The sequence below is a fragment of the Panthera onca genome, chromosome A1 (genome assembly GCF_046562875.1).
Source record: "Panthera onca isolate mPanOnc1 chromosome A1, mPanOnc1 haplotype 2, whole genome shotgun sequence".
Taxonomy (NCBI): domain Eukaryota; kingdom Metazoa; phylum Chordata; class Mammalia; order Carnivora; family Felidae; genus Panthera; species Panthera onca.
Genome location: NC_138339.1, coordinates 202585021 through 202657109, shown reverse-complemented (window position 1 = coordinate 202657109; position 72089 = coordinate 202585021).

Here is a 72089-nt window from a genome sequence, read left to right as displayed (position 1 = left end):
TTATTTCACACACAAATGTCTAAGTAAACAGAAAGTTCTGGATTCTGGATTGTCTATCATTTCTTTCATCAGTGTAAGGGTACTGTTACTCTCTCTTCTTGCTTCCATTGTTACTTTTGAGAATTCTATTCATAGATTAAATTATTACTAATTTGTAGGCCTTTTGTTTTAATCTTTGACTTCTGGCAAGAACTTATTTTTGGCTGCAAAGCACCCAAGATTTACTGTAATAATCTGTTTGCAGATTTATTTATATTTCATGTTCTACATATTGTGCCTTCCGTATTTATTTATGAATTTTTGTCTTCATCAGTTATGGAAAATTTTCAGTTATTTTTCTACAAATGTTGCCTTTTCTATAGTTTCTTTAGTTCTAGGCATGGGAGACTTATGGAACTATACTGTATATTGTTATGATCTTCATGTTTTTGACCTTTATACCAAATTTTCCTCTAGGATAACTTCCTCAAATCTACTTTCTGCTTTACTAATATCCTTTTGGCAGAGTCTAGTCTGCTGTTTAGACTACCTATTGAGTATAATTTTAACAAATTTATTCTTCATTAAAACATTTCTATTTGTATCTTTCCCTAAGTTTGGCAATTTTGATTTCTTTTTTTCTTGCTCATTTTTTTTCCACATTTTATTTCTTTAAACATTTCAAACAGTTGTTTTCTGGATCTCTTATTACCAATATCAGAGTTATTTGATTCCTGTTGTTGATTTTGACTTTGTGTATTCTAATTCATATGATTTGGTTTCTTGTATTTCTTGTATTGTGTTTCTTGTTTTGTAATATTTTACTGAAATACCATATTTTGTTGAGATAAAACTTTCAATACTTGGAAAGTTTCAATTGGAGAAGCTTTCCTCCAGGGCTAATTTCCATTGGACTTTGCCAGTTGCCAAAGACTACTGCTGACCTGAGACCATTTTATTCCCATCCAAACATCCACGATTTAATTTGGGTGCAGAAGTCCATGTCCTTCAACTTTGCAGCAGATTAAACTCCAGAGGTGTCAACACTTATACTATCATTTGCTTTTTAGGTGATCTTTTGCATTTATACTATTTATTGTTTTATATTCTAGCTTTAAGTCATTGCATCTTTCTAGAAGTCATTTTTAGAAATTTCCCTTAGTTTTTGGGGAAAAAAAATGAAGGATCTCATTGCATTTTAAGAGTGTATAGTGTAACATATGGCCAAAGCATAGGCCCTAGGTCATGTTTTCTGTTGGCATGTTTAACATTTTTCTTTTTAACATGTTTATATCATTTATTTTCATATGGGATACTGACATATTTAGATTTTTATCTCCTAGTAATTTTAACATTCTCATTTCCTTATTTTTATAATGATTTTCATCTATACTGTCTTGTTTTGGATTGGTTTAACTTTATTTTTAAATATAATTTCATATCCTTCTACTGTTTGGAATTTCTATATCTATATATATCTATATATTCAATATCTCTTATTATGGTTATTGTCTTTAAAATGCTAGGATGCCTACTTATTAATGTTTAAAGTTAATTAATGTCTGTATCCCCTTCCTAATTAATTAATTAATTTACTTTGGATCTTTATAACTCTGATGAGTTTATCCTATGTTAACAGGTTATTTTTATCTAGAACATGAATATCGGATATTTCTTGTTTTGGCAAGTTGCTTTTTGTGATGGCTTTTTGTTTCCTCATGTATGCAGTAATTTGGGATTTTGAGTTAGTGTTTTCTGAGTTTTTACCTATAGAAATTCTTGGGTTTTAATCTAAGTTCTTTCCCATTAAGAGAATATTCATATTTCAACTTAGTTTATTGCCCTCTACCATTCCAGAACTGCATAGTATTAAGTTTCCAAATTAAGATATCTCAGACTATGTAGGCAGATTAGCTTTAAAGTACAAACCTATGTCAGTTTTAGGCCTATGTTTCTGCGCGTGTGGGTGTGTACGGGGGTGTATCTATATCTATTGTATATATTCATGAAAGTTTTTATTTTTCTTTAAGTGAAGACCTGGGAAAGGCAGACAAGCTTGATTTTTGTCTCCCTTTGTCATTTATTGAGATATTTTCTTCTATATAATTTTCTGAAATACAGTTTTTCAGAGATCCAGGTTATTGCTTTAGATAGAGTCTCAGGTCTAACATCTGCCATTTGTCCAAGGCTTGATCTCTTCTTTCATCTTGACTGTAAACTTTCAGCCTCTTAAGCTATTGAAATCAGCAAACATTTCCATGAAGGACCATACATTAAACATCATCTGTACATTCTTAGTATTGCTCATTCTCTCTCTCCCTCCCTACTTTCTCCTCTCCCTCCCTGGCATTTGGACTTTTAGAAAACAATTATTTCAATATAAACTGTGCACTAAAAATGCTTATTTAATTTGTGCTATTGTGCTTGGTGTGACTGTTGAAAGATTTTCAACATAGTATGTACACAATATTGCTAATATTAAGTTTTTTTTGTTTAAACTATTAGAGTTTTGTTTTATCATCTATGGCTCTGAGGCTCTAAATACTGAAAAGCTTCCTTTACATAACTGTTATTGGTAATTGAATTTACTCACAGTATGATTGTTAATAGGAGTTCAATTTGTTAGAATGTTTGTTGTAGGCAATTCAATTAATTACCAGTTTCAGTAAACAAACTGGTGTAGTGATAATTAACTTACTACTTGAGATTTCATTAAATGTTTTTAGGGTAACTGAATTCTATATAAATGGCCCAACTTCATATTGTAAAAAAAAAAATTAATGTTTATTTATTTTTAAGAGAGAGAGAGATGGACAGACAGACAGAGTGCCAGTGGGGGAAGGGCAGGGAAAGGGAGACCCAGAATCTGAAGCAGGTTCCAGGCTCTGAGCTGTTAGCACGGAGCCCCATGCGGGGCTAGAACCCATGGAGTATGAGATTATGACCTGAGCCAAAGTCAGACACTTAACTGACTGAGCCACTCAGGTGCCCCACCAACCTCATATTTTAAGAAGATAAATAGAGAAATGTTATCTTTGTTTTTTTTGTCCACATATTTATGTAAAAAAATAAAATCTGCTGATTCACTTCTAACCTAAGGAAAAGTATTTCTTCAACAAATTTGTGGCATAAAGATTGTGAGATATTCTTTAACCAGCTCTAATACTTTTTTCTTGCATTAAGCTGAAGTGGTCAATGAGGGCAGTGTGCACCTTACAACATTTTGAAGAAAGGGTCATTTGAACTGATATAAAATAGAGAAGAGGGTTATTTCAAGAAAGAAAGCAGCCAAATCAGTAATTCCTTTTTAGTCTTTACCTTACTGGCTCCCACAAAAGCACTTATTATAATTCATCATTTCATTCTTCTAAAAACTTTTTTTTTTTTTTTTTTTTTTGCTAGATCCTGTGCTTCCCTTTGGCTTCCTTCCTAACTTGTGTCAATTGCTGACTCCTTTCTAACAAAACCACGTGATGTTCAAGGGACTGCCCAGTTTGATCTTTGAGTTTCTGACCTTAACTGTAACCCTTTCCTCAATTAATTAGTAAAGAGCTATGGATACAAATGCCATGTATGTGGTTTTTCAAATATCATTTTCAAAAATGACGGGAGTGATCTTCGGTGTCTGTTAAACCCCACACTCAACGTTTAACTCCTCTAGTTGTGTTCCTAACTGTGAGTGAATTGTACAACCACTGTCCAATATTTCAAGCCAAGAATCTCGGCTTCCTTCCTTCCATTTTCCATCTCTTGCAGTCCTAAAGCAATTTCTTCTGACTGTACATCCAAACCACATCTATAATGTGTTCACTTCCTCACCCTCTCCCCTACCATCATCCTAATTCAAGCCACTATTACTTCCCACTTGGAAAACTCTGTAATCGATTTTTGCTGCTCTTTGTACTTATACTGATATCATGCTACAATCCTCTCTCTTCCCTCATCTCTCCCTCCCTGTTTTTTTGTTTTTTGTTTTTTTTTTTTTTTTAGCTGCTAGAATAATCTTTCTGAAAACTTAAGTCGTATTAGGTCACTCTCCAAGACTTTTCTTTGTTCTCGGCATAAAAGCAAGCTGCCTTTACTGTGCCACATAAGGCTTTTCATAAGCCAGTCCCTACATGTACTTCTGCCTGCATTTCATACAGGATTCTGCCACCCGGCTATGTTCAACCATTACAGATCTCCATTTATTATGTAGGAAGTATAGATTGAACAAGATATAATACTTAAGCTCTTCTGTTACTCTTGAGAGCTTTTCTTTCAGATTTTAATATGAGCAACTTGTTAAACTCATTTAGACATCATTTCAACATCTTTTCTGAAAAAATATTCCAGACCATATACAAAAAGAATCCTCACCTCTCCTCCTCTCACCTATTTTTTCACCACATCACTGACTTACTATTCTTCATAGAAGCTGTCATTTTCTGAAATTATCTAGCCTATGTGTTTATTTGTGTAGTGACTGAACATTCCCGTTAAAATGTAAATTCCACAATAGTGGAAAAGTTCTCTATAAGTATTCATCATGAATAAAAGGTTAAAATAAGAATATCAGTTTTAAGGGATCATGGCACAAGATTGAGCTAAGTTGCAATACTGAGGCAGTTTATGGTATAAAGATAGAAAGTAAACTGATTTGCGGTTTTCTGGAAAATTAGATGGGAGAATTTAGATTTAATGTTGAAGACAATAGGAATGTGTTTTATATTTTGCCTTAAATTGGAAAAAAACCCACAAACACTCACAACTCTATTTGGATAATTTACACAAGTTTACTTCCCATGACCTGTGGAATCTGGTTATATAGTGTTAAACATGACCAAAAATGTATTTAAAAGGATATATAAGCAGTAAGTATTTATTTATCTTAGAATGTGCCAGATTTTAATTGCATGAGTAAATAAATAGTATAAAAAAGTAAAAATAATTTATCTATGCTTCTGTGAGGGATTTTTTAAATCACTTTTATGTTTGTCTGTTGAAGGATTTTTTTTTTTTTTTTTGCATTTTTACTTCAAATACATTTAAAGTCAAATAAAGGCAATTTGGCCTTTAGGGAGTTATAATAGACTCTTGCAATAAAGCAGTTCAACTGTAAAATATACGCTGTTGTATTACCTCCCTGACTTTTCTTTGAAAGTTATCATAACATTTTCAACTTTACCAACACAACTACCATTAGGCAATTACTTAGAAAGTTTCAGTTTTAGTAGCTATTTTTAAGAAAGACAGAATTGTTCTGCTTAGCAATCAGGAAGGAGCTGTGTCCCACACATGGTCAGAACAGACATTTAAACCAATATTTGTGAAGAAAAGGTGATAATAGAATGAATAAGGATAAAGCAAAAAGAAGACAAAAATGAACCAACAACTTACATAATACATTTTCCAATTGAAGAAATGTTTTTGCCTGTATGTTCAGCTATAAGCAGAAAGATAAAAGATTTATATTTGTCTATGATAGATGATAGATAGATATAAAGAGACATGATATTTAAATAATATCTATAGTTATAAATAGTAAATAGTATAAATAGTATAAATAATAGTATTAATAAATAATAAATAATAGTATAAATAGTATAAATAGTAAATAAACATGATATTTAACTCATCTAATAGTTATTGAATTAGCACTTTGCCTTCAAATTTATTATTTATTTTAGAAAACAAAGCATATACTCATGAAGAAGAAACGTAAACAACACAGCATGACATTAATGAAGCTGTCAAAAATATAAACAAAAATGTAAACTTAAAAATGCATAACTTTATTACAAATAATAGAGTGTCAGAGTTCAAGTTCACATCTTCATTATCTAGTCATTATTATCCAGTCCTTACTCACATTATTTTACAACTAAAGTTACAGAGCCACAATGACCATGAGATGCTAACCTTAACAGTCTACACATGCTTGAATAGAAACCAGGCTATTTACAGAAAAGTATGAATAAAATAAGGGATTTTCTACATAATAGAAACTATCAAAATTATTTTAGGTAGTTGATATAATGTGCTTACTTTTTTTTGTTAACAATGGAACGTATGTATGCTTACCTCTTTCTATTTATATATGTATTCTACAATGATTTAAACATTAACTCATTATGACTCCAGGTTTAACTTATGAATACCAAAGCAGACTGATAGTAAACACAACATTTGGGTAAACTACAAAACTGGGGTTAGATTGTACAGCATGCTTTCAATTCTTCCTTTCCTAAATATGAAGAGAATACAGACAAGAATTTATGATTAATAATATTTTAGGTAGCTGTTAGAAATTTTAATTACTCAATAATATGGTATTGCTGTTGAACTCATAGAGATCTCCTGTGAAGAGAGAGATGTGTACGGATGCATGCGAACCTAATTAAGATTTTAAGTTATCAGAAAATCTTCTTTTTAATTTTTTCAATTTTTTTCTTATGAATTCACTCCGTTCAGTGGAAGATAAGCTTTAACTCTGTTATCCTTTCCCATCCCAAACATGCACAAACACGCTTTTTACATTCTTCCAATATACTTATCACCCTTGTTAGTTAAATGAGTATTTGTTTTTTATTACTATGCTTAATTAATGGCTGATATACATAGTATATTATTATATCTTGTATTATCACTTATTTTTCTGGAATTAATATTTGACTTATATATAGTATTAGTATTAGTGTATATATATATATATATATATATATATATATATAATATAAATTGATATCTATCATCTCTTCTTTTTCCACTCATCCACTGATGTACATTTAAATTGTTTCCATGTCTTGGCTATTGTGAATAATGCTGCAATGAATATGGGAGTGCAGATATCTAGTTTTAAATTTTTGAGGGACTTCCCTACTCTTTTCAATAATGGCTGGACCAATTTACATTCCCATAGACCGTGCACCAGGGTTTCCTTTTCTCCACATCCTTGTTGGTATCTGTTATCTCTTGTCTGTTTGATGATAGCCATCTGAACATGTGTGATATGATATATCATTGTGGTTTTGATTTGCATTTTTCTGATGATGTTGAATACCTTTTTATATGCTTCTTGGCTATTTGTATGTCATCTCTGGAAAAGTGTCTATTAAAATCCTCTGCCCAGTTTTTAATTAGATTCTTTTTTGGCTATTGAGTTGTACGAGTTCCTTATGTATTTTGGATGTTGACCCTTATCAGATATATGGCTTGCAGATATTTTCTCCCATTCCACATATTGCCTTTTCATTTTATTGATTGTTTCTTTTGCTGCCTAGAAGCTTGTTAGTTTGATTTAGTCCCATTTACTAATTTTTTATTTTCTTGCTTGTGTTTTTTGTGTTATATCCAAAAAACTCATTGCTAAGACCAATGTCAGGGAGCATTCTCCCTGTTTTCTTCTAGGACTTTTATGATTTCTGGTGTTACATTTACGTCTCTAAACCATTTCAACTTAATTTTTTGTGAGTGGTGTAAGGTAGGATCCAATTTGATTCTTTTGCATGTGTATATCCAGTTTTCCCAGCACCATTTACTGAAGAGACTACTCTTTCCCCACTGAGTATTCTTGGCTGTCTTGTCAAATATTAATTGACTACATATGCATGGGTTTATTTTTGAATGAATAAATATTGTCAGTTCTGTTCCATTGGGCTATGTGTCTTTTTTTTTCTTATGATTTTCTTTCTTTTTTTAATATATGAGTATAGTTGACACACAATGTTACATTAGTTTCAGGTGTGCAACCTAGTGATTGATAAGTTTGTACATTAGGCTGTTTCCACTGCAATTATAGCTGCCATTTATCCCTTTACATTGCTATTACAGTATCATTGATTGCATTCCTTATGGTCTGCCCTTTATTTCCATGACTTACTCATTCTATAACTGGAGGTCTATCCCCCACTCCCCTTTATCCATTTTGCTTACCCCCTCACCTTCCTCCCCTCTGGCATCCATCAGTTTGTTCTCTGTATTTATAGTTCTAACTTACCAGAAAATGTTACACGTCACTGCTGTGTTATCAGAGCACAAGTCACCACTGGTAAACTAAGGGGAAAGATGTTTTGGGATAGTACAGGGTTGTAGGTCTACATGATTCCCCTCCCCAAACCAGTGGAGTGGTGTGGTGGTAGATTGGGATACTGTGTGGTGAATGCACATGGTGTGAATACAGTTAACTGAAAATCCCTTTAAATTGTTCTTCTAAGATCTTTGTTCATTGTCCTTTACATCTCAACTAGTGGTACTTTGAAAATGGTATTCTACCTGAAATGGTATGATTAAAATAGCTACTTAATTCCAGAAATAAAATCCATCAAAGTCAGCAGTCACCTGATGTTTCTTAAGATTATCTTTATGAATATTAATAGAAGTTCCTCAATGAAAAATAATAAACTATTTTAAATGATAAATGTTTCAGTAATAATAATGATACTGGAAGCCAGTAATAATTATGACTTTGTTGTGTTGGTAGAGCAAAAAGTAGAATTGTTTTCTTCACCAAAGGAAAAGATACAAATAACATAAATAATACTAACTAAAATGTATAATCTGAACAAAACGTAAAAGTTCCCATTAAAAATAGTGTGTGTGTATTTTATATATATATATATATATATATATATATATATATATATATATATATATATAGTTATATGTAGTATATAACTATAACAGATATAGTTTGCCTTTGTTTTTCTCTACAGAATGTAAATGGACAATCAATGCTACTAAATACTAAATATACATAAATATTATTGGATTTCTACCCTAAACTACCATATAAATAGGCACTGCTGACAGAATTCACTGGGGAAGATAACTAAGAATAATGTTTATATGAATAGAAATGTACTAATAATGGTTTTGAGAACTCAGAAATCCCATCCCTTTTAGTATGTTTTTTAGATATTTATACTAAGTGGTACGTTGTAAGTAAAACTAAATCCTTCTTGTCAGTAAAATAGATTACAAATTAGACAACTAAAACCTATCTCAATACTCATTTCAGTAATAGCATGGTATTGTTTGTATATATATTCATGTATATGTATACATATACATATGTACATACATATGTGTATAGTACTGTAATGAATAATTCAGACTGGATTATGAGTTCCCTATTATTGGCTAGGCAGGATACAAATAATTATTTATGTCCTCTTTTACAAAAACTCTACTACAAAGGAATATGAGGCACTATCTACAGAGAAGGGAAAGAAGAGATGGATTCTTTTGAAATATTGAATTTCAAAAAAGATCTTGTGAGCAAAAACTGGAAGGAAAGCAACAATAGGCTCTTATTAAATAAAATATGATCTACAGAAAAGAAGATAATATTTTTCAATCTGGAATAGAATCTCAGAATCAATAAAGTCAGGAGGGCCTCTTACAAATTTGATTTGTTTTATTTCCATCTCCCTTTTTCTGTATTTTCCCCTTGCCTGTGACTTTAATTTTCAGAATTTTTCTCAGGATGCCTTCTCTGCCTCTCATAGAGCACATATGAAAAAAACAAAAGTTGACTTCAATGACAAATAACATCCAAATTATTAAAAACCAGATGGGGACTTATCAATTTCCAAAGTTCTTTCTTTCCTTGAGAGATATGTATTATCACATTAAATCAAGGCTTTATTATTTGTATTATAATCTGTACTGTTTGGTGAATTTAAAATGCATGCCTTATATAAATGTTCCATCCAATTAAACCCAAATATACATTGTTTAAAGATCTACATTTTATATATAAAAAATTTATAAAAACTGTACATTCATATGTATTCATATATAATCTGTGTATGTCTGTATATCTACATTTTACTTATACATGTATATATTTATACATGTATATATTTATATATATATCACATGAATATGTATATATAAATACATATGTGTATACACACACACACACTCAGAAGGAATATAAATGAAGAGTAGATAAATACATACATGCATGCACAGATACAGATATATTCCAGAAAACACTGTTTTCCCTTACTCATTCAGGCAAAAAATAATATGCTGATAGAATCTAAATTACAAGTACACAATATACTTGTTACAGAATCAGGCAGTAGAGAAACAGGGTTTGTACATTGTGTTGCATATACACATTGCATCAGATTTAAGGTCTGAAACTGGATTTAGCCTCCTCTTCCTAACTGACCATTCAACCAAGGAACATTCAAGCAAGTGTCAAAAATTGGAACTAAAACTGAACAGAGTGTAGTGGGCAAGGAACAAACTAGAGCTTAGAAAATGTAGGTTTAAATTGTAGAAAATTCACTGAGGATATTTATGGAACATTAGCATTTATTTGTTGAATACCTACTGCATAGCCTTTGATCTTGGGCAATTTAACTGAGTTTTATGTGTCATGCTTCCTTTTTAAAATGTGAGCCTCACGTTGAGGCTCAGGTTTTTATTTTTGGATTACTAGAAACTCTTCTTTCCTGAGAGGGGAAATTGATTGATCTAAATGTACCCTGGGTATTTTCAGACACTGTACCAATTATGACAGACGTCACTTTTCCAATATAAGAAAACCGTGCCCTATTTGTGAGTTGTAACTGATAGACTTTTCTATCGTGAATCTAATTCTTATTTTGAAGGCCACTGAGAGTATCATGCTTAGACTTGGTATTTTAAAGCCATTGTAAGAATTCTGCTTAAGACAATGCCATCTAGGATCAGTTAAGTTGGAAATAATACATCATGTGTCTTTGCAGTAAAGGTGAGATTATCCAGTGATTCTTCCTCTTGGCTGTCAGTTTTATAATCACCTCCAAGGGGATTACACACCCCATTAACAGGTAATATGTATTCAGTGGTATAGTGTGCATTAATTATAACCATATACTATTGTATTCCATGAATTATCTTTAATTTTTTAACATTTATTTACTTCTGAGAGTGAGAGAGACAGAGTGTGAGCAGGAGAGGGGCAGAGGGAAAGAGGGAGACATAGAATCTGAAGTAGCTCCAGGCTCTGAGCTGTCAGCACAGAGCCCGACTTGGGGCTCGAACCCACGGACCGTGAGATCATGACCTGAGCCGAAGTTGGACATTATGGATACATACCATGAATACATCCTGGATAATTCCATGAATTATCTTGAACACATTTCAGGATTAGTCAATATTGAGCTAGCTTGAGCACTTCAAAATGTATGACTTTTAATAGTGTATTGGGAGGAATTTTATTTTTATTAATTATTAAAGTTTTCTTTTTTTTAAACATGAAATTTATTGCCAAATTTGTTTCCATACAACACCCAGTGCTCAAACCAACAAGTGCCCTCCTCAATACCCATCATCCACCATCTCCTCCTTCCCACCCCCCATCAACCCTCAGTTTGTTCTTAGTTTTTAAGAGTCTCTTATGTTTTGGCTCCCTCCCTCTCTACCCTCTTTTTTTTCCCCCCTCCCCCATGGTCTTCTGTTAAGTTTCTCAGGATCCACATAAGAGTGAAAACACATGGTATCTGTCTTTCTCTGTAGGACTTATTTCACTTAGCATAACACTCTCCAGTTCCATCCATCTTGCTACAAAAGGCCATATTTCATTCTTTCTCATTGCCACGCAGTACTCCATTGTGTATATAAACCACAATTTCTTTATCCATTCATCAGTTGATGGACATTAGGCTCTTTCCATAATTTGGCTATTGTTGAGAGTGCTGCTATAAACATTGGGGTACAAGTGCCCCTATGCATCAGCACTCCTGTATCCCTTGGGTAAATTCCTAGCAGTGCTATTGCTGGGTCATAGGGTAGGTCTATTTTTAATTTTTTGAGGAACCTCCACACTGTTTTCCAGAGTGGCTGCACCAGTTTGCATTCCCACCAACAGTGCAAGAGGGTTCCCGTTTCTCCACACCCTCTCCAGCATCTATAGTCTCCTGATTTGTTCATTTTGGCCACTCTGACTGGCGTGAGGTGGTATCTGAGTGTGGTTTTGATTTGTATTTCCCTGATGAGGAGCGACGTTGAGCATCTTCTCATGTGCCTGTTGGCCATCTGGATGTCTTCTTTAGAGAAGTGTCTATTCATGTTTTCTGCCCATTTCTTCACTGGGTTATTTGTTTTTCGGGTGTGGAGTTTGGTGAGCTCTTTATAGATTTTGGATACTAGCCCTTTGTCCGATATGTCATTTGCAAATATCTTTTCCCATTCCATTGGTTGCCTTTTAGTTTTGTTGATTGTTTCCTTTGCAGTGCAAAAGCTTTTTATCTTCATGAGGTCCCAATAGTTCATTTTAGCTTTTAATTTCCTTGCCTTTGGGGATGTGTCAAGTAAGAAGTTGCTGCAGCTCAGGTCAGAGAGGTTTTTTTCCTGCTTTCTCCCCTAGGGTTCTGATGGTTTCCTGTCTCACATTCAGGTCCTTTATCCATTTTGAGTTTATTTTTGTGAATGGTGTGAGAAAGTGGTCTAGTTTCAACCTTCTGCATGTTGCTGTCCAGTTCTCCCAGCACCATTTGTTAAAGAGGCTGTCTTTTTTTCCATTGGATGTTCTTTCCTGCTTTGTCAAAGATGAGTTGGCCATACGTTTGTGGGTCTAGTTCTAGGGTTTCTATTCTATTCCATTGGTCTATGTGTCTGTTTTTGTGCCAATACCATGCTGTCTTGATGATTACAGCTTTGTAGTAGAGGCTTAAGTCTGGGATTGTGATGCCTCCTGCTTTGGTCTTCTTCAAAATTACTTTGGCTATTTGGGGTCTTTTGTGGTTCCATATGAATTTTAGGATTGCTTGTTCTAGTTTCGAGAAGAATGCTGATGCAATTTTGATTGGGGTTGCATTGAATGTGTAGATTGCTTTGGGTGGTATTGACATTTTAACAATATTTATTCTTCCAATCCATGAGCACGGAATGTTTTTCCATTTCTTTATATCTTCTTCAATTTCCTTCATAAGCTTTCTATAGTTTTCAGCATACAGATCTTTTACATCTTTGGTTAGGTTTATTCCTAGGTATTTTATGCTCCTTGGTGCAATTGTGAAAGGGATCAGTTTCTTTATTTGTCTTTCTGTTGCTTCATTCTTAGTGTAGAAGAATGCAACTGAGTTCTCTACATTGATTTTGTATCCTGTGACTTTGCTGAATTCATGTATCAGTTCTAGCAGACTTTTGGTGGAGTCCATCGGGTTTTCCATGTATAATATCATGTTATCTGCAAAAAGTGAAAGCTTGACCTCATCATTGCCAATTTTGATGCCTTTGATTTCCTTTTGTTGTCTAATTGATGATGCTATAACTTCCAACACTATGTTAAACAACAGGAGTGAGAGTGGACATCCCTGTCGTGTTCCTGGTCTCAGGGGGAAAGCTCTCAGTTTTTCCCCATTGAGGATGATATTAGCTGTGGGCTTTTCATAAATGGTTTTTATGATGTTTAAGTATGTTCCTTCTATCCCGACTTTCTCGAGGGTTTTTATTAAGAAAGGATGCTGAATTTTGTCAAATGCTTTTTCTGCATTTATTGACAGGATCATATGGTTCTTCTCTTTTATTAATGTGATGTATCACATTGATTGATTTGTGAATGTTGAACCAGCCCTGCAGCTTAGGAATGAATCCCACTTGATCATAGTGTATAATTCTTTTTATATGTTGTTGAATTCGATTTGCTAGTATCTTATTGAGAATTTTTGCATCCATATTCATCAGGGATATTGGCCTGTAGTTCTCTTTTTTTGCTGGGTCTCTGTCTGGTTTAGGAATCAAAGTAATGCTGGCTTCATAGAATGAGTCTGGAAGTTTTCCTTCTCTTTCTATTTTTTGGAATAGCTTTAGAAGGATAGGTATTATCTCTGCTTTAAATGTCTGGTAGAATTCCACTGGGAAGCCATCTGGTCCTGGACTCTTATTTGTTGGGAGATTTTTGATAACTGATTCAATTTCTTCACTGGTTATGGATCTGTTCAAGTTTTCTATTTCTTCCTGTTTGAGTTTTGAAAGTGTGTGGGTGTTTAGGAATTTGTCCATTTCTTCCAGGTTGTCCAGTTTGTTGGCATACAATTTTTCATAGTATTCCCTGATAATTGCTTGTATTTCTGAGGGTTGGTTGTAATAATTCCATTTTCATTCATGATTTTATCTATTTGTGTCATCTCCCTTTTCTTTTTGAGAAACCTCGCTAGAGGTTTATCAATTTTGTTAATTTTTCAAAAAAACAACTCTTGGTTTCCATTGATCTGCTCTACAGTTTTTTTTATATTCCATATTGTTTATTTCTGCTCTGATCTTTATTGTCTTCTTCTGCTGGCTTTGGGGTGCTTTGCTGTTCTGCTTCTATTTCCTTTAGGTGTGCTGTTGGGTTTTGTATTTGGGATCTTTCTTGTTTCTGGAGATAGGTCTGGATTGCAATGTATTTTCCTCTCAGCACTGCCTTTGCTGCATCCCAAAGAGTTTGGATTGTTGTATTTTTATTTTCATTTGTTTCCATATATTTTTCTAATTTCTTCTCTAATTGCCTGGTTGGCCCATTCATTGTTTAGTAGGGTGTTCTTTAACATCCATGCTTTTGGAGGTTTTCCAGACTTTTTGTGCAGTTGATTTCAAGCGTCGTAGCATTGTGGTTTGAAAGTATGCGTGGTATGATCTCAATTCTTTTATACTTATGAAGGGCTGTTTTGTGATCTTGTATGTGATCTATCTTGGAGAATGTTCCATGTGCACTCGAGAGGAAAGTATATATTCTGTTGCTTTGGGATGCATAGGTCTATATATATCTGTCAAGTCCATCTGATCCAATGTATCATTCTGGGCCCTTGTTTCTTTATTGATCCTGTGTCTAGATGATGTATCCATTGTTGTAAGTGGAGTATTAAAGTCCCCTGTAATTACCACATTCTTATCAATAAGATTGCTTATGTTTGTGATTAATTGTTTTATATATTTGGGGGCTCCTGTGTTCGGCACATAGACATTTATAATTGTTAGCTCCTCCTCATGAATAGACCCTGTAATTATTATATAATGCCCTTCTTCATCTCTTGTTACAGCCTTTAATTTAAAGTCTATTTTGTCTGATATAAGTATGGCTACTCCAGCTTTCTTTTGAGTTCTAGTAGCATGATAGATAGTTCTCCATTCCCTCAGTTTCGATATGAAGGTGTCCTCAGGTCTAAAATGAGTCTCTTGTAGACATCAAATAGATGGGTCTTGTTTTTTTATCCATTCTGATACCCTATGTCTTTTGGTTGGCACATTTAATCCATTTACATTCAGTGTTATTATAGAAAGATATGGGTTTAGAGTCATTGTGATGTCTGTAGGTTTCATGCTTGTAGTGATGTCTCTGGTACTTTAGAGAAGTGTGCAAGAAAGAAAAAAGAGAAATTAGAGGAAGCCAGTTGCACAACAATAAATATACATATAATTATCACTATTAAAGGCTTATGATCTATCCTGAGCAATTAGGGGAGAAAGCTTTTATGTGTATATGTCTTCAGCATTTCAAAAGGCAGAGATCCTTTAATCAATAAGCCTTTCTTTGAGGGGCACTTGTATGGCTCAGTCAGTTCAGCATCTGACTCTTGATTTTGGCTTAGCTCATGTTCTCATGGTGGGATTGAGCCCCTCATCATGTTCTATGCTGACAGCAGAGAGCCTGCCTGCAATTCTCTCTCTCCCTCTCTCTCTGCCCCTCCCTTGCTATCTCTCAAAATAAATAAATAAATAAACATTTTGAAAAAGAAGCTTTTCTTTGACAATTCCTTCAGGAATGTACTGTTAGGATGTTGGTTCTTATTGTTTCCTGAATATGGAAATGGAGGGGTATCTCCTATGTTAAAGTATGTCACAATGTAGCCATTGCTATTTGAAATTGTCCAAAGTTGAGGCCACTTAGAAAGAAAAACATAATAATAATAATAAAATAATAATATAGAAGCAAGAGTTATTCCGGGGGGGGGGGTGTCATATCAGTAGACTAACCCATGGCAAACTGCTGATGCTCAGTCGGAAGCAAAATTACCCGATGTGTTTATTTTGGCTCAGATAGTTATCTCCTGGCAAGCAAGTGAGTAGAGGGGAGATTGCTCATGAAACAAACTTTCACAAATCTAGGACTGAAGAAATTCCTTCTAAGCTTTTTTAAAATTTTTATTGGAGGGGGGTTCCGGAAGATGGCGGCGTAGGAGGACGCGGGGCTCACAGCGTGTCCTGCCGATCACTTAGATTCCACCTACACCTGCCTAAAGAACCCAGAAAACCGCCAGAGGATTAGCAGAAGGGAGTCTCCGGAGTCAAGCGCAGACTAGAGGCCCACGGAAGAGGGTAGGAAGGGCGGCGAGGCGGTGCGCGCTCCACGGACTGGCGGGAGGGAGCCAGGGCGGAGGGGCGGCTCGCCGGCCAAGCGGAGCCCCCGAGTCTGGCTGGCAAAAGCGGAGGGGCCGGACGGACTGTGTTCCGACAGCAAGCGCGACTTAGCGTCTGGGAGGTCATTAGTTAACAGCTCTGCTCGGAAAGCGGGAAGGCTGGAGGACAAAGGGAGGGAGAGCTGCTGAGCCCCCGGACGGCAGAGCTCAGCTTGGCGGGGAACAAAGGCGCCAGCGCCATCTCCCCCGCCCATCCCCCAGCCAAAATCCCAAAGGGAACCAGTTCCTGCCAGGGAACTTGCTCGCTCTGCGCAAACACCCAACTCTGTGCTTCTGCGGAGCCAAACCTCCGGCAGCGGATCTGACTCCCTCCCGCTGCCACAGGGCTCCTCCTGAAGTGGATCACCTAAGGAGAAGCGAGCTAAGCCTGCCCCTCCAGCCCCCGTGCACCTTGCCTACCCACCCCAGCTAATACGCCAGATCCCCAGCAACACAAGCCTGGCAGTGTGCAAGTAGCCCAGACGGGACACGCCACCCCACAGTGAATCCCGCCCCTAGGAGAGGGGAAGAGAAGGCACACACCAGTCTGACTGTGGCCCCAGCAGTGGGCTGGGGGCAGACATCGGGTCAGACTGCGGCCCCGCCCACTAACTCCAGTTATACACCACAGCACAGGGGAAGTGCCCTGCAGGTCCTCACCACGCCAGGGACTCTCCAAAATGACCAAACGGAAGAATTCCCCTCAGAAGAATCTCCAGGAAATAACAACAGCTAATGAACTGATCAAAAAGGATTTAAATAATATAACAGAAAGTGAATTTAGAATAATAGTCATAAAATTAATCGCTGGGCTTGAAAACAGTATACAGGACAGCAGAGAATCTCTTGCCACAAAGATCGAGGGACTAAGGAACAGTCACGAGGAGTTGAAAAACGCTTTAAACGAATTGCAAAACAAAATGGAATCCACGATGGCTCGGCTTGAAGAGGCAGAGGAGAGAATAGGTGAACTAGAAGATAAAGTTATGGAGAAAGAGGAAGCTGAAAGAAAGAGAGATAAAAAAATCCAGGAGTATGAGGGGAAAATTAGAGAACTAAGTGATACACTAAAAAAAAATAATATACGCATAATTGGTATCCCAGAGGAGGAAGAGAGAGGGAAGGGTGCTGAAGGGGTACTTGAACAAATTATAGCTGAGAACTTCCCTGAACTGGGGAAGGAAAAAGGCATTGAAATCCAAGAGGCACAGAGAACTCCCTTCAGACGTAACTTGAATCGATCTTCTGCACGACATATCATAGTGAAACTGGCAAAATACAAGGATAAAGAGAAAATTCTGAAAGCAGCAAGGGATAAACGTGCCCTCACATATAAAGGGAGACCTATAAGACTCGTGACTGATCTCTCCTTTGAAACTTGGCAGGCCAGAAAGGCTTGGCACGATATCTACAGTGTGCTAAACAGAAAAAATATGCAGCCGAGAATCCTTTATCCAGCAAGTCTGTCATTTAGAATAGAAGGAGAGATAAAGGTCTTCCCAAACAAACAAAAACTGAAGGAATTTGTCACCACGAAACCAGCCCTACAAGAGATCCTAAGGGGGATCCTGTGAGACAAAGTACCAGAGACATCACTACGAGCATAAAACATACAGACATCACAATGACTCTAAACCCATATCTTTCTATAATAACACTGAATGTAAATGGATTAAATGCGCCAACTAAAAGACATAGGGTATCAGAATGGATAAAAAAGCAAGACCCATCTATTTGCTGTCTACAAGAGACTCATTTTAGATCTGAGGACACCTTTAGATTGAGAGTGAGGGGATGGAGAACTATTTATCATGCTCCTGGAAGCCAAAAGAAAGCTGGAGTAGCCATACTTATATCAGACAAACTAGACTTTAAATTAAAGGCTGTAACAAGAGATGAAGAAGGGCATTATATAATAATCACAGGGTCTATCCACCAGGAAGAGCTAACTATTATAAATGTCTATGCGCCAAATACCCGAGCCCCCAGATATATAAAACAATTACTCATAAACATAAGCAACCTTATTGATAAGAATGTGGTCATTGCAGGGGACTTTAACACCCACTTACAGAAATGGATAGATCATCTAGACACACAGTCAATAAAGAAACAAGCGCCCTGAATGATACATTGGATCAGATGGACTTGACAGATATATTTAGAACTCTGCATCCCAAAGCAACAGAATATACTTTCTTCTCGAGTGCACATGGAACATTCTCCAAGATAGATCATATACTGGGTCACAAAACAGCCCTTCATAAGTTTACAAGAATTGAAATTATACCATGCATACTTTCAGACCACAATGCTATGAAGCTTGAAATCAACCACAGGAAAAAGTCTGGAAAACCTCCAAAAGCATGGAGGTTAAAGAACACCCTACTAACGAATGAGTGGGTCAACCAGGCAGTTAGAGAAGAAATTAAAATATACATGGAAACAAATGAAAATGAAAATACAACAATCCAAACACTTTGGGATGCAGCGAAGGCAGTCCTGAGAGGAAAATACATTGCAATCCAGGCCTATCTCAAGAAACAAGAAAAATCCCAAATACAAAATCTAACAGCACACCTAAAGGAAATAGAAGCAGAACAGCAAAGGCAGCCTAAACCCAGCAGAAGAAGAGAAATAATAAAGATCAGAGCAGAAATAAACAATATAGAATCTAAAAAAACTGTAGAGCAGATCAACGAAACCAAGAGTTGGTTTTTTGAAAAAATAAACAAAATTGACAAACCTCTAGCCAGGCTTCTCAAAAAGAAAAGGGAGATGACCCAAATAGATAAAATCATGAATGAAAATGGAATGATTACAACCAATCCCTCAGAGATACAAACAATTATCAGGGAATACTATGAAAAATTATATGCCAGCAAATTGGACAACCTGGAAGAAATGGACAAATTTCTAAACACCCACACTCTTCCAAAACTCAATCAGGAGGAAATAGAAAGCTTGGACAGACCCATAACCAGCGAAGAAATTGAATCGGTTATCAAAAATCTCCCAACAAATAAGAGTCCAGGACCAGATGGCTTCCCAGGGGAGTTCTACCAGACATTTAAAGCAGAGATAATACCTATCCTTCTCAAGCTATTCCAAGAAATAGAAAGGGAAGGAAAACTTCCAGACTCATTCTATGAAGCCAGTATTACTTTGATTCCTAAACCAGACAGAGACCCAGTAAACAAAGAGAACTACAGGCCAATATCCCTGATGAATATGGATGCAAAAATTCTTAATAAGATACTAGCAAATCGAATTCAACAGCATATAAAAAGAATTATTCACCATGATCAAGTGGGATTCATTCCTGGGATGCAGGGCTGGTTCAACATTCGCAAATCGATCAACGTGATACATCACATTAACAAAAAAAAAGAGAAGAACCATATGATCCTGTCAATCGATGCAGAAAAGGCCTTTGACAAAATCCAGCACCCTTTCTTAATAAAAACCCTTGAGAAAGTCGGGATAGAAGGAACATACTTAAAGATCATAAAGGCCATTTATGAAAAGCCCACAGCTAACATCATCCTCAACGGGGAAAAACTGAGAGCTTTTTCCCTGAGATCAGGAACATGACAGGGATGCCCACTGTCACCGCTCTTGTTTAACATAGTGCTGGAAGTTCTAGCATCAGCAATCAGACAACAAAAGGAAATCAAAGGCATCAAAATTGGCAAAGATGAAGTCAAGCTTTCGCTTTTTGCAGATGACATGATATTATACATGGAAAATCCGATAGACTCCACCAAAAGTCTGCTAGAACTGATACATGAATTCAGCAAAGTTGCAGGATACAAAATCAATGTGCAGAAATCAGTTGCATTCTTATACACTAACAATGAAGCAACAGAAAGACAAATGAAGAAACTGATCCCATTCACAATTGCACCAAGAAGCATAAAATACCTAGGAATAAATCTAACCAAAGATGTAAAAGATCTGTATGCTGAAAACTATAGAAAGCTTATGCAGGTAATTGAAGAAGATATAAAGAAATGGAAAGACATTCCCTGCTCATGGATTGGAAGAATAAATATTGTCAAAATGTCAATACTACCCAAAGCTATCTACACATTCAATGCAATCCCAATCAAAATTGCACTAGCATTCTTCTCGAAACTAGAACAAGCAATCCTAAAATTCATATGGAACCACAAAAGGCCCCGAATAGCCAAAGTAATTTTGAAGAAGAAGACCAAAGCAGGAGGCATCACAATCCCAGACTTTAGCCTCTACTACAAAGCTGTCATCATCAAGACAGCATGGTATTGGCATAAAAACAGACACATAGACCAATGGAATAGAATAGAAACCCCAGAACTAGACCCACAAACATATGGCCAACTCATCTTTGACAAAGCAGGAAAGAACATCCAATGGAAAAAAGACAGTCTCTTTAACAAATGGTGCTGGGAGAACTGGACAGCAACATGCAGAAGGTTGAAACTAGACCACTTTCTCACACCATTCACAAAAATAAACTCAAAATGGATAAAGGACCTGAATGTGAGACAGGAAACCATCAAAACCTTAGAGGAGAAAGCAGGAAAAGACCTCTCTGACCTCAGCCGTAGCAATCTCTTACTCGGCACATCCCCAAAGGCAAGGGAATTAAAAGCAAAAGTGAATTACTGGGACCTTATGAAGATAAAAAGCTTCTGCACAGCAAAGGAAACAACCAACAAAACTAAAAGGCAACCAATGGAATGGGAAAAGATATTTGCAAATGACACATCGGACAAAGGGCTAGTATCCAAAATCTATAAAGAGCTCATCAAACTCCACACCCGAAAAACAAATAACCCAGTGAAGAAATGGGCAGAAAACATGAATAGACACTTCTCTAAAGAAGACATCCGGATGGCCAACAGGCACATGAAAAGATGTTCAAAGTCGCTCCTTATCAGGGAAATACAAATCAAAACCACACTCAGATACCACCTCACGCCAGTCAGAGTGGCCAAAATGAAGAAATCAGGAGACTATAGATGCTGGAGAGGATGTGGAGAAACAGGAACCCTCTTGCACTGTTGGTGGGAATGCAAATTGGTGCAGCCGCTCTGGAAAGCAGTGTGGAGGTTCCTCAGAAAATTAAAAATAGACCTACCCTATGACCCAGCAATAGCACTGCTAGGAATTTACCCAAGGGATACAGGAGTACTGATGCATAGGGGCACCTGTACCCCAATGTTTATAGCGGCACTCTCAACAATAGCCAAATTATGGAAAGAGCCTAAATGTCCATCAACTGATGAATGGATAAAGAAATTGTGGTTTATATACACAATGGAATACTACGTGGCAATGAGAAAAAATGAAATATGGCCTTTTGTAGCAACATGGATGGAACTGGAGAGTGTGATGCTAAGTGAAATAAGCCATACAGAGAAAGACAGATACCATATGGTTTCACTCTTAGGTGGATCCTGAGAAACATAACAGAAACCCATGGGGGAGGGGAAGGAAAAAAAAAAAAAGAGGTTAGAGTGGGAGAGAGCCAAAGCATTAGAGACTGTTAAAAACTGAGAACAAACTGAGGGTTGATGGGGGGTGGGAGGGAGGGCAGGGTGGGAGGGAGGGCAGGGTGGGTGATGGGTATTGAGGAGGGCACCTTTTGGGATGAGCACTGGGTGTTGTATGGAAACCAATTTGACAGTAAATTTCATATATTAAAAAATAAAAAAAATAAAAAAAAATAAAAAAAAAAGTGAAAAAAAAAATAAATAAAATTTTTATTGGAGTGTAATTGACATACAATATCCTATTAGTTTTAAGTATACATCATTGTGTCAATACTTTCATACATTACTAAATGACGCCGTGATAAATCTAGTGACCATGTGTCACCATACTGTCATTACAGTATTATTGACTATATATCCCCCATGCTGCACCTTGCCTCTCCATGACATATTTTGTAGCTGGAAGTTTGTACCTCTTAATCCCATTTACCTATTTTGCTTACCCTTCAAATCCTGCCCCCTTTAGTAACCAACAGTTTGTTTTCTGTATCTATGAGTCTGTTTTGTTTTGTTTGTTCATTTGTTTTGGTTTTTAGAATCCACATCTAAATGAAATCATATTAAGTGCTGAAATGAAAATTGAAGGATGCTGGTTTGACAAGAATGTCTAAACTCATTAGTCTTTGATGCTGGCTCATAACACAGATATATAAAAGCTCCATCTATATCCTACTTTATATGAACTTATTTATTATATACAAATACTAATTCAGAAAGTAACTAGGCAGACAGAATGGTTGGGGGCAAATCCATGGTTTGCCCATCAGTTAGAAAGGAAAATAAGCACAAACCGATGAAATGACAAAAACTCCTTGGAGACTTTATTTCTAATGCAAATAAATAAACCTATCACCACATGGGCTCAAACAAAATATTCAGAGTTGGGATACAGTACAGAAGTTGTCTCACTGTTAAAAGCAAGGTGGATTGAGCAGGTAGAAACTCAAGGGATCTCACTCTGAAATTTAGTAGAGAGTCCTAATCTGTGTCAGCAAAGATCTCAGCCAAATGTTAGTGAAAGCTTTACTAATGGAAGCCAACTGGCCTTATCTGCTAGGGACATACTTGCATTCAGAGTTAGGTTTATTGACTTGCTGTAGCAAAGAAGAATGGACACCAGAGAAACTGGTGTTTTAAAATGTTGCATTTCAAAAAAAGTGAGTGCAGGTGGTACTCTCGGTGGCTTAGGGCTTGTGTGAAGTGATTCTAATGAATGATCAGGGAATCAAATCCCACTTTGGACCAAATGTTTCATAAAAGAGGGGAAGGTCAGCAATTGAGTACCTAAGAAATTTTAGTTTCAAATATGGAAGGAAAGAAGTAGGGCTGAGAATACTATTTGTATGACATTAACACTCTCCTTGAAGAATGATTTCTTAGTTATTTTGCAGCTTTGGGTTTGTTTTTTTGTTACATCATGTTAGGAACATCCTTTTCTGATGGGCTGTCCATGTCCCATTGGAAACATAGTTGATGTTTTATAGGAGCATCACAGTCTAATTTTCAGAAAGGCTGAATTCAGTTTTTTAAACCTAGTAAGTTTTAAACAAAAGTAATTGAGAGAATGATTGTAGATTTTACTAATACAAACGTGGCCTCTCTCTCAATCTCTCTCTTTTTTTAACACCTCATTATGACCTTTCTACATAGCTACATTTCTACATAGTTTCCCTATAGCATGATATCTTCACTACAGTACTATTGGACTTCTTATGTGGCAACCCACGTCTCTAAATTTACATGTTCCAAGGGACAGAATATATTAAAAATCTGCTGTCTTGGTCAAAGAGGTCATGGCGCCCTCAAATTCAGGAGGTGGGGGTGGGGACTAAGACTCTTTCTCTTAGTGGGAGAATTGTGAAAGGATTTGTGACCACCTTTAATATACCATGGGTAGCTAAATGAACAATAACACGCAAGTGATTTGTCTTTAACATAAGTGCACTCAGCAAAGATTTCCTTTGTTAAAATGATCAAAAAAATTAGGAAAACATTTGAAAAAATGATTTTCAATCAAAGTGATGATGCCATTGGATTGGCCTATGATTAGTGACTCAAAATATAGTTTCTGAGAATAACATTAACTGACACTGTGTACCCTCAGAGAAAATAGAAGATTTTCGACTAAGTATTTCTGAAAGAAGAAAAAAGAAGATCTTTTATCATTGACAGATAATCGCATGGTTTGTTTTCCTATTCCAAATGAATCAATTGTTCAACACTATAGGTTATTTTTATACTTAATTCTCCCAATTGCATTTAATTTTTAATGAGGATTCACATGAGGTTTGAAATAGGTTCACCACAGTGAGGTTTTGGATGCATTTACAATATAAGCATTGAGTAATATAAGCATGAGCATATATTAAGCTTAAGTGATATAAACATAATGCTTATGTAAATATAAGCATAAGTTAAGTAATATAAACTCTTATTTTAAGTCTAGCATAGATTCCAAAATCAGAGAGATCATTAGTATTTGAGAATAAACTGCTATATTACAGCTAGAGCCCTGAGGTGGTCTTGACTTTCTTCCTAGGTGATAAGTAACATAACTCTGTAATATAGAGAAATGCAGTTACTGTATCTCTTTTGTTTAAAATAACCATGAATTGCTGCACCTGGGTGGCTCAGTTCGTTTAGTATCCAACTCTTGATTTTGCCTCAGGTCATGATCCAAGGGTCGTGGGATTGAGCCCTGCATCATGCTTCACACTGAGCATGGAGCCTGCTTGAGAGTCTCTCTCTCTCTCTCTCTCTCTCTCTCTCTCTCCCTCTGCTCTTCTCCCCTGCTTGCTCTCACTCTCTTTCTAAAATAAAGTAACTGTGGATTAAATTTGAAAAGTGACTATATAAAAAGGAAGTAGAAGCTGATCTCAATGTCCAAACACACAGTTGGTGCTCCTAGGCGTTCTTTTTCCCACTTTTTTAAAGGTAGTTCTATTTATGAAGGTTGGTAAACCCCATATAATCCCATAGTGAGCCAATGAATATTTTGTATGGGCAAGTTATTCTTTTTTTACAAGGAACATTTTTCCTCTGTGTACCTTCAGGAAGAACTTTTTTTTTGGTAACTATTTTATTTATATTTGAGAGAGAGACAGACAGTGCATGAGTTGGGGAGGGGCAAGAGAGATGGAGACAGAATCTGAAGCAGGCTCCAGGCTCTGAGTTGTCAGCACAGAGCCCGATGAGGGACTTGAACCCACGGACCATGAGATCATGACCTGAGCCAAAGTCACTTAACTGACTGAGCCACCCAGGCACCCCAGGAAGAACATTTTTGATTAAAAGTTTCATGTACTTTATTATGGTGCCTAATTATCAGTCACTCTTGCTTTTATAGGTAATCAACTATAGAAAACATAGGGGCATTTCAAACTTGGAACACACAACCTATGAAGTTATAACTTATGAGAGAGAAGATTAAATAATCTTGTAAGAGCAAGAGGTCAAATTTTAAAATGACTTTATGAAATCCATCAAAAATATTTTTCAAATGTCCTTCACATGAGGGATACAAAATTTTGCTTCCAGGCAATCACAGTAATGATTGAATTAATAGGCACCAAATTTTTATTCTCTATTTTGAAAATTTTGATTTTCTAGGATTAAAATTACTTAACTGCCCCTAATGTGATTATGTGATTTGTTTAAACTGAATTAACTCAAATATGTAGAACTGGCCTTCCTATCTACCAAAGTCCCTAAGATTTGCTAATATTCTTCCCAACTCGTAAAGAATTTTCTACTTCTCCTCAAACCAAACCAACCCCGAGTCAACAATGGGATTGGAAGTGGACGTAGTTTATTTTTTCTAATATAATGATTTTTTTAATTATAAGTTTTAGCAGAAGCACCTCTATCTGGAACCTATAGAAGTATTCCCTTCAGGAAACTGATACGTCATCCATGTTTCATAGGTGCTTGAATCCTCACAGAGTGTTGGAGATATTTTTTTCCCTTCCTTGTCTAAAACACTAGAGTTTTAAGTTTCCTCTGACCTGTTTATAAATAATGAAGACTGGGGCCCTGCAGTCTGCTCCCTTTTTATTTATCAACATTTAATGGAAATAGGGGGAAAGAAAGGAGAATGCGTGCTGTTTGCTATTATCTTTACAAATGACTTGTTAGCCTTTTATTTGTCTGCTCATGCTTCAAACACTCAAAGGACATTTTCAGAATCTCAGTAGATGAAGGTTCAATCTTGAAATGACTTGACAGGCTGTATCTTCCTTAAGAGATTTTGACATGATATTAAGCCATAGTTACAAGCCAATACTTGAATGGGAAGCCCTGGGGAAATCTTTTAGAGCTGGAATATAGCATTTACAGCAGGAGGCAGGTGTCTGCATCAGTGAAGCAAACAACAATATGATATATTTAGTATTGAAAATGGAAGCAAAACTACTGATTCTTTACCACTGGGGACAGTGGAAGAAGTTGAATGAGGAAAAAAATTATCTTTTGGGGCCCCTGAAAATGTTAATTTAGTGACAGTATGAAATATACTCTCATCACGGCAGGTGCACCCAGAACCAGGTGCCGCTCTCAATATTGTCTTTGAATTTATGTGTTTCTTTTGCAGTGATAGGATGTGAAGCAGCTGTACTGGCCATGTGGAGAGAAAGCAAAAAGCTTTTAATTAGCAATAAGAGGGCTGTTAATTTCTTTTGGGATCTCACTCTCTCTGTGTCTCTGTCTCTCTTTTTGTCTTTGCACTTTTATTAGTACCTTAGTGGGAGTTTCTGTGTGTCTCCAAAAGCACAAAGACAATCAAGCAAGCAACATAATATGGTAGATTCAGGGCAGAGATTATGTGTTTTTGGTGAGTAAATTTAAGAAGCCTAGATAAAGTGTTTTTGGAGATTAAATCCACAACAAAGATCATATGACTACCTTGAACATTTTTTTTTTTTTCAACGTTTATTTATTTTTGGGACAGAGAGAGACAGAGCATGAACGGGGGAGGGGCAGAGAGAGAGGGAGACACAGAATCGGAAACAGGCTCCAGGCTCCGAGCCATCAGCCCAGAGCCTGACGCGGGGCTCGAACTCACGGACCGTGAGATCGTGACCTGGATGAAGTCGGACGCCTACCCGACTGCGCCACCCAGGCGCCCCGAACATTCTTTTACTAATAATATCATGTGATCAAATTGAAAGGTAAAATGTATCCATTATTATAGTAACTTTGTCTGATTTAAAATTTTTTTAATGTTTATTTATTTTTGAGAGAGAGAGATAAAAACAGAGTAGGAGAAGGGGAGGCTCAGAGAGAGAGGGAGACACAGAATCTGAAGTAGACTCCAGGCTCTGAGCTGTCAGCACAGAGCCCAATGTGAGGCTTGAACTCATGAATCCTGAAATCATGACCTGAACCAAAGTTAGACCCTTAACCAACTGAGCCACCAGGCCCCCCCACTTTGTCCAGTTTTTAAAAGTCTGATATATGGATATATGGAGCAACTAATTATAAAGGTTTAATTTTAAATCTACGATAAAGCAATCCAATAGCTAAAGTGTTGCAACATAAGCAGGGTATTTTTCTCATGATATTATTATGGTATATACTTTTTGTGCTTTTTGTGTGAATGGTCTACATTTTTCAGTTATTAATCAGTAACTAGCAGTTATTAATCATTAGTCACTATATCTGAATATATATTTAAGTATATATACATATATATACAAATATATATATATATATATATATATATATATATATAATATAAAAGCACTCTTACAGATCTGGAAAAACAGAATTTATGTAAAAATTGTTCCATGATTGTGGCCATCTGATAATTAGACACAGATTTTTATTTTTTTTAACTAATAATACTAATATTTTTCTTTTCCCTCATTTGATTTCTGGAATTTTAGGATTACAGGGAATTTTTTCACACAATATTTTGTAATATTTGTGTAATATTTTAATGCTTTAAACTATATTTTTATTTTTAAGTAAACACCTCTTCATTTTGATCTTTCCAACATCAGACATCTCTCTTTCTTCCTGTACTTAGATGCCCTATGTTTGCACCACAAAACCACAAAGAATGTTTAGTAATCCACTAGTAAATGGATTGATATGAATGGGTATGTGTGATTGCATGATCATGTTTTAAATGGTTTAAATATTTCTTTCTTTTTAATTTTTTAAATGTTTATTTATTTTTGAAAGAGAGAGACAGATTATGAGCAGGGGAAGGGCATAGAGAGAGGGAGACACAGAATCCGAAGCAGGCTCCAGGCTCTTGAGCTGTCAGCACAGAGCCTGATGTGGGGCTGGAACTCACAAATGCGAGATTATGACCTGACCCGAAGTCAGGGGCTTAACCGACTAAGCCACCCAGGTGCTCCTATGGTTTAAATATTTCTTTTACATTTCTTTCAAAAACTAGATTCTGAATGTCATGACTATAACATGGACAAAAAATAGGTCAAGCTAAGCCCAGTTGAGTTGGAAACCTTGACTTGGTATGGTTCTTAAAATTGTGTACCTTTAGAACCAGAAGGGTGAAATTGCTAATCAGAAAAGGAGACAGCCAAACAAAGTCAAAGACAAGAAAAATAAAAGCATATGTATAAGTCAGTGAAAAGGCTGATCTTGCTGGAAAGTAAGAATGAATGTGAAAAATTACTTTCAAATACATTTGGATTAACATTACTTGACATTAATGAACATCTGGAAATTTAATTCTCTGAGCATCCACTTGATGTGGTCAAATTATATAAATAAATTTAAAATGATGAGTTATAAAATTATGACAGGAACTAATAAGTAGTGGTAGAAATGGCAAAGAGTTTGACAATTAGCAAACATGGATTTTGAGTTTTGGTTAAGCTCTAACAATCAATAGCTATGAGTTTTATTGTTTGAAAATGAGGGCAACAATACTTCCATCATAGGTGTGTTTGATGATTAAACAGATATTTTTAGATGCTGCATTTGGTGGATTATAATCAAGGAACAGAATTTTCCCCTACCACTACATTAAGCCTATTCTATTGTGTCAAAAATCTTTTACTCAATAACATCTCGAGAAAATCCAATAACTTCTAAGTACTAGGAACTATAAAAACAGACTTGTCTATGAACACATTACATCAAACTTTAAACTCAGATCCACTTACAAGCTCCTCACATTTGCTCATCTGAGGCCTGGCCAGTGACGTGGAGACTAGCACTTGTGGAGTAGGTAGGTGTAGGCGGTTGCAGGACTGTGGTCTGTTCTTTTAATTTCCACTTCTCTCCCAGAGCAAGCACCTCTTCCCCGGTGCTATAGAAGGGAGAAGGAAGAAAAGTAAAAGCGCAATTTCTTTTTACTTGATTGATGAGATAGTTAATATAATTCCCAGAAGACCCCTTAAAACCCACCTCTTCATTCCTACCACTGGAGTTTCAATGATAGGATTCCTCCGCCCCAGCTGAATAGATTCCTTTGTAATGATTTCAGTGTAGCCATTTTCCTCAATAGCCATCCCCCGCCCCCCATATAAGTAAAATGCAACGTTACACCTACCAAATAGTAGAAATGAAGCTTGGCTAGCTGCTTATCCCTCTCGTACTCCCTTGCTATTATGGGCGGCCTTCTGATTTCAAGCTTTCCCAGTTGAGACATAAGTACCAGTTTCATGTCGCTGCTCTCATCAAATGGGCATGTGAATTTTTACAGTTCTGCACATATGTAGGGAGGTGTGCAATGAAGTCTTCACTCGTTGCAACCTCGATGTTTATAAGCTGCTTCCCAGGACCTCCTAGCTTAGGTTGAGAAAAAGGATGAGAGGAAGTATACAGTCTCTTCCCTGATGCAGAGAAAATTACTGGATTTTTCTCTACATCTGTGATTTCCTTAAAGAATCGCCTCAAATATTTTATATGCCCTTATAAAAACAGTAGATATACGGGGGCAGGTAATAGAGGAATTACAATTTGGGGCACCTCTTAATTAGACCTACAAAGTTATCCTCAGCTTTGAGGCTATAGTTATATTCTGGAGTGGGAAAACACACACTCTCTCTCTCTCTGATCTCTCTCTCTCTCTCTCTCTCTGATCTCTCTCTCTCTCTCTCTCCCTCTCTCTGATATATATCACTTGGAAGAGCTTTTCCCAACAAACCTTATTCTGCTGCATGATGGGATAGATACAGGTATCTCTAACCCTTATGAGGCATTGCCACATTTTCACTCTTCATCCCATTACTGGATACAGATAATGAAAATTTACTTTATACTCATATTATCTTTCCTTTTGTATCATAAAGTACACAGAATATAAATGTACAGTGATGTTATTTATTTTTCGCTATTGAAAGGAAATTAATAAAATTGAAAAACTCCAATAAATCTGAAGCAATCATAAACAGCATCCAGTTCAATTATATCTTTTTACGTATCTTTGAGGCATAGAGAGAAGAAATTAACTGATAGGGTCTCACATTGTATACATAGTAGACCTGACATTAGAAAAATATCTACAGCTTTCTGGTCCTCTGATGGTTCTACTAAGCCAGAAAGACCCCAAATAAATGCTTTTGTAGGAATCCTTATATTGCCTTTTCATAAATATGCTTTTGTGACAGTATGTTTTGTTCCTGTGTGACTACTCACTGTTTACATAGAAATCATTGGTTAAATTATTAGTCTAAATGGTGTTATCAGACACCTAATTTTCTAAAGTGGAACCAAAAGTTTCAAATTTTTTCTAATATGTAACATCCAGCATTTGCCATAAAATGTTTCATGTATTTTTATGACTATGAAACATCATAGAAGCATAAAATGGATCAACTAGTGTTTAATTAACTGAAATTGCTAGGTGAAATGAATTTGTACTTTACTATTTGTCAACACGAGTGAACTTAGAAGTTCAACATGAATATTTTAACAGATGTGTTTTATGAAACAAGATAGTTAACTTGGAAAAACCAGCAGTTTCAGAACAGAATTGAGTTGATTCATTTTAAAACAGGACCTAACTTTTTTTTTTGTTTCCGAAGTCAGCAGTAATTCAGGATTAATTTGGTCCTGTGGGTAACTATTAATTCTATCATGGAAAACAGAATATTTCAAAATCTTATAAAAAGTTGCCAAGCCTGCCTTTGCCATACAAATGTACAAAGCATTTATTGCAAGATAAATATTAAAATATACTCAGAAAAGAGAAAAGCTTGCAAAAATTGAGTTAAACTACTACCACGTTTGCATAAACATTTTATAACTATGAATTTCTATCTAGTATTTATAGCACTTTGTATTCTATGAAGGTCTTTCAGAAGAGCTACCTCATTTCAGCGTTGCAACAACCAGGGCATTTAGGCATGACGAGCAAATTATTTCTCTGTCTCTCTCTCTTCCTCTCTCTCTCTCTCTCTCTCTCTCTCTCCGTTTTATACATGGAGTAATCCCCACCTAATAAACTACTTCTTAAACCTCATACAATTTGCTAATGTTGTATTAGATACTTTCCGTACGGTGTTTTTAATGCTCAAAAAACCAGTGAGGCAGCTCTTATTATCCACATTTACTGGTGAGGAAACTAAGATTCAGAGAGCATAAAATTGTTATGTTCTACAGTATGATACTACTTCTAATGTAAATCAAGGTTGAGCTTTTAGCTGCTTCTATCCCCTCCTGCCCCTTAAAAAACAATTCAAGCATTATTGCCTGTATGAAGCCTCTTCTCAATTTTATTGCTTTTCTTTCTGCCTTTTCATGATATAAATTAATGATAACAATGGCAGCACTGTATTTATATTTTAAGTTCGAATTATATCACAAGCCTTCTGATAAGCACTTCTCTTCTGTAATGGCAATTAGACCTAGTAATGCTACATTTTTATTGCGCTGATGTCATGTATGAGGAAATGGAGGCAATGATTGAATGAGCGGGTTGATTGCTAATTATATGTTCTCTCTGTTCGTATGGAATCTAGTGCTTGTCTCCACATGAGTTGGTGGTGGCTAAACATTCTTATAAACACGAAGAGATGAAAGTGTATGTCAGGATCCCAGAGAATCCCTCTTTCACTTCTGTGTAGAAACCTCACTGTTTGTAAGCTGAGCCAATATTTATGAATTTTGAATCAAAAAGGGAAAGAAGGATCCAGTATCTTTTTGGGGTGAAGTTGCACGATGTAATATGGCTGATCTGTCCTATCATATGTGTATACTCACACAGTGAAAGATGGTTTGAGAGAATAACAAGCAGCAAAAAGAAGCTGAATAGTCAAAAATGGTATAAATGTCAGTAATTAAGTTCTTGGACTGAGATGTTTTTGGATCTCAGCTGTCGCGTTGTCTTTCCTGTGGTTTAGTTACATGAGCCCATAAAGTATTCTCACTCTCTCTGTTTTTTTTATTTACACTGGCAAAAGAGTTGTGTCTACTTTAAAAAAAAAAAAAGCTAATACAGAATGTTTCCCTTATCTTCCAAGAGGAGTGCATTTATATCTAACTAATGTTTTATAAACTAAAACTTGCTTTGTCTATTATAACTAATAATCCTTTATAATTTATATTTGGTATAAATGTCCAAATTTTATAATCTCTTCCTGCTATGTAGTCTTCCATGATACCATGTAACCCAATTCACTGATAGATAGATAATAACTGCTGATGTCCCATACACTGTTCTTATATTTAAAAAAAAAATTAAATATTATGTATTAAAAAATTTTTTTAATGTTTATTTTTGAGAGACAGACACAGAGAGAGAGAGAGAGAGAGAGAGAGAAGGAATGGGGGAGTGTCAGAGAGAGGGAGACAAAGAATTTGAATCAGGCTTCAGGTCCTGAGCTGTCAGCACAGAGCCCCACGCAGGGCTCGAACCCACAGACTGCAAGATCATGACCTGAGCCGAAGTCAGATGCTTAACAGACTGAGCCACCCAGGTGCCCCTAAAGTTGAATTTTTTATAATGGAAACTAACAGCGTGGCATCGCCCTGGTGCACACTATCAAGTAGCTCATTTATTATTTGCGTTAATTTGCAAGATGTTTTCTAATTTACTTATTTGCCCTTATTTATATGTCAAGCGTGCATAAATTTTACATCTTTAAAACCATAAGTAAGATGCATGTTAATTTTATAATACATGTGGAAAATTGGTGGCAAGAAACAATATGCTCATTTTTGCAGTAGACAAACTGAAAGTTTAGGCAATGAATGCTGACTCTGTTAACATTTAGGGCTGAAATACTATATTCTTTATTTGTTAATTCATAATTTGCTTACAAAGGAGACTAGGTATATTATAGGATATTTGGATTTTGAGGATGATGATATAGATAATTTTTAAGACTTTCCAATAAAATTACAATCCGTAGCCCTTTTAGAGATCTTTCTGTATGGATGAAGTGGTCTGACCAATTTGGTCAATTTTTAGTTTCTATATGATTTTGTAAATCTTTATATCTGGTTTTACAAATGGGAAATTTTTATTAAGATTAATAATTTGATTTTCTTTATACATGCACATATTGTATTTGCTGCATTTTATTACAGAGTTTAAATATTATCATCCTACCAATAAATTAGAAGAGTGATGGCTTAACTGGAACATCTATTTATTTTTCTCTACCATTGTACAAGAATTTACTAAATAGATTTTTTGCTGCATCTGAGGGAAAATGGTTGAATGTGACTCATTCCCTACCCTTAAATAGTACAAGTTAAAGATGTTAGGAAAATGATAACATTGCAATGTAGAGTGATTGCAATACTGTGACAGAGGAGAGCACTAGGAGAGATGAAAATACAAAGAAGTAAAACAAAAGGACACCAATTTAAATCTGATGTAATAAGAATTGGCTTCACAGGGAAGGTGACACTTAAGTTGTCCTGAAGGTCAAGCAAGATTTCTGGGCAGATGAATAGTTTGGCTAGAAGGATATACATGTCACCAAGAGTATAAAGAAGAAAGAATAAGTGGGATGCTATTTATTTGTAAGTGACTGGGAGTGAAGACAATTTAGTTCACACTTGATATATAAAATCTTGAACAAATATGAGAAAACAACTAGAAAGCTGTACATGACAACATAAAATCATAAATAGATGATAATATAGTCAAAATGACATAAGTGCAAAGTAGAATTTGTTTGTTCCAAGGAACTAAAACAAGAGTAAGAAATTGCACTGGTGTGCATCTACGAAAACACCAGTCCTGAGGCCCTGCCTTGCAACCTGACCCATCTACACACCCAGCCCTGACTTCTAGCAACAGAAGAAAGCAATATTCTCAGAAGAGAGCTAATTACAGTTAAGTCTTGTTTATTTTATTAAAAACATGTACATGTGTTTACTATGACAAAGGGAGTAGTAGTTAGATTGAGATACTTAAGTCGGGGGCCTCTGAGTGACTCGATAGGTTAAGTGGCCAACGTTTGATTTCAGTTCAGGTTATGATCTCACCACTCATGAGATCAAGCCCCATGTGGGACTCCAAGCTGACAGCATGGAGCTTGCTTGGGATCCTCTTTCTCCCTTGCTCTCTGCCCCTCCCCCCACCTGCATGCACATGTGCTCTCTCTCTGAAAATAAATAAATAAAAACATTAAAAAAAAAAAGAAGTACCTAAGTCAAAAGGGGCCTTTGGTGGATCGAAATTAGCAAAACTAGCAAAGGTTTAAGAGAGGAGGTACTGTCTATTTGCTCAGTTTCTGAAGTAATCAAGTGCTGTCTTTTGACTTTCAGTCTAAAATGAAATTAGACTTCAAGTCTAACTTATGGTCAGTCAGATATCAAACTACTTTTTTAACAAAGATCTTCAAGTTTCCTTGTAGCTTTTTTTTTCTGAAAATATCAGCAGTTGTTTGTTTATATTTCTCTCTAGCTCTCTCTCTCTCTCTACTTGCTGAGAAATAGCCACGGAAGGTCTTTATTTTTTTAAATAAAGCTTAAATATAATCAAAGGCACATTACTTCCCCTACCTGCACAGTATTCAGTGATTGGTTCTCCAGATATAAATAAGAAATAATTTATCACTCTTAATCTAGGAGGAAAACTTTGCTTACTCTCTAATTGAATGTGTATATATTTTTTTGTCTAAAAAAGATTCAGATACAACCTCTGAAACTATCAAATACGATATGCACAGCCAATCACAGGTTTTTAGTAAATTTGATGAAAACATGAATGCCAGATATTCCTAATTGAATTCGGTCTTGAGTTAACATTAATTCTAGTCTGTAAAAAGGTCTGCAAAAGATAATGAAGATGTGTGTCTTTTTTTTTTTTTTTTTTGCAGTTTACACATATTTTGAAAGACAGTTTCAGAGCAATTGGAAGTCTTTGCAGCTAACAGCACTCTTTTTCTTGACAATACCTACCTTGACACTTCTATTACAAGTGAGTGAATGAGTTACTTCTGCTAATATTCAGAAAATGTCTCAGCAGGATGAAAAATAATCATATTTAAGAACTCGTATGGAGATGTTTTACATACCAGGTGGCTGCAGTGATCCCTGGTCTGTTCAGAAGAAAATGTTCACAACTTAAATATGTAGGCAGTGTTCTCACCCATCCCTGATCTCTGCACAGAAGTATTGATTTCATTAAGGATGCAATATAGCCCAGAGTCTTTAAGCAAACACATTTCCCCCCCCCAAAAAAATCAAATAGAGGAATAGGCAAAGAATTCTCTTTCATCTATAAATTATAAAGCCAAGTTCGAAAAATTCACACTACTTGAAAAGGAGTATTTGATTTCTTCCGTAATGAAATGTAAAAAAAATAAATCTCAATACGGACTCCCTTGAATGATGAAACTTTAATATTCTTAATAATACAAACCCAGGATTCTATGTGCAACCACTTTTAATTGGAAACTAACAGTAAGATCTACAAACTGTATAAGCAGTCAGTAGCAAATTTTACTTCAGAATAAATATTAATTGACTGCACATTTTTTTCAGGAAAAAATAATGTTAAAATCTACAAGCACACGCACACACACACCCCACTTTCCTTAAGTTACCATCATTTTCATCATTTTACCTAAGACCTATTCTCTCTTCTCATTTACAACGTAACAGTAATGGCTCGGAAAATGTGGAGACAAAAAAGAACAAATCCTTGACATTTTTCTCCTATTATTCTGTTTAAAATGAGAAATCAGAACTCTGTAGTCAGTACTTATCTTTAAGTGGTATTAAATGGCAGTAGTGACAAAAAAGGACAAGTGTGATAAATCTCTGACAATAGCTCCTTGGAGGACTGTATCAATTTCTTACTGTATTATTTTTAATGTTTGTTTGTTTGTTTATTTATTTTTGAGAGAGAGTGAGAGAGGAGCATGAGCAGGGGAGGGACAGAGAGAGAGGGAGACAAGGAATCCGAAGCAGGCTCCAGACACTGAGCTGTCAGTACAGAGCTGGATGCGGGGCTTGAACATGTGGACCATGAGATCATGACCTGAGCCGAAGTCAGACGCTCAACCGACTGAGCCATCCAGACGCCCCTCAATTTGTCACTTTAAAGCCATTCAAAATCTTCATTCCTCCTTTTTTTGTTTTTAATTTTTACTCTTATGGCTGGAAAGCTAATATATTTTCCTTCTCCCATTCCCTGCTAATAATGGTGATTGCGTAAAAGAGGTCTGGCCAGTGAAGAAAAGGTGAAAATGCTTGGGTAGGACATTCTTTTAAAAAATAAAAATAAATAATAAAAGATAACATTCTTATTGGAGAGAATGCCTTTCCCTTCCTTTTCGCCTTTACTTTTTCCTGCCTGGAACTCAGATCCAAAACTGGAATAACAACAGCCATGTTCTGTCTATGAGTTAAATGCCCCAAGTTCACAAAGAAAAAGAAAAGTGTTGCTTCTGTGCTAACCCCCCTTCAATCTTGGGCATCGTATCTCCAAGTCTCCTGTTGCTTTAGTGCCTAAACCTTATCTGAGATTTAGATAAATAAATTCATAACTTGTTTGTGCTGTTGTAGTTTTCTATTAATTGTAGAAATACAGCTAAAATTAGACATCAACAGGAATAAAATGATATAATCAGTCCATCCTCTGTAGACAGGAAGATCTTTTCCAAAACTACGATTCATTTCTTTGATTACACATTATGTTCAGAAAAATCAAGGGACATGTTTTTGTGCATATTTTCTTCAATTATAATTTGACATAACTCCAATAATACAATTCTCTTCCAAGTTTGCCTTGTGATATGTGAACCAACTAGACATGTCAATTTTCTGGGTGGAATTGTTCCACTATTTTTGTTGTGCTTGTATCTTCTTTCAACCACTCACAATTTTTTCAAATCACCCTCCAAAACATGGGAGGGGGGCCATACAAAAAATAAAACACCATGAAAATATAGTTATTTGTATATTGCTATCATGATTATTCATATTTTGAGGGAAAAACAAGTAGGAAAATAATTCAAGTAATACTTAGGAATGGGATCTAGTCTTATAGGAAGGATTATAGGTGACTTATTTAGGCTTCCTACTTGCTACATGTACTTCCTATATCTGTTTGTTTAGGTGGACATTATCTATTATTTATATGATAGTCATGTAATAATAGGGCCAAATCATTTTACTATCTTATTTCCAAGTTAGTTGTGAATATATATGTTCATTTGGATTATTGATGTACTGTTAATCTGTGTGAATTTAAGGCTACTTTAAACCATGCTTGTACTTCATAGTTTAAATGCATTTTAAAAAATTTAAGCCATCCATTTATTAAAGTTTCATTTCTTTGTTAAATAGCATTTCACTTGATCTATTCCTGACATTCCATGATAATTCCATGTAAATTATACCATTAGAAAAGCATACATTATTTGATTTTTAAATATTTACTTTCTTGAATAAAATACCAACCTTGTTTCTACTAGAAATTCTGTAACAAGAAATGTCTGACAAAAAATACCCGCATTAGTACAGTCTATTTCTCTTTTTAGTTCCTGAATATCATTAAGGAAGAAAATTAGTCTGGTAAGTTTTTCCACAATTTTTGAATTTATATGAATTTAGATTCTCTGCAATGACTAGATAGCAATATTAATTCAACCACGGATGCTCAGTATATGCAGGCTAAAGGACAATCCAGCTATAAAAAGTCCTATTTCAGTAATGCTAACGATTTCTGGCTTCTCATTTCTAGTAATTTAAGAAGTAGCCTGCAGACTTTCTTATTATGCCTGTCACATCCACCATTATATCCCCATACCTATGAAATGTCTGTAGCAATGCCTTTAAGACCCCAATTGCATCTGGGAAGTGATGATGCACACCTAGTCATTCAGAATTCAGGGGTACAACAAGTCAACTCTTGTTCCTTCCTTTCTGTAAAACAGTTCGAAATGACTAATAGATAACAAATTTATAAGATATATTTACAATTTCTTTGTGCTAAGAAAAAATATGTAGAATAATATGCCTTATATCCCTGGTACCATAAAAGAAAGATCAAGACATTAGAATTAAAACCCTCCCAACTTCAAATTCATGTATTCCAGTTTGGCAATTCAACATCAATTTTACTACACAAAGTACATGCATAAGCAGTTTTTACGTAACCCAATCTATTGCCGTTTTATTTTACAACTTTAAATAAATACCCATATAAAGTTCTTTAAATGTAAAGATTGCTTAATTTTTAAAAGTAACTCCATTTTAGGATGGCTTGGAAGTTGGTTTTTTTCCCCATCAAGTTAGAGAAGAGATGAACTGGTTATTTTCCTAAAGCTTCCTAAGGTTATTTTTGTAATTCATGGGACTATTGCTGCCAAGATATGCTAAAAAAACAATTATGCGGTAACCTGATTCTTACAATTTCAGTACTGAAGAAAATTAACAAAAAAAACCCTTCAAAAATAAATCAAAATCAAAATAAAATCAAAGCAGAAATAATCCTTCATGTAAAATATAGTCTACTCCATTCAATTTGAAAATATGTATTATAATTATTGAAATATACATGAAGAGAAAGTTGCTGGCAGTGGTTAAGTTCTAGTAGTGGTCAAAGTTTGTTATCAACAGCTGATGTTAAAATCTGAGCTACACCACTTACATGTTGTAAAGTCTTGAGATATTTAGACAGCATCCTGTTGCACCAAAGTTCCCATTGAAAAAATAAGAATTATAATAGTTGTTGCAAGGAGTTGATGAAAAGAATTCATGTATGGTTATTCTCCTGAGTAAGCACTGTATAAATATTAGCTGTTAATATTATTTGCTCTTTCCTTGAATTAACTTCCATTCAATTTTTTTTTTCAACTGAGAAGTAAAGCTGTTTCCCAACTACATGTGCTCTGGGACTCATCCTTATCAAATATTCCGCAAAATCAGGCTTCTGATTGAAGAAAGCCCTATTCCTTCAGTGGATATTCACAGATAAGGTTGCCAGAAAAAAACAAAGTTGCTCAGTTAAATTTGGACATTCTTGATTAGGGTCTCTAGGTAAAATATGTCCAACTGAATTTGAATTTCAAATAAATAACAAATAATTTTTTAGCATAAGAATGTCCCAAATACTGTGTAGGATATGCTTACTATAGGACACATAATTATTCATTGTTTATCTGAAATCCAAATTTAACTGAATATTCTGTATTTTATTTGCTAAATCAGGCACCCTTATTTACATTAAATTAGCATTTAATAAAACATTATAAACAAACATGTTTAACTTGATTGAACCCAATTATTCATAAAATTTATCTGATCACAGAACAGTTGTTAAAGGTCATATCTATTTGTACACTGATGGACAAAAATCTGGAATAGTTCTTTTAGTCTCATAACTTAATTTTGTAAGTAAGAACAATGAAAGAAGCTAATGTGCTGAATTTTTCCTGGCAGCAGAAATCAGGTGTCAGTCCCCTAATCAGGTTGATCACGCTCTCTGTTTCTTCCAGAAAAATTAAGCCCTGTTCTTTCATTTTTGTTTTTAGTGCTCTAAGAGTTTGAAATCACTTCTGCTTTGTAAAATTCACTGAATTGTACATATATGCATTTAGATGTCAGTGACTTTTTGCACATATTATCTTATTGACTTTATTCATATTATCCACTTAAAATTATCAACTTTTACTTTTTACTAGAAATGTATTGGCTGAGTAAACTATAGAATAGTAAACTTCCAATTTATTGCATCAGATAGATTGAATATACATTATAAATACATATATACATAAGACATCTAAAAACCCATTTAAATTCATTATGGAATCATGGAAAAAGTTACATCAGAAATTCCAACATCATAGAATAATTTCTATCCACACACCCTAATTTGCTAGTGCAGTCAGGAAACAAGAAGCCACCAGATATATAAATAAATCTCTTTTTATTTTAATAGAAGTTTTGGAAAGCAAGCATGAGTATGGGGGATGTGATTGAAAGAATGAAAAAGATATAATTTATGAAAAACTTGTATTTTGTATTTCTCTATTTTAGCAAAATATCATAGAATATTTTGGTCAAATCATTTATAGATTGCTGTAATTTTCATTTTATTTTCTGAATTAACAGCCATGCTAATTCATAATATAAAATAATATATTTTATTGTTCTAAAGCTCACATATTGGTCACACAATGGTTTCAGTCTTCCTTCGTCACAGTGTATGTATGTCTGTCTTCTAGAGACACTGCTTTAAAATTTTTAAGCCAATCTATTTCTTATAATAATTTTGGTGGAATTTAATGGCCTGCCCATGCAAGGTTGTATAGTCCTAAAAAACGATTTAAAGTCAGGAGTATTTGAGAAAGCAGATTTTTTTTATATTTTCTTTCAACGCGTGGGTGTTCATGTCACTTAAGAAAACCATTCCTAGGCAGTTCATGTAGTGTGATACATTTTTAAAGTTCATGTTTTCCCTAGAAAATGTTTTAAGCCCTATAGTGAAGATTAAATTCTTGATCCCTCTTGCATGTGATAAACCCCAGCTTGTCTAGTAGTTTAAAGCCAAAGGCATCCTTAAAATAACAGGTGCATGACTCTTGAAATTAGCAGTTTTTAGTATTTCTGTTTAATATAATTGTTTAGAGTGCCTAGAGTTATTTCATCATGGTAACCTGTTTATGTATTTTCCTTTTAGATATTTACTCTTGTACGAGCCTCAGGGCTGTGTATACTTATTCTCTGCAGAAATAATCAAGATAGTGTATTTACTGTATTTTCCTAAAACATGTAAATGTATAGGTAAGATGAAGACTATCAAGTTAGAGGAAATATTTGTATGTAAACGTTTAGATGAGAATATGTCTATAGTAGCAACATTTGAACATTTAAATATATGTTATTAATTTTATATTCTCTCTTTATGTTAGTTTTTTACTCTCTTGATTTAAAAAATCAGTTTCTTATTTTCTAAAAATCTTTGTTTCCTGTGTTCTGAGAAATTTATTTCTGGCCATTAGCCAATCTTTGTGTTTGAAAAATTATTTGCAGTAACTGGAATTTCCATGGCTAAATTATGTTAACTAAATTCTGAAGACTACCCAAACTGGCAGAAACAATAATGAATCTGTTACGAATGAAAAACAGAATAAATTAACAATGAAATCTTAATTGAATAAAATTACTCTTTGAACTCATTCATTAAATGTATTTCTTACATAGCATTGTCTGAACATAAAGATAGCCTGTTACCTACTTTTATATCATATTAGCTATTACTTGTGATTGCTCCAGCAAGTCCAGTGTTAACTGCTTTTTCATGACAAACTAATTATTCATCATATTGTGGGATTCAATTATTTAGAGAAAAAATATTGAATGTTTTTTTTTAATTTTTTTTTAACGTTTATTTATTTTTGAGACAGAGAGAGACAAAGCATGAATGGGGGAGGGGCAGAGAGAGAGGGAGACACAGAATCCGTACCAGGCTCCAGGCTCTGAGCTGTCAGCACAGAGCCCGACGCGGGGCTCGAACTCACGGACCGCGAGATCATGACCTGGGCCGAAGTCGGCCGCTTAACTGACTGAGACACCCAGGCGCCCCCTTTTGTTTTTTTTTAATTTTTTTTTAACGTTTATTTATTTTTGAGACAGAGAGACAAAGCATGAATGGTTAAATTTTTTTTTAACGTTTATTTATTTTTGAGACAGAGAGGTGAATGTTTTAAAAGTGATATACTGCAGAACATTTAATTACTATAATATTGTATCCGATATGATTTGGTCATGATAAAAGGCTTTAAAAATCAACATTGACATAATAAGATTGTTAAATAACTTTTATGTAAAACTGCACCATTTAGAGCAATAAATAGGATATGTTACTTATAGTGTGATGTATTACCTCCCCCAAATCCAAAAAAAATCTATCACAATTTCTGATAAGTTGATTATCTTCATTAAAAATTACATCAACTGGAAACTAATTCAACAATCATACAACTAAATAAGCCATGATTGACAATTCCAACGATACTCTGATTTGAAGAAAACTCCAAATTGTCAATTTAGTTTTGTTGATTCTAATAGAAATGAAAGTTAAACTATATGTTGACAACAATGATTTACATTTAGCTGAAATTTTGATACCAAAACCCCATGTTTGTGATAAAACAAACTTGTGTCTGTTCATTTCTTCTTACACAAGTTTCCACATTATCATATATTTCATAACTATATTATACCTAGATGAAAAAATAAGCATATTATGTTTTATGCATTTTCTTCTATCACTTACTATAACAGAAAGTATTTCTTCCAGAAGTCATTATATCTGAAGAGATTTAAAACAGATAAAATCCATTGTGCAACCAACTGAAAGTTTAAAGCGATGAGAACATTTTTTAGATTTTATGACATGCTTTAAACTATACTTAGGATTATGTATTTCTGTTGTGCAGAAAGGTTCCAATATTCAAATCTAGTATACATTCAAGATAAGCTAACATTCATATCCCTGTCAAAATGGTGTGGTTTAGTTTTTGTGATTAGAGCAGAATTTAATGTTATCATGAAAGTTTTGATCTACATGATTATAATTAGGATAGTTGTATGCATTATGATGAAATACTTTTCAGATATTTTCTTTACTAATTCGTTTCCTTTAAATTTTTAAAAACTTAATGCCATTTTGTATATTTTCAACATTATCATATTTTTGAAGCTGGGAAAGTTTTTTTTTTATTCACAGTATAAATTTTAATAACAGGAGTTTACTTTCTAGTAAATTCAATTTCTTTATATATTCCAATACTTATCTGAGAGTTAAGAAGTCTTATTTATCAGGGCACATGGGTGGCTCAGTCAATTGAGTGTCTGACTTTAGCTTAGGTCATAATCCCGCTGTTTTTGTGAGTTTGAGCTCCATGTAGGGCTCTGCTGGCGGCTCAGAGCCTAAAGTCTGCTTTGGATTCTGTGTCTCCTCTCTCTGCCCCTCTCCTACTCATGCTCTGTCTCTCTCTCAAAAATAAATCAACATTAAAAAAAGAAGTCTTATTTACCATCTTATCATTTGTGTTTATCTTAAAAAGTTAAAAACAATTTTTTAATTTATTTAAAAAAGTGAATGAATGATTTATATGTTCATGCTAATAAATATATAACATAGTGTTCAAGTGTATGCATTTAAATATACAACTGGCAAAATTTTAACTTGTGAGATATTTAGAATTACAGGGAAAATAATAAGTTTTGAACAATCAATGAAACGAGTTTTGTGCTGATTTGTCACTATTTTGTGGAGCATGAAACTCAGAATCAGCTTTTCTCCTTAGAAAAGTACCAAGAGGATAAGTTAGAAAATGTTATGTTCATAATTGAAATGTATTTTAAATATATGCATTTTATATGTGAATATATTAGATTCCTATTGCTGTAACAAATTACTTACAAATTTAATAGATTAAACCAACGCAACTATATTTTTACATTTTTGGAGGTCAGAAGTCCAAATTCATCTGACCAAGCTGATGTCCTCAAGATAATAGGTGTGGTTCCTTCTGGAGGCACTAGGGGAATTCATTTCCTTGGTTCTCTTATTTTATAGAGGCTGTCCACAGCTCATGGTAACTTCTCCCATCTTTAAATGCAGCCATATAATATCTCTGTCACTCTCTCTCTGCATGTTTCTTTCTTTCTTGCTCTGCTTCTGAATCATATCAAATTCTATTCAGTAAACCGTCAGTGTAAGTGACTACTTGGACTTCTGATCCTTCTAAGGCACCAACAAGAAATTGTCCAGCCATACTGTTCATTTTTTCTCCGCAGAACACTTGTAACAATAACACTTATTTTTGCTCATTTTACAAGCCAGCTGGCACCACATTTTGCTCTGCTTAGCTTCCCTAAGTTCTTCTTGGCTCTTCTTCACATGCCTTGCCATTCTGGTATCTTTTCTGAAGGATTAGTGCCTATATGAAATATTCCCATTCTCACTGCCACAACAGAGCACTAGAGAGTTATCAATAAATGAATTGTCCATCAAAATTCTGTTTATAACCAGTACACATAGTTGTATAACCAGTATAGTATACAACCATAGTTGTATAACCAGTTGTATAACTGTATAACCAGTTGATAGTTTTAGCTCTTGCATTTAGGTCTTTGGTACATTTAGAGCTAATTTTTTTTTTAATTTTAATTTTAATTTTTTTTTAATTTGGTGTAAGGTAAGGGTCTATATTTATTCTTTGGGATGTAGATATCCAGTTTTCTCAACACCTTTTGTTGATATTATAAAATTTAAATATAAAAAGGAAATAATATACTTTTTTTAAGTTAAATTGAGATATTCTGAGATTGAATTGAAAGCAAATTAGAGAGGTAGCAGTGTAAGTGATTAGGAGCTCCTTTTAGTAATTTCACCAAGATGGTAGATTGGAATAGGTTTATAGAAACAAAAATAGAGTAGGTGGATTAGAGATATTTTGGAAGCTAAACACAATATAATGGGGAATTTGCACTAGATGATGAGGGGGAGAAATACAAATGTTTCTAACAGCAGAAGGTGTATATATATAAAACAGAACAGATGGTAAGAGAGGAAGAAAATATTTAAGAATTTTAGAATTGCAGGTATATTTAAAAAACTCGTGTGTGTGTATTATTGAAGTGTACAGTTGAGATATAATATCGCATTAATTTCAGGTGTACAACATAGTGATTCAACAAGTCTATATGTTATACTATGCTCACCACAAGTGTAGCTACAATCAGTCATCATACAAAACTATTACAGTACTATTCTCTATGCTGTACCTTTCACCCCATGACTTATCCATTCCATAACCAGAAGCCTGTACATCCTACTTCCTTCAGCCATTATGCCCATTCATCTACCCACTCCCCTCTGGAAACCAGCAGTTTGTTCTCTATGTTTATGGGTGTGTTTCTGCTATTTTTGTTTGTTCACTTTTTTGTAGATTCCACATATGAGTGGAATCATACGATATATGTCTTTCTCTGAGTTATTTCACTGAGCATTATGCCTTCAAGGTCCAACAATATTGTCTCCAATGGTAAGATATCATTCTTTTTTTTATAGCTGAAAAATATTCCATTCTGTGTGTGTGTGTGTGTGTGTGTGTGTGTGTGTGTGTGTGTATGCCACTTTTTTTTTTTTATCTATTCATCTATGGATACACACTTGGGTTGCTTCCATAGCTTGACTATTGTAAATAACGGTGCCATAAATATAAGAGTTCATACATCTTTTAGAATTAATGTTTGGTTGAATATTTAGCAGTGGAATTACTGGAACACATAGCAATTATTTTCTGATTTTTTTGAGGATCTTTTATACTTTTTTCCATAGTGACTGCACCAATCTATACTCTCACCAAAAGTAGATGAGGTTTCTTTTTTTCCAAATCCTTACCAACACTTGTCATGTCTTGTCCTTTCAATAATAGGCATTCTCACAGATGTAACGTATCTCATTGTGGTTTTAACTTGCATTTCCCTGATTATTAGTGATGTTGAGCATCTTTTCATGTGCCTATTGGCCATCTGTAGGTCTTTGAAAACTGTCTATTTGGGTCCTATCCTGATTTTTAATGGGATTATTATTCTTTTCTTTTCTTTTTTTTTTTTTTTTGGTGTTGAGTTGTGTAAGTTCTTTATATATTTTGGATATAAACTATTTATTAGATGTATTATTTATGAATATCTCTTCCCATTCAGTAGGTTGCCTTTTGTTGATCATTTCCTTCACTGTACAAAAGCTTTCTGTTTTGGTGTCATTCCAATGGTTTATTTTGGGTTTTATTTACCTTGCCTGAGGAGACATATTTAGAAAAATATTGCTAAGGTCAATGTCTAAGACATTATTGCCTAAATTTTCTTCTAGAAGTTTTTTTTAAATTTCATGTTTCACATTTAGGTTTTGGATCAATTTTGAGTTTATTTTTGTGTATGGTGTAAGAAAATGGTCTAGTTTTTTTTTTTTTTCTTTTGCATGTAGCTCTCCAGTTTTCCCCAAATCATGTGTTGAAGAGACTACTTTATCCCCATTGTATATTGTTTCCTCCTTTGTTATGGATTTACAGACCATATAAGCATGGGTTTATTTTGAGTGGAATTTAAGAAACACAATAGACAAAATAATCTTAAGAAGGAGTAATACCGGAGGTATCACAATCCCAGATTTCAAGTTATATTATAAAGCTATAGAAATCAAAACAGAATGATACTGGCACAAAAATAGATACATAGATCAGTAGAACAGGATAGAGAGCTCCAAAATAAACCCATGCTTTTATAGTCAGTAAACAGATGAGCATAGGGGAAGGGAAGGCAAAATAAGATAAAAACAGAGAGTGAGGCGGCATAAGAGACTCTGAAAAACAGAGAACAGGGGCGCCTGGGTGGCTCAGTTGGTTAAGTGTCTGACTTCGGCTCAGGTCATGATCTCACAGTCTGTGAGTTTGAGCCCCCACCATAAGGCTCTGTGCTGATAGCTCAGAACCTGGAGCCTGCTTCAAATTCTGTGCTTCCCCCTCTCTCTGCCCTTCCCCCACTCATGCTCTGTCTCTCAAAAATAAATAAACATTTTAAAAAGTTTAAAAATAGCGAACTGAGGATTGCTGATGGGGAGGTAGTGGGGGGATGGGCATTAAGGAGGTCACTTGCTGGGATGAGCACTGGGTATTATATGGAAGTGATGAATCACTGGATTCTACTCCTGAAACGAATACTTACACTGTATGTTAACTAACTTGAATTTAAATAGATAAAAAAAAGATTACTTTGTTTATTTGTGGTCTTTTGTGGTTCTGTACAGATTTTAGTACTATTTGTTCTACTTCTATGTAAAATACTGTTGGTATTTTGATAGGGATTGCGTTGAATGTATAGATTGCTTTGGATTGAATGGACATTTTAACAGTATTAATTCTTTTAATCCATGATTATGGTATGTATTTCCGTTTGTTTATGTTGTCATCTTTAATACTTTTCATCAAAGTTTTAGAGTATTCAGAGTTCAAATCTTTTACCTCCTTGGCTATGTTTATTCTTAGTGTTTTCTTCTTTTTGGTGCAGTTGTAGATGGAATTGCTTTTTTGATTTCTCTTTCTATTACTTTGTTATTAGTATTATTAGAAAGGCAACAGACTTCTGTTTGTTAATTTCTTATCCTTCAAGTTTGCTGAATTCATCTATTCTAAGTTTTTTGGTGGCCTCAGTGAGACATAATTCGCATATCTATGCCCATAAAGGGAGATTAAAAGCCACAGTAAAAAAAAATGAAAATTATGAAAAAATAAGAAACTCAAGGAAAGAAATGAAAAATGGAAAAGTTTAAATAACATGATATGTTCATTTGATATAGAGTAAAGAAACTCTTAACTGTGGATTGATTTGAGCAGCTATAGCATTTTGTCAGACATTCCATAAAGCAAACTCCAAAAAAATCATTGGATAAATCTTGTAGAATCCTTTCCCCTTGAGTGTCGTGTAATCTGGAATTTGATTCTAGCTAGTAAAGGGTAGTAAATGTGATAGGACGATTGCTTCTATTATTAGGTTCATTACACATTGTTATTAGAAGAGTTTGTCTTAGAAGACTGGAGAAAGATTCTCCTGCTGGCCTTGAAAAAGTAAACTGCAATGATTTGACAGGCTCTGGGAGACTGCTACATGGCAGGGCACAGTGGGTGACTTTAGGATCTGAGGGTGGCTTTCTGCAAAACCTACATGAAGCCAGGCCCTTAGTTATACAACAAGGAAGTGAATTTTTCCAACAAACTGAATGAGCTTAGAGGCATATCCCAGTCAACTTCTGGATATAAATTTAGCTTGCTGACACCTTATTTTTTGCCTCATGAGACCCTAAGTGGCAGAGTCATTCCTGGACTTGTAACCCATGGAAAACAAGGTAATTGTGCATTTCTAAAGTGTTAAGTGTGTGATAATTTTTTATACAGCAATAGAAAAATAGTACAGCATTTTTATGTAGGTGGTTAGTGTGTAAAGACAGTAAGTCATTTGTCCACACAGCCTGCCTGTTTTCCTCTGCTGGCATTTACTGTTCAAAGTAGAAAGTTCAAAGTGATTTTCTTTGTTCTATTTAGAAGACAGCAACCTCAGTGAAGCTTGTCCTGGTGAGTAAAACTTAAGTATAGCAATAGGATATTAAACATATTTGAAGTATATGCACAGCATGATATTGTATTTGCTTCATTTTTAGTGTAGTATAGCAAGTTTAACTGCCTGATGCCAATTAGCCGTAATGAGAATTATGGAGCTAAACCACGGTGCACTACACTGAAAATCGACTCATTGGGGTTCTTACTGACTTTATGCTTTTTGTTGAAGGACATATAAACTTTGTTAAGGCTTCTTTTTTTTCCTATATGAGAAAATTGGTTGTTTCATTTAAAACTCATACTTAAAGCTCAAACTAATATTTACCAACTTTAATTAATAAAATTAGATTTTATATCTCTTCACCAGGGAAAAGCTAGTTTAAATTTTGCTGTCTGTATTTAATTAACCCCAAATATGCAAAACATTCTAAACAGATTCCCTTTGTTTCTTCAGAACTAATAGTATGTGTATGCCCAATTTTAATTTTGAATAAACCTCTCAAATATGGGTAAGTGAGTACGGATATAGAATTCTAGGTAATTTCAATGATAATAAAACTTTATCATAGATTCTAATTGTTTGTGACCATTGAATTTGAATAGGAATCCCAGCAATATGAAAGTGTTTTCTGATATATTATTTTGAACAATAGCATAATATTTTGGTGTTAAACTAAAAATCTAGAATAATTCATTTGGAAAAATCAAATCTAAAGAAACAGAACACGTAGACACACAAACACACGTGCACTCAGAGTCGCCCTCAGAAAACTCAGAATTCCAAACTCAACCACAGGAATACTTCTTTACCAAACCACAGAATTTGAACCAAATACCTATTTCTTTGGGTTTTAGATAAAAAAATAAAAGTCTTATATTGTGTTCATTCAACAAATGTTGATATAGCATTGACGTTGGATCAGACATGGATACAAGCACCTCAACAAAGTAGGTCATTAATCTTTATGACAGCCTTCTAGAATTAATTAGAAATTATTTTTTAATAAAATGTGGTTCTTTTTTCATTTTTAAAGAATCCACCCATGTTGTTCAATGATCATAATGCAGGCAGAACCGAGGTTGAGGATGTCTTTCTCTTCAGCTTTCTCTGATTTAAGATTAGTATGTACTTTATTGGTGGAATAGAGGAATTGATATCTGCTTAAGTGAAAATCACATAAAGAAATCTCACTTTATGAGATATTACAAAGATAATTTTCTGAAAATAACTCATGGGTTGTGGCTCTGAAGTTCTCTATTGTGTATACAATAAAGACCATTCTCTAAGTTATATACATAGTACAGCAATACATGCCTTTCTCCTTCAAATTCCTGTCTAGGATACTGCTCCCACCCTTCTTCACCATGGCAAAACCCAGTCATCGAGACTTGAACATGAACTCCATTTTCTCAGAGAACAACAGAATCTGGCTAGAATTTCCTTGCAAGTACACCCAAATGTGAACAAGACCAGTTGTGACTTGTTCCACCCTAAAAATTAATGCTTGTTTCACTACAAGGTCAAGATTCAGAGAGAGTCTAAAATGTCTGTGCAACTGTCTGAGACATATTTGGGAGCACAATGATTTCTCAATAATATTCAGTTTTCTGGATTGAGCACTTCACAGAAATTTTATGTATCAATTCCTGTTGAAAATTTAAATATGGCTTATTGATGACATCTCATATCTGAGGCACTTCCAGTAACCATCTACATTTAACACCCCCACAGTCACCTATTCCATCTTACATCCTCACTCCCATACTCTTTTGTGTTTTCTCTCTCCTTATCCTAAGCATTTTTCAGGGACTTCGGAGTCCCAGTTCATTGGTGAAGCTCTTATATATCTTTGACTTCATATTGTTCTCCCACTTCCTAGAGTTCATAAGTGAAACCTGGCATTCTTCTGTTATACTTCTGTTAGGTTTTTAATATATGTTTTGTTAATATTATCCTGAATGCACACATGAGGGTTCTATGTTGGGCAGACAGATGATTAATACTTAAATAATACTTGCACCATCTCCCCTTTGCCCCAGTTCCTATTCCTGGGGCAATATGCTGAGACCCAAGTTATCCTATACATATTAGGGTCTGTACTATAGATGAAGAACACACAATGTTATATACTTCTATACATTCCTTCACACTTCCCTCCTGAAAGAAGGAAGAAAAACCTTTGCTCCAAAGTAAAAATCCTGAGTTTTTATCCTAGTTTAGAATGTAAATAAATTTCTCCAGGGAAAATATAAGTCCTAGGTGTCACCCCCACCCTATCTCTATCCCTTGAAATATAAAATATATGTCTGAGAGGTAAATCCCTGCAGTTCTCTTTCTGTTAATGAATTACAAATTACATTCCAAGTCTTATTATTTTAGTTCTAGTCCAAATATTCAGTTGTTTTCTTTTTTCAGAAAGTTCTAACAATGCAGAAACATACAGCTACAATTCACAATTCCACAACTGCTTTATTTTCTGATTTTGAAAGTGGAAATTCTTTATTAGGTAGACATCCCCTGATTTTCCACTATAATTTTGGATCATCACTCAACACTTAAACAACTTATATCATATATATATGTATACATATATATATACATATATATATATATGAAAATATTACACACACACACACACACACACACACACAATTTTTCCCTAAACTCAACTTTGACCCAATTCACTCACCCATTGATATGGATACTTGACTTGGAAGGCCTTGTCAGCATCCATAATTTTACTCCCTCTAAAATAATTCTGTGACCTCAAATGCTTATCTCAAATTCTTTCACTTCATTAATCCCATTGGATATGCTGTTTTACCTCACTGAGAGTTTTATAACTTTGTCATTCCATGTTACTAATCTCTGTGCCCCTTATCTCTGTTGTCTTTTTGATGACAGGTCATGCCATTATAGACATGACTAACCAACTCTCTAGACAATGCAGTTCTCTCATTTGTTCCTTTAATATCCCACATTTCCCCCCAAAATTCAACTCTAATCAATGGCACAATCTTATTTGTTCTTAAATTTCCAATAACTTAAGCAGAATATTGATTGAGAGAACTGTTCATATCAGTGCCATTACAAAATTATGACCCATGATTACAACTAAGTTCCAGAAAAGTGGCCAAAGTAAGTTTCCATTCATTCTACCAAACATTTATTTCAAATTAGTAATCCTTTCCCTAAACTTCCTACTTTAAAATTTATACCATCGCATGTTGCAAATACTCTCACTCCCTATATTCTGGAAAGAAAGTAGTATGGTTATAGTTCTATCTTATTGTGGAAAGTGCTAGTGTTTGTTCTCTACCTGAGGTAAACTGCTAGACTAAACTCCTGAGCTGCTTAGTAATTGCATGCAGCCTTAGTGATCAATTTCTGGCCAATGGAATATGGGCAAAGAGATATGTATGTGCATGTATGGTTCCTAAAATATCTACCTTGTGATTTTCCACTTCTCTACTTTTTTCTCTTCTACCGGAATATAGAGAACCCACAAAAGAACACCATGTTTCTAGAATATAGCAGAGCAACAAAATAGAAGGAGGCCTGGGTCCCTGAAGTAATGTTGGTGTGGTCTTTTTTTTTTTTTTTTTTTTTTTTGCTATTTAATAAAATATTCTTCCCCAAATGTGGCTTAAGATAGCAACAGTTTATTATATCTCATATTTCTGTGGGTTGACTTGGCAATCCTTTTGTTCTATGTGGTGTTAGTTGAATATTAGGATGGATGAACACTCCCAAATGTTCTTCTTTACTAACTGGTAGTTGGTGCTCTCCAACAGCTAGGACATCAATTCTAGCTTCAGTTCTTCTCCACATGGGCCTTTGCATTTAGATGCTAGGACTTCCTCAAAGCATCCGTGTTTGGGTTCCAGAAAGGAGCATTTCAAATGCCAAAGACAGAAGCTTCCCGAGCTCTTAAGGCCCTGTCTCATAATTTAAACATTGTTACTTCTTTCTTATTTTATTAGTCAAAATAAATCATGGGCAATGATTTCAAGGGGAAGAAAAATGGGCTCTGTATTTCAGTGGGAAAAGGGCAAGGAATTTCTAGTCATCTTTAATTGACTACAGTCCACTCTCAGGTTACAAATTATTTATGTTCCTCACACATGTAAAATACCATCAGTCTTTCCTGAAATCATACTAGTCTCTTCCCATTATGATATGAAGTTCAGCCTCAAAGTCATCCAGGTTTTTGTCATGTAAATGTGATTCAAGGCAGACGAAGCTCTTTTGGGTCATTCTATGTGTACATGACCCTATAAACTAAAGTGATATTTTATTTGTGTCCCAAACACCAAATTCATTAACAGACAACATTTATTATTATAATTAACATAGTGTTTGGAGCTTTACCCCTTTTTCTTTGCTGGCAGATATGCGTCTCATCCTCTGCATGTTGATACTAATTAGTGCTACAGGGAACAATTAATGTGGGGAAAATGATAGAAAGTGGTGTGTGTGTGTGTGTGTGAGAGAGAGAGAGAGAGAGAGAGAGAGAGATAGGGAGTAACTTGATTAAATTGTAAATAAAGTTACCAGGAAAGGCATTGCCATCAGGATAACTTTTGAGTAAAGAACTGATCAAAGTAAGATAGTAAGGCGTGAAGAAATTTGGCAGTGACAAAAGAAGGATACCTTTTCAAGCTCTTACAATAATCTAGGTGAGGAATGTTGGTGGTTTGGGCCACAGAATAACCTTGGAGGGGGTAAGTAGTGATACAATTCTAGATATTTTTGAAAATTGTGCCAAGAAAATGTTTTCATGAATGGCTGGGGCAAGAGAGAAAAAGAGGTCAAGTAAGAAGGTCCCCAAGTATCTTTGCATGAGATGGGGTGCCTGCGTGGCTCCATTGGTTAAACATCCAACTTTGGCTCATGATCTTGTGGAATGTGAGTTTGAGACCTGGACGGGGCTTTGTGCTGACAGCTCGGAGCCTGGATCCTGCTTTGGATTCGTTCGGTGTCTCCCTCTCTCTCTCTGCCCCTCTCCTGCTTGTGCGTTCTCTCTCTCTCTCTCTCTCTCTCTCTCTCTGTCTCTCTCTCTCTCTCAAAAATAAATAAACATTAAAAAATTAAAAAAAAAGAATTTTGCATGAGATGAAGTAGAGGAATAGAGTTGCCATTATCTGATTTGGCAGGATATCTGCAGGATAAGATATCCAATGAAATGGCCAACAAGAGCAAGCATTTGGACATCTGAGCTTAGAATTCTTGTTGAAATCTGAGTGACCCTCAAATAAGATGAAGATTAAGATTTGACTAATGGCTATCAAAATGTGAAAGTCACTTGCGTCCTTGACAGAACCATTTTAGTGGAGTGGCGGGGATAAAAGTCTGGCTTGGGTTTATTCAGGGAGAATGGGAAGAGAGCATTTGGAAAACCTGTATTTTGACAACTTTTCAAACTACAGCATTCACAGGGACTCTTGCAGTTTCTGATGACACCCTGAAGCAGATTTGTAAATTTTTAATAGCATAGCCATCACAAAGAAATTTTGTCCATTGTCTTGTTCATCACGGGACATTTAGATTTGAAAATCTGGAGGTCTTACCCACATATGGGGAAACTAAAGAAGTTCAAAAAGGAGTTAGAATTATATCCTAATATAGGAACATTATAAAATATTCAATCAAAATGCTTGTTCAGAGCAATTCTGATATTTTAAGAAGACTTATCTGAAAATAAAGCTGCCTGATTAAAGGTCAAAGGCCCAATCCATTACAGGACTTTTCCTTTTAAAATTCTTGCTAGCCAGGAATAGTTCACAAATCAGGAAGTTGAAAAAATTTTTTGAGTTAAATATTAAGAAAGGAAAGTTGATTTCTGTTCTTCATTTCCTTTGACAGAAATAGAATTATTTTCCAACTAATTAGTCCATTGTGTAAGTGGACACACTGGATACAAGTTAAGTGCTACTTAAGCTAGAGTAGATGATTCAACATTATTGGAGTGGTTTGAGCTATGGTCCAGAAGTAGAAGTTATTTACATTGGGGTCTATGAACTTGAGAAACTCATCCTCTACTTTTCAGTATGTTTTCATATAGGAGGAACTGAGGATTGCCAGGTAGGGCTGCCTTATACAACCTTTTGGAGTACATGGGGTAGGCACTAAGATCCTGGCAACATCTTACCCATCTTTAGCTCCTCAAAGTTTCCAGTTGGGAGGTTCACAAAATCACCCTCTCGCTACAAATGATATGCACCTTACAATGCTTTTTTGTTCACCTTTCCTCGTGCCCATGTTCACTCTAGAATTCTGATTCAAGGGTGAGTAACCACTTAAAAAAGATGAAGATTGAGATATAACCAGTGGCTATTGAAATGTGTAAGTCACTTTGCATCCTTGGTAGAGCCATTTTACTGGAGTGGTGGGGATACAAGTCTGGCACGTTTCAGTGAATTGTTAGTAGCTTGGTGACAATTATTTTTTCATGAGTGTTAATTTAGGATAAATAAATATATTGCAAGTTTGGTCAGTTTTTACAAAGGTTATTTTGCTGTGTTTAGATCATTTGTTGTGATAAAATTTATTTTATTTTGTCCCAAGGAAAAAAATCTATATTTGTACATATTTTATTAAGTAGAAAAAAATAGGCCAAGAAAATTGTTTTTACACTATTTAATATCTCCAAATATATTGTAATCCCAGCAACACATAAGACAGTTTTCTAGTATTTCCTCCAGAAATTACTATAGATTTCAGTATACATAATGATACTGAACAGTTTTAGGCTTGCTAATACCTTATTATTAGAAAGGCAACAGGAATAAAGCAATTGAAAACAGGCATTGAATGAGTATTTAGCCTCATAATTCTCTGGATATTTGAATGTTGTAAGAGTATAGTACTAAATGAATTAGTAATAGAATTTTTAGATTGACAGTAATGTAAGCAACAGACAAATGAAATAATTTCAGCCTGTGGGAGGGAGAGCGCATTGGTTAGAAAGAACTATTTTCCCAAATTATATATTTGTTTTCTTTACCAATATATCTGGAATGGATGACTGAATTTACTCACCTCTGTTATGCATCTGTTAACTTAATGACCGTTGAACTCAATACATCTTCTTGAAACCATATATTATTCATTTTCCCCTGTTGGATGTTGTGAGATACAACTATAAACCAAACACAGATTTATCCTTCAAGATATAATGTAAATGAAAATGGTTTCAAGTAAAATATAGATTAAGTGCTGTAATAAGGATATGCATAAAGGTTGTTTATATAATTCAGATCAAGAAGTCATGGGGAGGTACATTAAGAGAAGGCTTCCTATGTAAAGACATGACTTGGCTGGGATGTCAAGGACAATAAATTAGTAGTCCAAACTAAGTGCATGTTCAACATCTATGAGTTGTGATAGAGCATGCCCTATTAAGGGACCAGAAAGTAATTGAATATAGATCTTGTCTATTATTTGTGACAAATCTAGTAGTAAGAGTTAAAGTATGAAAAATGAGCAAAATGAGTATGTTTATGGATATTCTTGTTATAATGAGTAAAAGAGTTTGTCTTAACCTAAAAGCAATGTATACAGCAGAAGTATTTTAAGCAGAAAAATGTCATGAAGAGTTTAATTATTCTGGAGGGCTAGAAAAAGACACTTCTATGGGAATGCTCAAATGGCAAAGCATGTCTAGCTTGTGTTAAATTGCCCTACCTACTGGCTTAAATAATACCAAATACAGATTTGTTGAGATGTACATGGAGATATTTATCCACTCATCTATATATCTGTGTATCTATCCACCATACTGGATGGTTCAAATAGTACCATTAATTACCAACTCGTACCATTAATTATTAACTCTGTACATCTTGGATATAAGAAAGGCCAAGAAGGAGTCAATGAGTGCATAGCACAGTAATTCTAGATCTATTTTTTTCCTGAAGGGTCACAGTCAAAGTTAAACTAAGAGAGAGAGGGAGATTAGACAGAAGAAGTACCCACGTGAATTGCTCTTATTTTTATGAGGTAGATCTGTGCCATGTGTTTGATAAAAAGTAACTACCAAGCTTGGGAAAATATTTCTGTTCTTTATGTATTCTATTCTGTGTTGAGATATAGGTGTACCCTCAGTATAACAAATTTTTAAACGTTTATCTAACCTGTTACGTGTTTAGATTGGGGAAGACTGGCATGATAGAAAGCATGAAAGAAAGAAATGGAAACTCTCTCAATCCCCCAGTTATAATTCATAATATACAGTTGAGGAAAGGCTGGTGTGAGACCATCCTTAAGTGAATTACAAAGTAGAGTCGCAAATTAGGGGCAGGCCATGAAATGACTTCTAGATGCCTCTTGTATTGCTACCTCCTTACATGTTAGAAAGGATCACATTTCAATATGTATTTGTTTATTTATACTCTGTCTTATTTCTCACAATTGTGATGTGGCATATTACAGAAACACAAACTACAAACTGATAAAATATAAATTAAAATGAATGAGAATCAGATTATAACATGAATTAAGAATAATTTCCTGACTTAGAAATTTTATCACAATTAAGGGGGGTATCATGTCACACACAATTGCTACATATGAGGCTCAGATTAGGCTTTGATTATTCTGGTAGTCAAAATGAAAAAAGAAAAACAGAGTCTTTTTACATACTGCTCATTGTTAATAAAGAGGTTTGTTTCGGATCTCATGAATGAAACAAGCTCGTCCTGTCATGTAGCTGTAAAAACAAATACTGGTTTCTAGTATCTCTCTTCTAAACACAAAAGGAAAAAAGCAAAAAAAAAAAAATTATCTTCTCACCCCTTTCTTTTCATTTTCAGAGCAAATTTTCTTGAGTTATTTAACGACAGTACTTTCTCAGACCCCTTTCTCCCTCTCCAATTGGGACTCCATTCTCTCCATTTTGTCAAGAGTACTTTTGCCAAAGTAACAGATGAAGCCCTAAGCCCCCCTTTGCTTCTGGATTTTGACAATGTGAAAAGAATCTTCATATTTATTCAATGTCATTTTCAATTTCTGCAAAATGGGTGTAGTAAACTATGGTTATAAAATACAACCAGCTTTACATTTTATATCACTTTTGAGGAAAAAAGAAAGAAAATAAAATTGCAAATACTGGTAATGTCATATTAATGAAAAATTACATCTTTTGTGGACACAGTATATTTGCTGAGTGGTAAGAAAAAAACACAATTAATCCTATAAAGTTTTCTCAAATAATAATTATTTAGGGGCTCCTGAGTGGCTCAGTTGGTTAAGTGTCTGAATCTTGATCTTGGCTGAGGTCATGATTTCATAGTCTGTGAGCTTGAACCCCATGTAAGACTGCCTGACAGTGGGGAGCCTGCTTGGGATTCTCTCTCTTCCTGTCCCTCTGCCCCTCTTCTGCTTATGTGTGCATGCTCTCTCTCTCTCTCTCTCTCTCTCTCTCTCTCTCTCTAAAAATAAATAAATAAACATAAAAATAAAAAAATAATTATTAAAAAATAAATACCCATAAGCTCATTTCTTGGTATTACTCAAATGAACTGAAAACTTATATCTACACAAAAACTTACATGTAGATGTTTATGTCAGCTTTATTCAAAACTGCCAAAACTTGGAAACAGTCAAGATGTCCTTTAATAGGGGAATGTATAAAAAAAAAACTTTGCTACATCCAAACAATGGAATCTAATTCAGTACTGAAAAGAAATGAGCTATCAAGCCATGGAAAGATGTGGAAAAAACTTAAGTGGATATTGCAGAGTGAAAGAAGCCAATCTGAAAAGACTACATACTGTATGATTCTAGTTGCATGACATTCTAGAAAAGGTGAAATTCTGGAAACAAAAAAAATATTATTGGTTGTCAGGAGTTAGGGGGCAAAGGTGAGATGAATAGGCAGAACACAGATTTTTAGGGCAGTGAAACTATTCTGTATGATACTAGAACAATGGTTGCAAATCATTATATATTCATGAATACCTATAGAATATGCAATACCAAGAGTGAATATTAATGTAAATTATGGATGATAATATATTAATGTAGGGTCATTGATTGTGACAACTGCACTATATGGTGGGATCTTAATGGGGGAAATTGTGCACGTGTTGGAACAGTGATATATGGGAATTCTTGGGACTCTTTACTTAATTTTGCTTTGTACCTAAAATTGCTCTAAAAGTAGTATTTATTAATTTTACAAATAACTGTAAGTGTAGAAGTTAAAAATATTCAATTTTCAAATATAATCTCAATAGTAAAACATGAATGTTATCTTTTACAATGAATGGGGAATGACTGAACAGAGGAAATGTGCCCGTTATGATAGAAGGCAAGTTTTTTATTCTGATTAATCCACTTATCAAGTTGCTGCTTTGAATCACTAGCACTAACCTTATTATTTTTTTTATGAGCTCTAAGTAAAGTACTTTACAACACACCATCTGTATGCTTGAACAGTTTTAGTTACAGGGGAATTGCTTCCTCTCAGTAGAAGAATATTTTTCTAATCTTAATCAGATCTGAGAAAAAATGTCATTTTTAAGAAACATTTTCCCTAAAAGAGAAGAAGACACATGACTTCTGTGTTTCTAAATCCTGTACTGGTTCTCTTTGTTGGCCTTACACAGGTGATCACTTTCTCATTCTCAAATCATTATTTTCTGAGGTATTTTGCGTGTGTGTGTGTGTGTGTGTGTGTGTGTGTGTGTGTGCATGCGTGACACCACACTCCCCTACGTCATTCTCTGCTTCATCTCAGTTTCTTTGGCTAGTTCCTTCCTTTCTTTTTGACCTCTAAACTTTGTAGTAATTCACAATTCTCTCACGCCATCCCTTTTCTTCTCTATTAACATGTTTTTCTAACTAAGGCATCAGGTTATTGGTTTATACTCCACCTTTTTATCACTATTAAGTTCAAGACCCATATATGCAAATTGTGGCTTTACATTTTCACTTAAATGTCTACACTTCAAGTCAACTTTCTCTTTAGTCAGTCCTTCACATCTTATTAAGTGGTATCACCAATCAACCGGGTATCTAGGCAAAACCTAGGCGTCTTCCTTGCTTCCTTTCTTCATCTCATATCACATTCTTTATTCATTAGCAAGCTCAATCACTGCTGTATATAAAATATATCTTGAATCAAACCACTTTTGTTTCTACATTTGCCATTCAGTTTCAAATATCTATCACCTCTAAATTGACATGTGTCAGTAGTAACTTCCTCAGTCCTCTTTTCTTCTACTCTCGCTTGTATAAAATCTATTATTCACAGAAAAACCAATTGAGTTATATTAAAATTGGAAATCAGATCTTGCCATGCCTCCTGCTGAAAATCCTCTATTGGTTGCCTATCTCATTTAGAATAACTTCCAAACTCTGTCAAGGTCTACAGTGTCCAAATTGATCCTCTCTCCATCAACCTCCAAGATTTTATCTTCTGACATGCTTCCCTCTCGACATTCTTATCATCTGTCTCATTCTGGGATTTGATAAAGTATTTTCCATATTTTAGTGACTTTTCACTAGCAGCTTCATTTGTTATCATGACTCCATGTTATTCAGGTCTCAGTTTAAATGTAATCTACGTAGAGATCTTGTCTTTGATACCCAATAAAGAGTATTATACAGTTATCATCTCTTCTTTATTTTTTAAATGTTTATTTATTTTTGAGAGAGAGAGAGAGCATGAGCAGTGGAGGGGCAGAGAGAGAGGGAGACACAGAATCCAAGGCAAGCTCCAGGCTCTGAGCTGTCAACACAGAGCCCAACCCGGGGCTTGAACTCTCAAACCACAAGATCATGACCTGAGCCGAAGTTGGGATGCTTAACCCACTGAACCACTCAGGCACTCCTCTTCTTACTTTAAATGTTTGCATACCATCCTAAGACATGTTGTTACTTATTTGCATCTTTTCCTTCTCTACAATTGGCTTCAAAAGAGCAGAACATATTTACCAACATATTTCTGGTCTTATTTACTAATATATTTTTGGTGTAAAGCAAAGCACCTGGTCCCTAGGAAACAAATATTTGCTGAATAGTGAAGTGCATGCAAGACATTTTTCATATGGGAAGCATCATGGAACACTGATGTAAAGAGCAGTGTTCTCACTAAAACTCCCTCACAAAGATTGTTTTCAAAAGGATTATGTTGTGGTGGCTTTGTTTTGTTATGTTTATTTTCTTTGAGGACAGTAATTCTCTGTGAAAGTGGAAGATAAAAACCAAAGCATCCCAGAAAGATTCAAGATAATGTGGTTTATATCATTAGTTATTGTTGGCTTGCCTTAATATTTGTAAGACCTACAAATATATAATCTATAGCCTGTAAAATTTTGGAGTCATGAAAGCTGACTACTAGTTGAAAACTAGTAACCTTCTCCTCACTAAAAACACAGACTCAAATACAGTGCTTGCTAAACTTTTCAGACTATTTCAGAGGATTCACACACCACACAATATACACCCACGGTCTTCTTGCTCTTGACGAACTCTAATAGGATCTAATAGAAAGAATAAACTGTCCTTTGATGTAATCCTCCTTAAAGGGCATATCCTTTCAGAATAAAATTTAATGAGAATTTTAACACAGTCATCTTGAGGTTACATTATCTGTCAGGAGTCAAGGATACAGATGATCTGTGCTATTATTTACTGAGCATAGACCCACAGAAATAAGTGCAACATTTTTTTACCAATATCAAGTGACTTTACTGCTAAATTTATGTTATACCTGAGACCTACAAAGAGAAATAAAAGATAGCTGATTCCTTGATAATTTGATAATATTTAAGTCAAAGTTGACATATAAGCATATCACTTTAATATAATGAAGTACATGTAACAGTTGTTTATGCACAGGATATTTTAGTAACACAGTGAATATATTGACTCAACCAGGATCATTATAGAGTGATTGGAGGTGTTCTCTGAAGTTCTCCTGAGATGAATATTTTTATTTTTATTTATTTTATTTTATTTTATTTTATTTTATTTTATTTTATTTTATTTCAGAGACAGAGTTAGGGAGAAGGGCAGAGAGAGAGAGAGAGAGAGAGAGAGAGAGAGAGGGAATCTTAAGCAGGCTCCAAGCTCAGTGCAAAGCCTGATGTGGGCCTCGATCCCACAACCTTGGGATCATGATCTGAGCCGAAATCAAGAGCAAGGTGTTCAACTGACAGCAACCCAGGTACCCCATGAGATGAATCTTTAAGTATACATTTAAAAAGGATAGAAGGGATACTTACAGAGGAGGATTTAGGATAAATTGAGTAGAGGAAAGAAAGATAGGCATATGGAATTAGAAACATTTGGTACTAGAAAATAAATTTAAAAGTCAAGACAGCAATGAATGGACTGGGAGATAAGTCACTTAAGAAGTTTAAGTAGGAATGGCATAGTCATAGTTGTATTTTAGATAGCTGACTCTGCCTGCATTTTGCACAATGGATTGGAAGCATGCATGCAGCTATTGTAATTAGGAGATGAATGTATTTGAGGTACATGGTAAATTGATTTGCTAGGACTACCATACCAAAGTATTATAGACTGGGTGGCTTACACAGAAATTTATTTTGTCACAGTTCTGGAGGCTGGAAATCCAAGATCAAGTGTTGGCAGAGTTGGTTCCACTCTGAGGTCTCTCTCCATGTTTCGCAGAGGGTTGTCTTCTTCCGGTATCTTCCATGGTTTTCCCTATGCAAGTGTATGTATTAATTACCTCTTCACATAAGGACAGCAACCACTTTGAATTAGGGCCCACAAATAGACCTCATTTAACCTAAATTGCCTTTTTAAAGACTTTATCTCCAAATACAGTCACATTCTGAGAAACTGGAATTCACAGTTCAAAATAAGAATTTGGGGGGAGGACACAATTCAGCCCATAATGTACAGAAAGGAATTAATGTAATAATTACTTAAATGAGAGAAATATGGAATAATTATTTGAGGCTGGATACTCTTCAAAATTGTGATTATAAATTACACAATTCTCTTTCAATAGATAGTCGGGTTCCTATTTATCTGAAATCTTTGAGAAATATTACTTGAGCTTAATGTGTTTTCTAAAAGCAGGTGATGCTCACTATGAAACAGTAAAGGAAATGCTGAGTCATTTTAAAACCAAGAACCAGGTGAACTGACCAAAGCAATCCTCACCTTGGATGTATGTTGGAATCACAGAGAGAGCTTCAAAAAAAATATGGTTATGCTAGGGGTCTACCTCAGCACAATTACATACAAAACCATGGATAAAGCCTGAGCCACAGTAGTTTTAAAAAATATCCCTGGAAGATCTCAACATGTAGTAAAAATTAAGAACCACTGGAATGGAGGAAGAGTGTAAGCAGAGGAAAAAAAGTAAAGGGACAGAGCAACTGGGGGAAAAAATGAAGCTTGAAGCCCTGACATGATTTGAGTGTACAACTAGGAACTGAACGAACACAGAGCAAATTAAATGTAAGGGGCAGGACTTAAAGCAGACAGTCTATGCATTAGAGAGCATAGTCAGGCAGAACATCACAAATATGGCGCTGTTTCTGTGACTATAACCATTGATGTCCTATAACCTCAGAACAGACTCTCTGAGAAGAAGCTTCCAAAGGCTTTTCATTAATGTGTGTGTGTGTGTGTGTGTGTGTGTGTGTGTGTGTGTGTGTGTAGGAGAGGGACAAATTGTGGCTGGGGTATAAAGATTAGACCGTTTAGTCTTCAGAGTTCAGTTTCCGTAATCAAAATTCACATACATGATTTTGTCACATGTATGTGTAAGAATGCATTGATGTTATGAGATTTTTAACATAGAAGGCTCTGAAAGTCTCAAGATACAGTTGCTGGGTTTGAGTCCCACAGCGGGCTCCTCCCTGACAGCATGGGCCCTGCTTAGAATTCTCTCTCCCTCACTTTCTGCCCCTTCTGCACCCATTCTCTGTCTCTCTCTCTTAAAATAAATAAATAAAAATAAATTTAAAAAAAGATACAGTTGCTCTGGCTCAATAGCAGAAAAGTCTGTGTGGAGATGAACACTGCAAAACCAGGGGCTCAGAGGTACCAACTCTCAAAAGCAGAGATGGAACCTTTAACAAGGGATTTACAACCAGAGGAACAGAGGATGGGTATCTCAGAGGTCCCACAAGAGGACCCACAACCTTATACATCCTGCAAAGTCTAGCCTCACATGCAACAAGCCTGACTAGGGGAGAGAAGAAAACGTATTGATTGAGTTTTCATTACTTAATTGACTATGTGCATTGTAATTTGGGGATTATTACTAATAGGGATTTGTGTTAACTAAAGGAGACTAGAAAAGTTATGGGACCTGCCCCAGTTTCACACAGAGGAAGGAAGAATGATCTTTATCTTTCACTCATGAGTTAAGAGAGACACCCTATGACCAAAAATAAATTGATTTAATGGTTATACTTAATTGGTCTATTTTACTTATAATAAGCAGGGGGAAAGGAGCACAGGGAAGATGCTGACTGAAAACAATCTCTCCTTCAAAACATTTGCAGACTGTAGTTAGTTTCTAATGAACAGATAATAAGGATTTTAAAAGGTCTCAAGGATTCTCCTTCAGAAAATCCACTAGTACTGCAATTTCCCTTGTGATGGTCAATATCATTAAATGGATTAGAATAGGCCCCACTGAGAACAACTGTTATGAAAGGTAATTTAACATAAGGGCAGCAACATTCTGGAATGGAGACCTAGGCTCCTCAAAGATTCTGTCTTCGTCTGGTTTGTTGGTTTGGATGGAAGGGATAGGCTAGGATGGGAGACAGTGCTTGACATTGAAAGGTCCTATAGTCCATATTGGTGTCTTGGTAATAGGTAAGCATAAATAGCTATAGTGTACTTTTTTGTTTATTGAAATCAAACCAGGAAACACCATTTTGTAAACACCTGTAAAGCCTGGCACAAAGAAGGGTCAACAGAGCATTGAATAAGCTTCCAATGAAGGGTATGACCAAGTTTTTAAAAATTTTTTGGTGTGACCGATTTTTAATATCAAGGCTATGTGGCAATAATAGCAATACCAATAGTGTTAGAAATACTAGTTTCCGTTTCCCTCACTTTGGAAGAAAAATTTACTTTTTGGATTGAATAGCCCTGAATTTCTAGAATGTCTGGGGGACAAAGAAGCCTCATTAAAGAAAACGTAGACTTCTTGACAAGTTGGGTAAATGCGGACTCCAGCTATTAGTTGAAAAGAATAAAGAAATATACATGTGATGGCCTCACCAGATGCTGAAGCCTCCTCTAACAGCTACAAAGAGAAGGTGCAGTCATGTTCATCAGACCTTTTTAATGCCCCTTTTTTCCCCTGATGTATTTCCTACTTCAATTCTTTTAAATTTCTGTATATTTAAACAAATAGTTCTTTCCTTATTTTCTCAGTGGAAAGAGATAAAATTCTCTCAAAACCAAGTCTGACATGGAGCCACAGGAGGAAATGCCCTTTGTAAGGATAGTTCACACTAACAAAATAACTTTTTTTTTCCTTAAAATGTGGTTTCATTACACAATACTGCAGCTTCTCTGTTCAAAGTTATACACTGATCGAAATACAATGTATTAGAGTCTTACCTAATGACCAGTCATTAATAGTTATTATATTATGGGGAATTGACAATTTTAAGGAGAAGCTGATTTTGTGGTGTTCTATTACTATTCTCATAGTAACTAAGAACATTCATGTGCAATAAAATCAGGTGACCTCTAACTCCCTCCATTTTTCTGTGTTTTATCCTTCCTCTCCACCTCCAAATTCTGCTGAATTGGGACACCTCCTCCTGTTTCCATAGCTCCTACATTTCTACTGATATGCTTTATACCATGGTGCCTCAACTGGTGTACTATGGAACCCAGCTCCTGGGGCACTAGGCAACCTTGAATCCATTAAGCTTTCTGCTTTTGCCATTCTCACCTCCCTGTGGATATTCTTCAAATGCTGACTTCAAGCTAGACCTGCCACTCTCCAGCTTTCCTAAATCACCCCTGAGTTATCCGTGGTCTCAGTGGCTGCATCACCTAAATATTTTCATCCTTTCATATCTCTTTTTTCATTTCATTCAGTGCCCCACATCCTTCAGAATTGTAAGCATTCCTGAAATCAACAAAAATGTAAACATTCCACAGTGCTTCACATCAGAATCTTACACGATATATTTTATTGCCCCTTTTTGCACTGTAGCCTACATTTCTCATTTATTTATTACATACTTTTATCATTAGTAAATCCTAATAGTTTAGCCCCGGCTTGAACTATTCTAGACTCATATTCATCATTGACAGCATTGATATATTCATATGAAGGAAATGTGAGTAGGCAGATTTTATCTGGATTTCAGCAGGGCAGTTGACAAAATAAATTAATCGATGTCCTTAAGGTCCTAAGTAAGTAGATTCAGAACAATTGGCAGAGCTAAAATGAGATGGATTTCAGTTTAATAAGTAAAAGGAAGTTGAACTAGTCATAAATGTAGAGATACTGTCTCACACTTCTAACTTCGAACGCCCTGCTTGCTCTTCCTGAACAGCTGCTACCTGGTTAGCTACTACTTAGTCTTTAAGGTTTTTTTGAGGGTCTTTTCCTCCAGAAAGCTATTACTTATCCCCTTCTCTTCTGGTAAGGTAGTATTTTTTATTCTCTCATGACACTGCAGTTTTACTCCTATTAAGGCACTTTTCACATTTTATTATATGACCTGTTTATTTGACTTTAATTCAACCCCTTGTGATTGATTGTAATCATTACACAATTGGGCTCTTAAAAAAACTATTAGTCTATCTGGACACAATCATCTGTTTTCCAAAGGGGAAGAAAAAGGAAGGGGAGTCATAGATGCATGTTAGGGGACAGCATAACTAGAAAGGATCTGAACATGTTCTATTGGGAAAGGGATCTGAACTTATACTGGCCATACATAAATATTTTAAAAAGAATATTCTTTAGCAGTGATCACTAGCGATCACGTTGCTTTAAAATTTCAGCATTAGTGTGTAAAAATTCTGCCCAGTGTATCAATAGAAACATTTACTCAATTGAGAATTAATTATGTAATATATTTTAATTGATACATGCCTTTACATGCTTATGGAAGCATCATAAAATTAATTTATCTGACTTATTGCAGAGATTGTATAAGAAAGTTTCGTGGATAGTAACAGTAACAAAAAAATTAAATATTCTTTAAAACAGTGGAAGAAAAGAAAGAAAATTTTACTTTATATTATCTCAGTCTTCGATCTTCCTTTAAGAAAAGGCAGAAAAAGCCTTTAGACAGGACAAAAACAATGAAAAGATCATGCAACTCCAAAAAGAAATATGTACATTGGTGGGGTACCTGGGTGGCTCAGTCAGTTAAACATCCGACTTTTGATCTGGGCTGAGGTCGTGATCTCACAGTCTTGGGATTGAGCCCCACATCCAGCTCTGTGGGGGTCTGCTTGGGATGCTCTCTCTTCCTCTCTCTTGGCCCTTCCCCTGCTCATGCGCTCTGTCTATTTCTCAAAATAAATAGAAATTTTAAAACAACTTAAAAAGATACGTGTGTTGGCAATATAATATTTTTAGGTTTAAAAAGTCGGCTGATTTAGTGTAATGTCATGGTCACATATGCAAAGTAAGTGTGTTCCACAGCATGACTGATATGCTCACTTAAGCTGTTTTAATGATTGATGTAGATTGCCTCAATAATGATTCAGTCCCAACAACAGATATCAATAATGAAGATAGACAAAAGAATTGATGCTTTTGCTTCAGTTTAGTTCACATGTAAATGTAACTTTATTTCTTAATTCTGAAAATGACAGAAGTTAGATAGTGCTACAGGCAGCATGGAGTTTTTGTAAGTTTATTTTGTGGAAGAATATAAAATTTTGTTGGTGGAATTGCAGTAGAGTTAAATAAAACATGTGAGAGAAATTAAGAAACATAGTTTCCTAATGTTTCTAGACCAAGCATAACTTGAAACAGAAAATAAGATGATTGGTCAGAGTAAATTCCATATTTGCCACTTAATTCTAGTTCTAGTATATTCATCAAATATATTAGGGCTCTTAAATAAAACAAAACTTAGTGTTTCTAAATGTGACTTTATTTCTCACTCACACCATGATTTATACAAATAATTTAACCATTCTAGGCCTTAGTTTCCTTGTTTGAAATATGACAGTGTTTAGACTATCTCTGAGGTTCTTTGCAACTTTATGTTCTCTATATTATATTTACTGAGTGTAATTTTACTAAACTTCAATAGCATCCCCTCTCTCAATGTCTTTTTGAAATTACTTGAGGCATTGGTACATTTTTTTATGAATTATGTGTGAATTAGTTATATACTCTGATAAAGTGAATCTTCTTGTGAATTAGGGCTTTATATGATCATCACAATGTCTTAATTATGTAAGAAATATGTTGAATGGTACCTTCCAAAAATGCTTAGATACAATATTAATGAATATGCAGATGGTTTTCTCTGAAACATAAGGTATAAATATATTATTTTTATTACTGAACTTTGGAAAACATAAAATAAAAAAGTCAGAGTTAAAAAAACTCCATGTTTACTGTTCCACATACTTGCTTTTCTCTATGCATATTTTTCCTTATACATATATGATTGCTACATAAAGTTTAATACTAAGTATTAAGAATGCTAATACTTAGTATTATGCTAGTATAGTAATTCAATATACTAATACACATTCATGTATTAATATTTTTTCAACTGAATTTTATAAGTATTTTCTAAAAGTATTAGGAGCAGCATAATATTTTATCATATTGTATAACAATCATTCATGTACTTTTAAATTTTAGGCTTTTTTTTTTTCCTACTTTCTATATTAGAACTGATGTTGTAATAAACATTTGTAGATGTCATTTACAAAGAATTACCCTAGAATGTGAAAGATCTGTAGCTTCGACAAAATTGCCTTACTCAATGGAGCCACTGATTACCTTCTCCCAGCTCTCCTAGGCTCGTGATGCCCCAGCCAAAGTTTCTTACATCTTTTCTTCTAGGGAGCCAGAAGAAATATAATATATCCCAAATGATATATTAACAATGCCAGCCGTTACTCTCCCACACAAAACAAAGTAACTTCAACAACAAATCCTTTGCTTGGATGCCTGTGTCCACCCTCCCAACCCCCATATTGATATATTGAAACCTAAGGCCCAGTGTGATAGAATTAGGATGTGGAGCCTTGGTTGGGGTTTAGGTCGTGAGAACAGAACACTCATAATGGGATTAGTGCCCTAGACAGCTTCCTTGCACCTTCTACCAGTGAGGTTACATTAAGCAGATAACACTCCATAAAGAAGCCAGCTCTCACGAGACACTTAATCTGCTAGAATCTTGAACCTGAACATCCCAGACTCCAGAACTTTGAGAAATTAATTTCTGATCTTTATTATTAGGGAAGCCTTTCTTTATCTCCATTTTTAAGTTTTTATAAATGCCTTGTGCTTTTCACTTCTAGAACTTAGTAGTGTCTCTCTAGTGCTTGCATAGCTATATTTATCTCATTAGAGTAGCTTTATGGGAACAATGATGGCGTGTGTATGTCTCGCTAACTGTTGTATCCCCATTGTTCAGCAAATGGTTTGTTACATAGCAGTTCATTCATCATTTTCAAAGAAATAACATTTTTATATTTATGAAATATTTCCATAAATTTATTACTATCATCCTTTTTATAAGTACAGATTCTCCAAGACAGTATCAACAAAGAGAGGTACCTGGATGACTCAGTTGGTTAAGCGTCTGACTCTTGATTTTGGCTCAGGTCATGATCTCATGGTACATGGGTTCAAGCCCTGTGTTGGGCTCTGTGCTGATACTGGGGAGCTTGCTTGGGATTTTCTCCCTTTCTCCCTCTCTACCACCTCCCCACTCTCACTCTCTCTCCTTCTCAAAATAAATTAGTAAATAAACTTGAAAATATATATATTTAAATTTAAAAAAGAGTATCACCAAAGAAACAAAACAATAACAGAAAAACACAGGCAATGGAAAATACATATGAAAATATACAATTAAAGGTATAACATCCACGTAAGATCCAACCACATAACAGATGTATAGTGTGTGGTGAAGTTTTATGGTAAGAAAAGAGAGACCCTATGGGGACAAAACTAACCAAAATGAGGACATTTTTAGCAGGAAAAAAACTAAAAATGATAAAGGGCAATGAACATGAAGAAATGAATTTTGGAGCACGGAGATTTTTCTTTTTTTAATTTTTTTAACGTTTATTCATTTTGGAGAGACATAGCACAAATAGGGGAGGGGCATAGAGAGAAGGAGACACAGAATCCAAAGCAGTCTCCAGGCTCTGAGCTGTCAGCACAGAGCCTGATGTGGAGCTCAAACTCATGAACCATGAGAGATCATGACCTGAGCCGAAGCCAGACGCTTAACTGACTGAGCCACCTAGGCACCCCATATTCGTCTTAGTACAGAGTTGTTGGTGCAGTTTGGAAAGGTAGGGAGAATGGAATATTGAAATATCAAGTTAGATAAGGATATAAAGAATACTAGATATTGTTCATTCATTTATCCAGTATGAACTTCTTAAGTATCTCTCATTTCAGGTACTGTGAGAAATTTGGGTTACTATAAAATTTAAAGCAATTAAATTGTCTTTAAAATCTCACAGCTTATGGGGCGCCTGGGTGGCTCAGTCGGTTAAACGTCCGACTTCGGCTCAGGTCACCATCTCGCCGTCCGTGAGTTCGAGCCCCGCGTCGGGCTCTGGGCTGATGGCTCAGAGCCTGGAGCCTGCTTCCAATTCTGTGTCTCCCTCTCTCTCTGCCCCTCCCCGTTCATGCTCTGTCTCTCTCTGTCTCAAAAAATAAATTAAAAAAAAACGTTAAAAAAAAATAAAAATAAATAAAATAAAATAAAATAAAATCTCACAGCTTAGTATTTGGCTAAGTTTCATAAATGAACATAGTTTGTTATCTCCTCAAGAGCTGAGGAAGGTTTACACATACTCTGTAACAATACCTCAGTCCCCTTCACTCCTTCCCAACCAATACCTGTAACACTGCGTAGAGGGAAAACTAACTTCCCAAACCACTTTCTCAACACAAATAAAACAACTACAAATTGAACAAACGAAGGAGATAGATTGGTAGTGCTGAGACAGTTATAGGACAATTATTTTGAAATTTGAACAAAGATACCAGAGAAACCATCCATTATATCATCCTTTATGCATAGGAGAGGGGATCTGAAAAAAAGCATTCAAAAGTGAAAATTGTATCATAAAAACATGCCTGTGAAATGACACAAATATTCCACAGAAGTCAAAGAAATTCACCTGTCAACTGTATACATTAAAACTGGTCTAAGAAAGCTTTTGTAGCAAAGACCACATAGTGTCCTCAACACGTGCCTTCAATTCACCTCTGATTATAGCTCTCCCTGTAGGGGATGGTTCTATAAAAGGTTAGATTCACCTTACAGCTGACAGGTTTTCATGTGAGTGAAGCGCCTGAGTGTCATTCTGCATTCTGCCCCAGGACCTTCCGCAAACTCACAGAAATTTCTTCTGCCTAATGCCTTCCTCGGTTTCTAGATCTCAGACACTTCTTAAACCCTGAACTCATTGATTAAAAGGGAGACTAAGTCTTTCCTGGGAAAAAGTCTATGAAATCATTGCAAGTTCTATGCCTGCTCCTGGAAGGCTATAGAATTGTGGTCAGCTCATGCATAGTTCACTCCTCAGTTCTGACCTCGGGGAGTCCCTTTCCTGCACATCCTTCAGTCCAGGGCCCATTCCCCTGCACCTGGCAGGGCCTCTGGGGCTTGGCACTGCAGAACTGTGACTCCAGGGGGGAGAGGGAGATGTGAGGTACTCACCAGCCTTGGGGTTTGGGTGACAGGTGGTGTGAGCCAGATTCCGTAAGAGCAAATCTGAGAGGAGGGGCCTGTGACACCTGGGGCATCCAGATGTTTCTCATCCTAGGAAGGCCATGCTCATTCCCTATAAATTTCCAGAGATCTCGCGAGATCCAGCTTTCTCTGGAATGAGAAAGGTTTGGAAGTCCTGGTTACAAGCTGGTGCATTCTTCTCCAGAAATTGGTAAGTTCACAAATAACCACTTTCTTTATAGGGATCTCAAATCTCAGGGTCACTATCCACCTACCAGAGAGGAGGCAACTAGGGGACAGGTCCTTATGCTTCTTAGTCTGTGTAATTATCCAAATTAAACTACTTGGAGCTAGCAAAACCTACCCCATTTGCTATACATAAGCTGCCCCCTATATTTCCAGGTTGCTGTTGCTCCCTTCAGTGCTACAACCGTCTATGTGGCCCTGTCTGGTGTTGTCTCCTTTAGAGCTCTAAGTAAAAAAAAAGTTATGCTTTTCATGTATCCAGAATGCCACTGTATTGGGTCCCATGATTAAAATAAGCTTTAAACCTTATAAAACAATGGTCTCAGTGAGGAGGATGCAGTAGTCATGATTGTGGTCTCTTGGATAGCTTCTTGGGTTTCTGCTCTTGGCTGCCTACTTTGTTCCAGACCACTGTGGCTTACTGGGGAGCTTATGGTTTAGAATTGTTCTATGGCTTTCTGATTTCCATGTGTCTCCTTATAGACATTTCTTCAATGGTGGAATTTTCAAGATAAACAGTGCTAATTCAATAAGTACTAGCTCGTATGTGAACTGATTTAAGGCAATAGGAGGGA